The following is a 72,089-nucleotide window of genomic DNA, read 5'->3' on the forward strand; positions in this document are numbered from 1 at the left end:
CATCCTGGCTTATGCTTTTGGTCATAGGCTTATGCTTTTGGTCATCTCAGAATGTTATGCAGAGTATGATGAAAGGGGAAACTCGCATGGTAATAGAAGAGAGGAAAGCCATTTGAAAAGGGGGACTCCCTGGAGAAAGGATACAGTTTCGCAATATCACAAATAGGGAGAGCAACAAAGCAAGAAAAGGGGAGAACATAAGAGATAACAGAGGAGAGTTGGGAAAGGCAACGGAGGTGGAAGAAAAAAGCACTGAAACCGGTTGGAGGAGTAACACCTCTGAGAAGTAACGGCAAGAGGCATAAAAGAGATCTACAACAGGTAAGCACCGATAGCTCTAATGAACATAAAATCATCTGACTTTTAAATGCTTGAATGTATATGGTGTTGTGTTGTGCTACATTTTCTATTGGTTGTTGATTCTTGATCCCATGGGAGTTGTCGTCGCCTCCATTTGCATACGATTGTGTCTTGCATCTAAATAAAATAAAGCTATCAGAACCCCTGCAACCAGAATACACATGTTACCATTACCCTCTCCGCTTCACTATTGCTCACGAACAATCCACCGATAGCGCATATTCACACACAGTATGAACTTCGTTCTCGATCTCACCAACCTGTAACCCACACCCCCTTCGTATCCTATACACTCCTGGATACAAAAATCATCATCACTATCCCGCACTCTTCCATCAACCTCCAACCTTCACAAAAATAACCAAAATCGGGGAACCTCTATTCATCATCCTCGACCCACCGATACAATGAGACACCCAAACCCATTCATCCAACCTAGCACAAATCAGAAACAGAGAACAGTGAGGTGAGTGAGATAAAACCATCGCCGGCGGCGTTGCCGCCGGCGAGTCAGAGTTTCGCCGATGCGGATTGCGTGCAAACTAGGGTTCAGCCACGCTGATGTGAGGAAAGGAAGAACTGAACTAGAATCTGCTCCCAGTTCACGACGACGACGCTGTGATGGCGGTCTTGGTCGCGGTGGTGCGAAGAGTGAGCGAAGTTCGAGCATCCCTGGGTTCTCGACGCCAACGCCGCTAGTGTAAGCTTGTGTCTCCGGTGGTGCCTGTGGCCAGCTACGACGGAGGCGGCAAATCTTGGTTGGCTACGGAGGTGCGACGAAGGAGCCTCGCACGCGGAAGACGAGAACCAAGGAGCACTCGCGAAAAGAAAAGAATGAAGTCGAAACGGCGGCACGAGCACCGGCAGCTCCGTCGACGGTGGCCGCGTCGCCGGCGTTTAAGGTCGTGCAGACGCGCGTCCCAGGGCCTGCGTTTGTGTTGGTGGTGTCGAGAAGAAGAGGCTGCGGGGAGAGCTTCGACTTTAGTTAGGGTTTTTGTTTTTTTAGAGAATAAATGAAAGTGACCTGGCTTTTCTTTTTCTTCCTACACCCCCACTGTTGTTAACCCACGCTCTATGTCTCATGTTAGTTTTGGGCCTGTTTTACGCTGCGTGCATTCCCATCATTAGGATCCCGTACCCCATGTTTCACTACTCACGCCACTAGTGACTACTTCCTGCACCACCAGTTTTCCTGATCACACAATCCATTGGGTTTGTTTGTTATCTTACTCATTGCAACCCCTGTTTTACTATACATACACCTCCCAATATTTGCTGATGACACCACCGCTTTTGCTGACTGCAGAACCCGTTTGTGCTTTACTTGTTTTGGGCTTGTTTTCCTTATTTTACTTGCTGCACTCCCATCTTTAATGCACACACCCTCACTAATTATTCATGCACTCTCATATCTCATATTTTTGTATTTCACTTCTATTTTTCTTAAATAATTTCATCCTTTTATTTATTTATCTTTTTGTTATTTTTTATTTTTTTAATATATATATATATATATTGAAAATTATAAAAAATTGCAAAAAATAGAAAATAAAAAAAAATGTTCTCTTTCATTTCATTGTGTCTGTCCGGTCGCTCGCACCGTGTGACACTTATTTTCTAAAAAAAAAAAACACATCAAAAATAGTTTTCTTTCTCTTTCAGTGTTTGTCCGACCCTCCGCGTCGTGTGACACGTATTTCCATGTAATTCAAAAATACAAAAAATATAAAATTCCAAAAATATAAAAAAAAACATCAACATTTTCAAACAAACAAGTTTTTTAAGAACTACGTGATCCTTGATTCTCCCTGTGAGATACGTAGGAGCAATGCCAGTTCTTGTTAGGTTCACCTCTAAAAAAATCAAATCATTTTCTCAATTGTTTTCCAAATCGTTTCTCTCAAAGAATTACGTAACCCTGATTTCTCATTTTGAATGAGAATACGTAGGACCAAGGTCAATCCTTGTCGGGCCTAAAAAATTAAAAAAAAAATATCTTTGTTTCTTTTTTAGCATTTTTGTCTTATTATTTTTGGGGAAATTAATATTTTGAAAACCACATCAACTTTGCATTTTTAATTAAAGGTACCGCCCTCGGGCGGGCGCGGTAGGGTGCTAACACCTTCCCTACGCTTAACCGATTCCCGGATCCAAAATCTGGTTTTTCGCAGACTAGTTTTATTGTTATGGTTTTTCATAGTTTTCCAGAATAACTATGGTGGCGACTCCCAATCTCTTTTCAAACTTGTTTTCTTTTTTGGTTCGTCGTCCCGTCGTGATTCCGGTTGCGACAAAGTGAAATGATTTCATGTATATATTAGAAAAAGTTATTGTAACATGTATATATAGGTTGTAATTAAGCTTATTTACTAATTTGGTCTCAAATGGAAGATGACGAAATTGGATGATTTTAAAAAATTGGGGTACTAAATTGAACCAAAAATTTAAATTGGGGTACTAAATTGAAAACAACTATTACACTGCCATGTGTCATGATTGTAAGCTGCCACGTGGCACGATGATAAACTGACACGTGGCAGTTTTAAAATTTTTTGAAAAAAAAAAATATTTTTTTGAAAAAGAAAATAAAAATTTCATGGCTTGACACGTATCCTGTACGGACACGGTGTTAACTCCAACTTAACGGATAGGACCAAATTGAATCTCTTTAGAAAATTGGGGTACCAAATTGAACATTCATAAAGTTCGGGTACCAAATTAAACTTTCCGAAAAAATTTGGGTACCAAATATGTATTTATACCTTTTTCTTATTATGACCATTCTTATATTTTAGAATTTTTTTATACTTTTTTTCAATAAATTGTGATGATCACTCCTTTATGACTCCTTTATGCATAATACCAGATGTGAGATGCTTTCTTCACTAAAGTAAATATATTAATCTTGGGTGTTACATAAACATTTATAAAAAATATTTTTCATAAAATATAAATTTAAAAAACAATATTTGTTATAAAGAAATACCGTGACATCCCATCTAATAAAATAATTCTAATAAATAAAAATCACATGTTTTAAAAATAAAATATATTGGCAAAAGATTACTCATGATAGTAAGAAATTAGATAAAGCCAATTTTTCAAAAGATACTCAAAAGAGGAATAACCAACACGCCTAAACTACACAGTAACATCTTCACCGTCTTTTATTACCAGGAGTCTCCACGTCTACTCAGCAACATTTGATGATCATTGCAAAAAGAAAAACACAACAAGAAAAGAAACACAAAAAGAAAGAAAGAAGGGTAAGCTAGTGTATTTAAGCATTCATACGTAGATATAGTTACATAAGTATATCACCCAAGAAACTCATACATGGAGAAAAGAAACATTAACTCACAAAGTTTTCACTCAATTAAACACTCAACTGACTCTTGACTCAGATATCTGAATTATGCGCTTGATATATAATTCTAAGGAAGTATGCACTTGCATTGATTTTTAAACTCTGTAGAGTCTAGCCACAAGGGGTTATCACCTAATCAATCACAAGGTAAATCCCAATATGTCTCGGGCTCAAACACTTCCCAGGATTAGGATCTCCTGTCACTCTCATTACATAATCACTCTACTCTACATGAGTGTAAATGATTATTAGAGTTCATAATACCTTCCTTATTTATACATCTTCTATATCAAGGCATACACTAATCATACCATCACCAAGAATTTTCCTTGAAACTCTTTTATCATCAACATTCCACATGTTATCTCAAAATAATTATCATCCCAAACTAAAAACATCAAGCACATGTAAAAGATATGTCACATCACTCATGCATAGCTCCATACATTATATTTTTAACATTAATTTGGTCAATCACAAGTTAACATAAGGAATTAAAATTCTGCAGCAATTATCGCTTAAGCTAGACTGAGAAATTCTCGCTTAAGTTATAAATTCTTACTTAAGCTTAAGCTAGAATAACAGGTTTTCTTTGATTTCAACATGTAAAAATCAAAAATCCAAAAAAAAAAAAAATAAACACAACTACAAGCATCGAACTAACATTTTAAGCACGATTCAAGACGAAAAACATGTTACAAACTTAAAAAAGTTTTTAAAACCCTAGCTTCCCTTACCTCAAAACTGAAGGCGAACCTATAGGGAGAGAGTCCTAATAGAAGAAGCACCATAGCTTCAGAAACAAACTAAAGAACTAAAAAACATGAGCACATGACAAAAATGAGACTCTAATGAAGACCCTAAGACTGAACCAATCACAACCAAACTGAAAAAAGAAGAAAGAAATAAAGGTTTGGGGTTTACTTACATGAAGGGAAGGAAGGAACTTCAATTTGTTCCAACAAGAACTCCGCAAAGGTCTTAGTTTCAATCTTTGTTGCAAGGAGTGGTAGTAACAGTATTAGAAGGAAATGACAACAATAATCGTAAAGAGTAGAGAAAATTAGGGAAAGATCTAGAGTGAGAAAACTGAAAGGTTTTTTTGAAATGAAGAAACAAGTGGGTTGACTTTGACCCTTTTTACTAAAGCTAACCCAAAAATCCTGAGATAAAAAGTGAGTTTTACAAATATCATGTTGAATTAGAGTTACAAAATATAGTTTTTCATGAACTATATTAAAAATTAAAATTAAAAAAAAAATTCATCTAACATTATTGCAATGACAATAACAATCGGAGGTTACATATTCACGGTATATATAGTAATTTGGATATTTTACACTTTTAAAGATGCTACATAAACAATTTTTTTACCATATTCATGTTGTTTTGATAAAAGAAAATAATATTTGTGGTTTCAACTTGTCTTTTGATTTTTTTTAGTTAAATTACTCTTTTGGTCCTTGTATTAAGTAGTGTCAAGTTGGTCATCCAATTTCTCATTGTCTCAATTTGGTTATTGTTTTTGTAAAAATGATTCAATTTGGTCATTGCCGTAAATTTTGACCAAACGGGGTTAAAGTCAATGCCACGTGTCAATTTATGGTTTTTTTGAATTTTCAATTTTTTTTTAAATTTTTTTAAATTGTTTTAAATTTTTTTATACGTGTCACTTCATAATTGTGTCACGTGTCAAAATGATTCAATTTTGTATCTATATTTATTTTTGGTTTTAATTTAGTCTCAATCTTTTGTAAAAATGAAATAATATTGTTTATCTTTAACTTGACACTCAATTTAGCTTTTGTATAAATCTTATGATGATATTGTTACTAAAATTGACATTTTTATTAAATATTTGTACAAATATTTTTAAATAAGTTTTTTTTAAGTTTTATTATTAAACAAAGTTAAACTCCAAACTTAATTTCAACAATTAACAATTTTGTCGTCATCATATATAAAGACATCAAGTGTATCATATTATACAAACTTAGTGAAGATTAAAAATCAAATAACTTTTCACATATAAGTTTAGGAACTAAATTTCAAGTTAAACAGAAAACAAAGTTTAATGTTTTGTATAGAATTTAAAGTTAATTTAAAATATTTATAGAAATATTTAATAAACAAATTAAGTTTCACCATAAAATTTGTAAAAAAATAGATTGAGTGTCAATTTAAGGAGAGACAATATTGTTTCATTTTTAGAAAAATTGAGACTAAATAAAAAGCTAAAAATAAATACAGGGACCAAATTGAATCATATTAACATGCGACATAACTGTGAAGTGACACGTGTAAAAAATAAAAAATTTAAAAATTTTTAAAAAAAAAATATCCAAAAATTGACATGTGACGTCAACTTTAACGCCATCTGATTAAACTAATGGTGAAGACTAAATTGAATTATTTCTAAGAAAATGAGAATCAAATTGAGACACAAAAATAATTTGAGGATCAAATTGACATTACTTGATAAATAGAAGGATCAAAAGTGTAATTTAATTTTTTTTTTATGTCTTGGACCAACTATTTTTTTCTAAAGTATTATTATTTCACTTTATTTTTTAAATAAACTATTTCTTTAGAAGTTTATTTTCGTTAAGAAATTGGTTTGACTTGGTTTCTATTTTTAAGGAGAAATAAAGTAAAATATAAGTTTAAGCAAACACTAATTTATAGTTATCCTGATATCGAGACGATCAAACACGAAACTGGTCGATTTCCATATTGTCCCAAGAAGTGGATCATCTAACTGAAGAAAATGTGCGCCATGAGAGTGTTAACCAAGTGCAGCTTCCATGCCAAAAGTTGCAAACCCTATCTCACTCTCAATTTCATCGCACATCAGCACCACGGCCAGTACCAGACCCGTCGAAATCTTATTCTTGAGACTTCCGCATCTGAATTCGTCAAGCTTCACAGACTCACCGGCCCTGATTCCGGTATATTATCCTTTTTACTCCATTCACCATTACAAATATAAAATTCATTTTTTTTTTCAATTTATTCTAGTCTCATTTCATTTATTTTTACAGGGATTGTCCAAATTAGCTTGGATAGGCCTAAAGTAAGAAATGCTATTGGGAAAGAGATGCTGCAAGGCCTGAGTCATGCTTTTGAGTTGATTAATCAGAAATCTTACGCTAATGTTGCTATAATCAGCAGTTCAGTTCCTGGGGTATTTTGTGCTGGGGCCGATTTAAAGGTTAATTGTTAAATTCCCTGTTATTCAATTTTCAAAGGAAGAAGGCTTGGGTGTTTATAATATTTGTGATTCTTTTTCCTTCTGTAGTGACTGTGATCATAAACTAAAAATTTTCAAAGCATAATTATTGGACATAGTTTGATCCAGTTTGGAATGGGTTCTTGCTGTTAGGCAAGGTAGTGTGGATTTAATTTACATATCATGTTATTGGAGCAAAGTCATCCTCGCCTTTAAGGGTTCTGTGTTTATTGGGCTGCAGGAGCGCAGGGAAATGAGTCAATCAGAGGCTAAGACTTTTGTGAATTCTATTCGCTCCACATTTTCATTTCTAGAGGTTAGTTCAAATCATTCATATTTTTTTTTTTTGTAATTACTGGATTACATTATTGGGTTGCATTCTAATATTTGTGTTGTGTACTTATCCACATAAGATATGAAACAAGTTATGGTGTTTAATTCTATATTTCTATTCTGTTTCACATTCTTTTCTCTTATTGTTTTATCATTTGGGGGATTTGGGGGAGGGGGTTTTATATAGCTCAAGAGCTGACCCAACTTTCTTTTTCTTTCATTTATAGTCCGTCTTTGGGTGGTACTAAGAAATATTGGTGATGAAAAATCTCTAACTGGATTCTATCGCGTTTCTGTCTGTACTTCATGTGTGTCATATAGCATCTCTGTTTTCCCATTTCAATTATACTACTCCTTGAAATTAGGATAATCATTTTTTTTCTTTATTCAGGCTGTTTGTGTTCCAACTATTGCTGTTATTGAAGGAGTAGCTCTTGGTGGTGGACTTGAGTTGGCTCTTGCATGTGATATTCGAATATGTGGTAGTTAAATATGCTGTATTTTTTTTTATATTGGATTCTATTTGTTTGGTTGCTTCTGAACGTGACGCCAGTATGAGACATTTTCTTCACTTGTTTGTTCTTTCATGGTATAGGTGAAAATTCTCTCATGGGTTTGCCAGAGACAGGACTTGCAATAATCCCTGCGTATGTTTCATACTATTTTTCTTCAGCCTTTTTCATAATGTGTCTTTGACGCCATCTATTTCTGCCATGTATCTCTTCAGTTCTATTATCTAATAAAGTAAAAAGATTAAATCTCAAGATACATTGTGGAGTATATTTGAAATATGTAGACAAATATGAATGTAATGGTGAATTTGAATTGTTTTTAATATTTTGATCAATGCTTGTAGTAAGGTCAGCTTGATATTCTTGTCATTATTGATACAGGGCAGGTGGATCTCAGCGACTACCTAGATTGGTTGGAAAAGCAATTGCAAAGGATATTATATTTACTGGTCGAAAGGTTGATGGCAAAGAGGCACTGTCCTTGGGTATGTTGATTATCACTCAGCTCCTTTCTTTATCTATTCAGTAAAGACATCAAAACAGAGATTTTGAGGAGGACAATTTGGATAATACACTATGCTCATTGTTTCCGCAAACTTATATTTCACTTGAAAAGAATATTCAAGACATTACGAAGCAACAGTCTATGTCCATTGAACTTCTATTGTTTTGTTATGGGTGTTCATAGCAAACACTTAGCCATTTCCTGTTGAACTCCAGTAAAGCAAAGAGAAAGGTTATTGTTGTGCGACTTTCTATAAAATAACGAATACAAAAAATTTCACCTGAAAAATTGGTAACTTCTTTGTTTTTTTCACAAATAAAGCATAACCTTTGTTTTTTATTCCTCCACAAACAGCACGATGGGTTCCTAAAAGTTTATCTATACAGGTCTTGTTAATTACTGTGCTCCTGCTGGTGAAGCTTATTCAAAGGCACTTGCAGTTGCTCGGGATATCAATCAAAAGGTATCTCCCTCAGAAATATATCATTCTGAAACTGGTATTATGACATAGCTGTGTTTTGTGACATTTAGAAATGCGTGGATCATTGTGCCGTTGAATGTGCATGTATAAATAAATTGGTCGTGACTGATACTTCTAAATGTTGGTTTTCCATTTTGTTCTTTTGAAGAAATTGATTTATTAAGAAAAGTATAAATAGCTCATGTTACAAGTACATTACAAAATAGCTCATGTTAACAGGGTCCAGTAGCTATAAGGATGGCTAAAAAAGCTATTAATGAGGGGGTTGAGACTGATCTAACATCAGCTTTGGTCTTGGAAGAAGATTACTATGATTATGTGTTGAGTACTAAAGATCGACTGGAAGGATTGGCTGCATTTGCTGAGAAGCGGAAACCAAGGTATACCGGTGAGTGATTGGAGTGTTCTTTTGCTGATTGTGTCTCTCTCTATGTTTCTAGTGAGGAACATCTGTCATTTAGATTAGTCATCTAGAGCCTGTAGTCAACTTCCTAGATGATGAAATTCCACTGCAATTTCACTGGGAACAATCTCCCCCCATTTGTGTACAGTCATTTAGTATCTAAAATCACGCACCTTAAGACATTGGCTTTGAGCTTTCTTTTTCCTTCATTTATATACTATTGACATAAAGGTTCAACATTTTCTTCTGGAGCTTTTGTGGCAATAAATTAATATGTTTGGGAACTTGCAGTATAAACTTGTGGTGATTCAGAGTAAAAACCATTGGATAATTAAGCAACCCTCAAGAACATGTATCTGTTTTCTCTCGTAAGACTTTGGTTAACGTTGAAATTGAAGGAGATGTAGGGGGAAGAATAAAATGTAATGGAATAGAGTTACTACTGTCTTATTGTTCATTTCTTTTTGCGCTTATAACTATATTTTTAATCTTAGTAAAATGAGTGAGTTTTGACTTTTATTTCTATAGAAAGAAATTGTTTTTCATATTTGTAAAATTTGAAGCAACTTTTTAGTTCTTATAAAATGTATGGATTTTCATTTTAATTTCTATATTTATTTTTTTTCCAAATTTGTAATCGCTAATTTTAATTTCTAATATTCATTTTAACGTTGATAATAACATCATGTACATTTACCCCGATCTTTCAAGTTTTTATAAAAGCATCTGTATAGGCATAATATTATAATATTAATAGGTACAAATTGGATGATTACTTAACTTTTCGTTAAATAAATAAATAGTTAACAATGATCATATGATATTAGAAATAAATATAATAATTTTCAAATTTATACGAATTACAAAAATAAAGAATTTTTAATGATATAATTAAAAAAAATCAACCCCCAAATCCGGGACAATAGAAAGAGGAATAATACACGGAATACAATGACATATATTTGTGTGATGGTACATTTTGTTTTAAAATTTCTAAACTGTGAAATCGAGAATTATATATTCTATTCTCTCCATAAATGTAAACTTAAGAAATATGTTTTATGATAGGTGAAAATATGATTTATTTGATGGATTGCTTCGAACGTTCTTCAAAGATTAAAATTTTCAAGTGCATATTACTTTATTTTCAACTAATTTTAATCAAAAGTTGACTTTACAAATTTTGATGATTCAAAATTAAACACAACCAAACATTTGATAAATATTAAACTTTAAGTTTATTTAGACAAGTATTAAAAAAACTTATTTTCTTTCTAGAATAATCTACGTCATTACCATCAATGAGAAAAGATGGGTGTTTCAGTGAACTATTAAATGTTTTAGTTATACATAAGAAAAGTTTTATTATTTTCGATAAAAGTTATATACAAGTCATCCTGAAAAAATAAAAAAAAGGACACGAGTTAGTATTTAGAAGGGAAGGGTCAATTATATTAGGTTAAAATACTATTTTCGTACTAAAATCTCAAAATAAGTTTTATTAGTTTTAATTAGATCTATATTTTTAAAAATACGTATAAATAAATCTTTTTCATTAATTTGGTTTTAATAGCATCAAGATAATGCATACGTGAGCTCGTCATTTTCTATGTTAGTATTGTGCTACGTATTACATTTGTATGGTGACACGTGAAGTCATAATATATGTTAGTATTGTGCTACGTATTACATTTGTATGGTGACACGTGAAGTCATGATATGAATTTCAATTTGGTTTACATATTTATTATTTGATTTTATTTCAGTTTTAAATTTAAAAATAAAGTCAATTTCATTCCCTCAAAATTAAGACAAAATTTAACTTTTATATAAATATTATAATAATATTTTTATTAAATATTTTAACAATATTAAATTTATTTAAATTCATATTTTACATTGAAATTTATTTATATTTTATTTTAAAATTTTAAATATATTTATTTTAACTTACAAAATTGTTTTAAAATTTTATATTAGTTTATAAAGTTTTTATTTTTAAACCAACTCTAACATTTGTATAAAAATTATTGATATATAATGCTATATAAATATTTGAAATATAAATTTATCAATCTATAAATTTAAAATTTTAAAATAAAATTTAAATAAAGTTTAATGTAAAAAATAAATTTAAATAAACTTAATATTGTTAAAAATATGTAATAAAAATATCATTATACCATTTATATAAAAGTTAAATTTAATTTTAATTTAGAAACAATAAAAATACAAAATTTTAAAAAAATTTGAGATAAAAATGAAATTAAAATAATAAATATATGAATCAAATTGAGATTCAGACAATTACAAGTGTCACCATATTGACTTGTGATTAAATAATGAAATGACATAAATAATTAAAAAAAATTGAAAAACTGACAGATAACATTGTATTAAGGTTGTTAATATCGAACTTACGAAGGACCTAATTAATACGCATTTTACTGAGATACAGACCTACTCGAAAAAAAAGAAAAACTCTAAAAAGCTATTTGAGATTTTGGTACGAAATCACGGAACAGGGCTATTTTAACCTCTGTATTACGCAAAAAATTCTTTTTAATAAAAATAAAACTTAAATGAAAAAAATGGTGCAATCATGAAGCAGGAGGTGTGAATATCATGGAATTTGCGTTACAGATTTACTTGCTAAAACTTCGCAGTTTGCAAAGGCCCATCGTGTGTAGTAATTTCAGTTCTGAATGTTTAAGAGTGAGTCTAACCGCAGTAGAAACTAGAAGGAAATTACAATGGCCACCTTAGATGAACGCCCTGCTGCGAAGAGTTTTCTTCCTCTTGAAGCTAACCCTGACGTCATGAACAAGGCATTCTCTCTCCTCCTATTATCTATCATTGGGCGAAATGTTTAAATAATGCCTTTAATTATGATCGTTTATTCGTGGAACAGTTACGCATATAACAAATTTTGTTACATTTTGGATTTACAATTTTTTATTCTATTTGGCAGCGTGCGTAATTTAAGTGTATTTTTTTTTTCTCGGATGAATTGCAGGTTCTTTGGGGTCTTGGCCTTCCAATGGAGGAGGCAGAGTGCTGTGATGTTTTTGGCTTGGATGAAGAGCTTCTGGAAATGGTTCCGAAGCCAGTTCTTGCTGTACTTTTTCTTTATCCCATTACCTCAAAGGTTAGTTTAAACTAACGAAACATGCGAGTTTTTCTTTTATCAAATTTTTATTTTTACTGTCAAGTCATTTTCATATCTGTTGCTTCTGATTTTGTGAGAGTTTTATTTCCTCTTATCAGACTGAAGAAGAAAGGTTGCAACAGGAAAATGAAAAAAAGGTGAGTGCCTGAGTGGGTATGTCTATTTATGGAGTCTTTTCATCTGTCTGTGACTATTCGTTTCCCTGATTCAAAGCATTCCGCATTTAGTTTGGACTGTAGGTATTAATTATAGATCGTGTTACAAGCTTAATTGGTTATTTTATTAAATAGCGTCCAATAAATCAGTATTTTAGGTAGCATATCTGTCATATAATTGATTTTTTAACTGCGTGTCTTGCTATGAAGCACATGCATTGAGTAGGATTTTTTTGTTGTTGTTCTGCTGTAGGATTATAGCAGTAAAGTGTACTTTATGAAGCAAACCGTGGGTAATGCTTGTGGTGCGATAGGTCTGCTTCATGCACTTGGGAACGTAACTTCCGAAGTCAAGCTTGGTAGGCTTTTAACAATCACAGCCTTAATTTAAGTTTAGTGTATCAACCATTATATTTAATTCAGTTTGTGTTGCTCTTGTTGGTATCAGTTGAGGGGTCATTTTTTGACGAGTTCTTTAAATCTACTGCCAGCATGGATCCATTGCAGGTTGTTTATTTCTTCCTACCCAAAACGTTTCTCTTTATTTCTCATATTTCATAAATGCAAACGAATGACACTACTAGCCGTTAAATATAATGGTAATTTGGTATTTTCTAACTTGCATATTTTGCAGCGGGCTGCCTTTCTGGTGAATGACTGGGACATGGAAGTTGCTCATTCAGTAGCAGCCACTGCTGGCGATACAGTGGTATTTTATTTGTTAAATTTTGAAGCAATCATAATTGGGGGGGGGGGGGCGGGGGTTATGATGTTATGTAGAAGTGAAACAGATAATTGGTCCCGTATCCTCCAAATTTCTTTGTGGGCAAATGCTAGTGCAACAGTAAGGTTGCTTCCTTATGATGTGGAGGTTTTGGGTTCAAATCTTTGAAACTATCCTTTAACTTTGCTCCACAAACCCCATTATGGGGAAGCATAATGTGGACCATATTTTTTTCATCCTGATGAATTTCTTTATTGATAGATAAAAAAAGTAAAAGTTATATAAGTCAAAGGGAAGCATTTTTATTGTGTATATGAAGAAATGCTTAAATCATCTTTCCATTCAATTTTGTGTGTGGATGGAACTAAAGGAATGGAAACTATATCCTGAACAGCAAGACCCGTGAATATGAAGTGCTTAATACTAGTAGCTCTTGCGTTGGATGATTTTGCAATTTTTACTGACGTTTTAGGAGATATAACTATCAGAATGCTGTCATACTATGAGGCAAACCATAGATAGTATTGTAAATATAGATAACAACCCTCTCTGACTTGCAACAACAAAATTGTTTTTTTTCTAACTGTTTCCTTTCTTATCTTATAACGTTTTTGCTTATAATGCAGGTATCAGATAATGAGGACCCTCATTTCATCTGCTTTGCCTGTGTGGATGGTAATTTCTTTATATAGATAACTGAGTAATATTTTTTGTCTGTGTTGTGTTCATAAAAAGAGCAAAACAATATACCAAGATGTGATTTTATCAACAACACCACTATAGTATAACAAAACTGCAAACTGTGCAAAGGAGTCATTACCTAAAAAGGGGGGTGAGAAAGACGTAGGGGTGGGTATCAGGAGAGGCTCAAGGCCCAAGATAACTAATTCCAAGGATTACCATTGGCTGAGGGAATAATATATCAGGCCGTTAGGGAGAGAGAAAAGGGTGGACGTGTTAGAATCTTCTCTTATCTGCAATATCTGTTTTCCTTTCTGTTCTGCTGTATTGTTCTTCTGCTGAATTTTTTGTCTGTGTTTGTGTTCATAAAAAGAGCAAAACAATATACCAAGATGTGATTGTATCAACAACACCACTATAGTAGGCAAACTAAATGTCTAAATCATAAACCAGCTATATTTAAAGGCTACAACTAAACTATCCATGATCCTATTCATGTCTAGTTCAATTTGTTCTCCTTTTGTAGTTGCAAAAAATTCATTTGATTAATTTCTCGGCAATTGTATGATATGCAGGTCAACTGTATGAGCTTGATGGAAGAAAGTCAGGACCAATATCTCATGGAGTATCATCACCAAGTACTTTGTTGAGGGTAAATTTCTTTGGTTGTCAGGGCTATACTTTTATTGATTCTTAAAAACATGTATTTAGCGAAAGGAACTGATTTAGTTTGCAAATTCTAGTAATTCTGTTGTCACTTTGAATTTTAATTGATGGATGAAGAAACAAACAAATTATAGGTAAGTGGCTCTGGAATTGGAGCACACACATCTTGTGAGAGAATTTACAGATAGCTAGTGATTTAAATTTGAGTTTGTAAAGTTAGTGAACAAAAAGAGGCTTTAGAAAGAAATCATATTTGCTATTATGAGAATACCTAATTTACACTAAATAGGCTAAAGCTACCCTAATTATAGATAGGAGATTATTTTTAAAATTGCAATCATCAATCAAGATACAATTTCAGAAATTACCATAAAACATACAACATTTACAGCTACTGGCATTTAGTGCCACCTCCTATGGTGACCAATACCTCTGCAACCTTGCCCCTCAACCTGGTGAATAGATGTCAATCATTTCTAGCTTACCAAATACGAATTCAAACCCAAATGTTGACAGGCTTTGGTAGGTCCTCATGCATCATGGTGCCCTATTGGAATATGGAAGAAAATGATAGTTCGATACCCCATAAAAACAATTTCATATCTGATATGATTGCTATCAATTTCGACATGCTTGCTTGATCATGTTGGCACGCTTGCGAACCATGCTTATTACTGATTCACTGTTATTACATAGCTTCATAGACCTTTTCTAGAGAATTTTAGGTCTTTTAGAGCTTCTCAATCCAAATTAATGGTCATAAACATTTTATGATTGCCACAAACTTAGCATCCGTACTTCTCCCTACCACAATGGAGATTGTATTTTGCTTATCCATGTAACAAGGATTCCCCATGCCTATTCCCAGTAGTTTACTAACATCAGTTGATCTAGGTCTAGCCCAATTAGAATTTGCAAACCCTTCAATAATTCCTTTGACTGGAGTTCCCATGGGATATTTCGATATACAGTTGGCTGCCTCTAAATGCCTTTCAGTTGGCAAATGCACAAACTAACTGTACGCTGTCGATAATATTGGGCTTTGTAAGTGTCTGATATATCAAGTTCCCTACAACTTTCAGCTCTATCCCCAAGTCTACTAGGCATTCATCCTTTGGATTTTCCTACTAATTTCTCTCTACTTTCTAAATGAGTAATGGCTAGCCACTTTTTGTAGTCCCTTTTTTGACAAGTCAAGGACATATTTCTTGAGTATAGAAAGCAGCTGATATAGGAGTACAAGGATCCAGTGGTTCATTAGAATTTATTGATGAGAGCTTCTGTAAGACAGCCTCTCCATAATATTTATTTGGAACATTAAGGAATGGGATACCTATAAAAGGTGTCCATTCTTGCATGCTGTAACCACGTTTTGTTGAAGGGTGTAGATGCAAGAGCTTCGGTGAAGAAGAATTCTCTAGCTCCGCATGTCTAAAATGTCTTGTGACAATGGCCACATTGTAGTAGCGCCCATCATGGATTTTCATTCCCTATTTTTTTTATTTGACTTGTTTTGAGTCCTAACTACTAACTAGTAAGTACAAACTTGAAGAAGTTGTATCTGGTCTAGCAGGGAAGATTCAATATAACCCATTTTCTTCTCTCTTGTAACATCCACAAAATGGAAGGAACGAAAAGTAGAAGGAACTGCGATGAATCTATAGGTTGGTTGGTAGGGGACAAAAATGAAAGAGGAAAAATGTGTGTAAAAGGACAAATACTCTAAATAAAAAAGAGATGTATTGTGATATTAATTAGGGTATTAGTTTCGTTTACATTTCAAGCTCTAATTCTTTTCTTTTCTGCCAAAGTGGGAAAGAACTTTTTAATGTGTAGACCATATAAAATTTGTAACATCACTAAACAAAAAATACACCTAATTTCTTTCCTTGTATCCTTTCTTCCTTTTTTATGTTAAAACAATTAGATGCTTAGGGAAAAGTTTTTGTTCCTAATAACCTTTGATTTTGTGTGTGTCCCTATTTCGGTCTTGCTAGAAATTGAACATATGCTCTTTTTCTATAAATTTGGAAAGCCATATTTTTTTTGTTTGTGTGCCGTCATTTAATTTTGTAGAATAAACTCATCAACTGTTGGTGACTATAGAGTACACATTCCATCAATCCTAGTTTATTGACAACTAGGATGGTATAAAAATAGGAATTGGTTAAGGAAGAAAGACAAGTATAACGCAAAACAAGCAACTGATGATAACCTAAGTAGGGCTGGGCAAAATAAACCAAACTGCACTGCACTATCAAAAACTGCACTGAACTAAAAAATTGTTCGCATGAACTGCACTGAATTGAAAAACAATTCAGATGAACTGAACTGAACTGTTATTCTTAAAAATAAACTGGACTGAACTGCACTGCACTATAATATAAACTGAACTAAACTATTATAAACTAAACTGTTTTATGAACTGCACTATGTAAGAACTGAACTGCAATATTTTTGGACCGAATTGCACTAATTTTTAACTTAACTACACTGTTTTTGAACCGTTTTTGAACCGAATTGCACTGATTTTGAATAAACTTCACTCTTTTTCAACTGAATTATACTATTTTTGAACCGGATTGCATTGATTTTGAATTGAATTGCACTATTTTTGAACTGAATTACACTGTTTTGAATCGAATTGCACTAATTACATATGATTGTACTACACAATAATAATAATCTAAAGTTTATAATTTGAAAGTGCTTAGAAAATAATACTTGAAATATGCATCATACTTCAATACACCAATTAACATTTTTATAATTTTTTTATTTATATTAAAGTTTTCCGTAACTTAAAATGTAATTAAAATATTAAAATTAATATAATAAATTTAAATATTGGTATTAACTTATTTTTTATAATGTTTAGTTTTACAATGTTTATTATGTTGCATAAAATTTTTTAAAAGGATTTATTTTAGAAAATTCTCAAAATTAATATTTTTTTAACATTTGTATTCATTAATATTTGTGTGAAAAATGTTATAGAAATTTTATGAAGTTCTAAAATTAATATTTTAAGAATTTTTTAAAATAAAATCTCTTTAAAAAAGTTGATGCCACATAATAAATATTTTAAAACTAAAAAATAATATTACATAAGATTTTAAAATAAAAAAATACGTTAGTACCAATATTTATATTTATTATACTAATTTCAATATTTAAGTTACAAAAAACTTTAATATAAATAAAAAATTATAAAAATGTTAGCTGTCACAAAATTTAAATTTTAAAAATAACTTTCGAACAATCATAACATAAAAAGAACATTACATAGTAAAATTCATTCAAAATAACATAAGATATTGAATTTAATTTATAATTTTTTTTAATAAATTAATTATAAATATTTTATATTTTTCTCAAAGAAAAAGTAAAGAAAAAAATTAAGACAAAACAAAATAAATATTTCAATATGAAAGAGAAAGAATAGAACGTAAGACATAAAACACATAAGTTCAATTCTTATCCTAATACCAATATTTTATTTAAGGTATTTTGCTCTTTCAATCTACTATAGTTCAACAGTTAACTTAGTTAACTTAGTTAACTTAATATAAGTTTAGTTTCTTAAAACTGAACTATTTTATAGTACAGTTCAATTATTATTATGAATAGTTTAGTATAATTTAGTTTAATATAGTACAATTAACTATAGTTTAGTATAGTTTAGTAAATTATGCCCAATCCTAAACCTAAGTAACATAATGAGGAGAAAGATTGAATTAAGCGAAATCCTTTTTAAAATGCAAATGGGAGGTCAATCTTATAAGGCAGATAGGCGAATAAGTTTGGCTCGAGAGGAGATTACTTGAACTCATCATTAGTGGGTGATAGTAAAAAGGCTAGAAGCTTGCCAAATGATTAGGGGCGTGCAAAGTAGATGAAGTGATAAACCAAACTGAACTGTTATAGAATTGAGTTAAACTGTAAAGGCAATTTGGCCAAATTAAACCAAACCTCATGATGACGAAGGAGAACTGAATTGAACCATATAACAATTCAAACAACTGGAATTGCTTTGAATTGACTGAACTGTTTGAACTATCCGCTGTGGACATCTTATTTTGAAGCATATATTTCACTTTATTACTTTTATAAGTTATAGTTTAATTCAATTCAAGCAGCTCAGTTTAGGGGCCTTCTGGTTTTTAAAGACTATATTAGAAAACTCAATTCAATTATCTTTAAAGAATAGTTCAGGATTCTTAACGCAGTTTGGCAATAGTTCTGTTTTTTTTTAGTGTTTATGTGGGCTATATGCACAACTACTACCGGATGTTGATCAATTGGCTGCCTATGGTGTATAGTTACATAACCACAATAATTTGGATATTTGTTTAGTAGAAAATCTGGCGTTTCATGCCATGACAAAGCACATAGAGCTCCACTATCATTTCATTTAAGAAAAGTTCATGTAGTTGTGACAAGGCCAATTTTCAAATATATTATAGAAAGACTTTGGTTCAGAGGCTTTAGTATCTGAAACTTTATAAACAAATATGTGTGACTAGGTCCATAGTGAGGCAGAATAACCAAGGGGGAACGGTAAGAATGTCGATTTTTTATTCCTAGCAATGCCAATAACTGCCAGCCTGCTGCCATATTTCTCAAAGCGGTGGGATACATTTTATCTCTATCATTGTCATGTATTAATTGGGAAAGAATTGTCTTAGGAGTTTTTCTTGCAGTTAGAGCCCAGACTAGTAGCTTGTGAATGTTGTTTCTGACACCTGTTTATACTGTGGCACACACTATGAATATAGGATTTGGGTGTTGTTTATTTGGGTGTTTTTACTAGAATGGGCACATTTAGAAAAAAAATACATCAATGCTAAATCATTCTTGGAATTCACGACTTCTCAATGAATTTGTGTTTACGGAACACAACTTCATCTCCGATGACAAAGAAGGCTTGTAATAAAAACTGAAGTCATGCATATCATGAACGGTTTCAATTCAAAAATAAAATAAGTCATACCTGTTACACACGATTTCACTGATAGAGATATTATATTTTTTATTCTATTTTATTGTTATCAAATATTCTGTTTTATAATGGTACATATTAGGTTGTCCTTTTTCTCATATATTATGAGATTTTGTACTCTATATATTGACAAATTTGTAATAAATCAGTATGAAAACTCTCATTGAGTTACTCTTCATCAAACACTTGTGGATATTTGTGGGTATTGAGTTTCCTTCTCATGGCTTATACATATATAACATGGTATCAAATTTAAATTGTCTTCCATATTTTCTCTTTTCTTGTTGATTTCTTGCTATGACAAATCTTATTTCATCCTCTCGTTCTCTCACAAACCCCGTGAATCCTAACGCATGTTCTGATCATCTCACAAACCCCGAAATCCCCTATTTCTTTACCCTGTGAGAATCCTGCTTTTATCTTGGTGTTTTCTCTTCTTTCCGATAACAACTATCCGCAATAACGACATGATATGCTCGTTGCGTTGGAAACCAAAAACAAGGACCCTTAATGATCCCTTGCATGAAACTTATGAAACTTGGAAACGCGGTAACAAGATGGTAATTTTGTGGCTCACTCGCTCAATGACGTCTGCCATTAAACAATTTGTTATTGGATGGAGTTTGCGTCTGATATATGGACCGATCTTCTTCAACAATTCTCTCATGGTGATAAGTTTCGCATTGCCGATTTACAAGAGGATATTTAGAGCTATCGACAAGGTGATTCTACCATTTTCCAATATTACACACGACTTCAAATCCTCTGGAAAGGACTCCTTTTATATCGCATGATTTTGGTATGTACATGTGCTTCTCCTTGCACATGTGTCTTGATTTCAAGATCCAGAAAGAGCGTGATGATGATTGTGTCATCAAATTTCTCCGTGAACTAAATGATGAATTCTCTCAGAGGTTCGGTTCCAAATTATGCTTATGGAGCCTATGCCTACTTTGGTGAAAACTTTCTCTTTGGTTCTTCAACAAGAATGTGAATTTAATGCTACTTTTCATTCTAATTCTCAAGACTCTATTGCCAATCTTGCCTTCAACGAGGGACATAGCAAACATGTTCGTGATGATTTCTCTGTAATCGTGGACGAGGACGCTTTACTCGGTCTGGTGGCTGCAATTCCAAATATTGTGATCATTGTCACCCTACCAATCACACATCTGATAACGATTGGATTAAGCATGACCTGTTCAAGGCTATCATCAAAACACTAAAGTTAAGTTATGGTGGTATATATTGTTCTTTTCCCCTTATATCATGTGATTTTGTACTCTATGTATTGGAAAAGTTTCTAATAGATCAATATAAAAGTTCTCATTGAGTTGTTCTTCATCAAACACCTCTTGTCTTGTGGGTATTTGTGTATATATTTTTATTCTCGTGACTTATACATATTTAACATTCACTTTAAAAAATATTCTGAAAAAATTTATGAAATTACACCAAATGAAAAAGAAAAAACTCTATTTGTGTGGGAGAGAGGGTTCGTGATACAAGCCAAGTTAGGGTTTGGCACCCATTATAAGTATCCTTGGTGTATCATTTTTCTATTTTACTTTCTATGTCTGAATGGAAGTTTCTTTTTCAAGTTAATTGCTTGCCTGCCGCGTCAAATCTAACAAAACCTCACGTGCCCACTTTTGGGCCATGTAGTTCTCCGCCTTCATCAGCTTGTGCTGAAACGAAACTCACGTTTCAAGTTAATTAGCCTTTTTCTTTGTGCCCATGTAGTCAAATTTGGGAGGTTAGTGCTGAATCCCATTTTCAACCCTCGCAGATCCTAATTATTTGATCATGTCTGAAGCTACTGGGTTTACTATCTTTCATCTTGCATGCTTCTTTCTCTACTACACTATTTTTAGTTAGTAATATGTGTATCAAAATTTACGACAGGATGCAGCCAAAGTGATCCAGAGCATGATCCAGAAAAATCCAGATTCCCTCAACTTCAATGTCATTGCAATATCAAAGAAATCCAGGTGATGTTATCTGCTTTATAATCTCCAGTCATCTACAGCTTTATTTACTTTGACTGTATTTAAGTTTTTTTTTTTTTTTTCATTCGGAGGCCTATCAAGCTGCGCATCTTTCGTTTCAAATAGATGCAGTGCGAGAAAATTTGATCTAGAAAAAGCAAACTTTTACCTTGAAGCTGAGTTTTTACTTCGATTTACAGTTTTTTTTTCCCTTCTTAAATTAAGCATAATGGCAGTGACAAATGTTGAGACCAAATTTTATAATTGGATGGCTTAACAAATTGTTGTTCCGGCCCTAGAAAAGAATCTATTTATCAACCTGCACCATATAGAAGAGACTTTTTCTTTTAGTACATCTATAATCACTTTCTGCACCTTGTTGCATTCGAATGTATTAATGAAGTTTCTCGATTACACATTTGAGAGTCATTCTAGAAAAAAAAAAAAAAGAGAAGATTTTATAACAGGATACTGAACAAGTGATGATGGAAATGATTCTTCGACGTTTTAGTGTTTCTCGGAAATGTTTTCTAAAATATATTAAAAGGTTCCTGGACTACAAAATTCTGAAAAAATATATCTCAAAATTCTGAGTAGTGCAACTCTTGCGGTTCAGTAATCAAGAAAACGTTGAAGTTATATTTCTTAGTTTATTTTTTTAAATGCATTAATAATGGGTAACCAAACCCGGTATAAATTATTTATGATCTCGCAAATATTAGTTGAAATCCTCTTATCACCTAAATTTGTGTTCAAAAACTTATTACTCTACTCTGGTCTCTCTCCCATTTGTGTTATCATTGTTGTTTGGTCACTAATTGAATACAAAAATGATAAAATTCTGACAAATAAAAAAAAAAATGAGCCAATGCCTTTGAAATTCATGTCTGCGTTTTGGTGTGATAATGTTGTTTGTCCCCTTTCTTTTGCAATGTGTTTGTAGGATTTTTTCTTTCAGTACCTCCATACTTTTTTTCTTGTACTCTCTCTCTACATATATATATATATATATATATATATATATATATATATATATATATATATATATATATATATATATATATATATATATATATATATATATATATATAAATAAAACGAATTCAATCGTTTAATTCGTTTCTTATATATTATCTTACAATAATATTTAAGTTATTATTTAAAATTACAAAAAATATAGTTAGTTATTATTATTTTTATTATTTTGTAATTATATTATTATTTAAGCTTCAGACCTCTATCTTTTATTTATTGTTGGTTTTAGTAGAAGCCTATTGAAGTCAACTATTCTTCAGAATTAGACTCCTTTTTTTCAAAGTCTTTTCAAACCAATTTATTCACACAATTTAGTTATCTTCAACTAAATTTAACCATAACAAAGAGTGTTATAAAACAAATATTATATTTGATATTTAAAAATTATATTTTTCTATCTTATACATATGTGTATACAATAAGGATAGTAAATATATTCACCTACTTACTCATAGATAAAAGTTAAATATTTTTTTATCGGCATTTTTTAAATATTTATGAAATCGTTTCTGTTTAATCAATTATTACACAACTCATTTGCTCTGTTTCATACACATATCCCATTTCCATTTAAAATTAGTAAATAGTCACCAAATAGAAATAATAGACAACATTAAGTCGGGTGGGAATTTATAATTTATTTGAGGTGAAATTAAGTTCGTATCAATATTTTTATTCATTTTATTTGGCTTAGATTTTAGTTTTTTTTTTTTATCTGATTCAAACCACCATTTTATTAGTTTGGTTCAAGTCAGGCGATGATGATAAAAATATTACTAACATTTTTGAAAAAAGTTATTTTTTGTCTCTATTTTTATTTATTTACGCAAGGTTCTTTTACGGTAATCGTATAAAAGGCTAAATTTATATCAATGCGTCATAAAAATATTTCTCGACTTATAATGAATAATTAACTGTTTTGTTTAATATTTAGTTTTCAATAATCATCACCATTCACATTATGTTTATCATTAACTTTTGCCCTAATAAAAAATCCATCATAAACATGATTAAATTAATACACTTAATAATATTGTATGAATAAGAAAAATTAAATGAATGAAAAAGAATAAAAGACAAGACTAGGAAAACAAAGTACAAAATGTTAAACTATAATGTAAATGCAAAAAAAATGTAAGACTTTAGTTAACGTTGAAATTGAAGGATATGAAAAGCAAGGGAAAGAATAAAATAAAATGGAATAGATGTCTCATTCTTCATTTATTAATAATTGGAAGCGAAGGGTTACGCAAAGATACTTTTTAATAAAACAAAAAAATAAAAAGAAAAAGAATGGTGCGAATGGTGGGATTATGAAGCAGGAGGTGTGAATATCATGGATTTTGCGTTACAGATTTACTTGCTAAAACCGCGCACTTAGAAAAGGCCCAATAAGGCCCACAAGTTCAACCGTATATAGTAATCTCAGTTCTGAATGTACAGGAGTGAGTGAGAAGAAGAGAATAACCCAACAGCAGTGGAAACTAGAAAGAAATTAGAATGGCCACCTTAGACGAACGCCCATCTGCGAAAAGGTGGCTTCCTCTTGAAGCTAACCCAGACGTCATGAACCAGGCATTCTCTTTCCTCCTATTTCCTTATCATTGACCGAAATGTTTCAATCATGCCTTCAATTATGATCATTTATTCATGAAACAGTTCTACATATAACAAATTTTGCCAACAATTTCTCGCTTTCATTTTGGATTTGCAATTTTTTATTCTATTTGGCAGCGTGCGTAATTTAGGTGTTTTCTTGGATGAATTACAGTTTCTTTGGGGTCTTGGCCTTCCAGTGGAGGAGGCAGAGTGCTGTGATGTTTTTGGCTTGGATGAAGAGCTTCTGGAAATGGTTCCGAAGCCAGTTCTTGCTGTGCTTTTTCTTTATCCTATTACCGCAAAGGTTAGTTTCAACTCACGAAACATGTGAGTTTTTCTTTTTCCGTTTTTTATTTCTACTGTGAAGACATTTTCATATCTGTTACTTCTGATTTTGTGAGCGTTCTATTTCCTCTTATTAGACGGAAGAAGAAAGGTTGCAACAGGAAAATGAAAAAAAGGTGAGTGCCTGAGTGGATACGTGTATTTATGGAGTCTTTTCATCTGTGTGTGACTATTCGTTTCCCTAATTTAAAGCATTCCGCATTTTGTTTGGACTTTAGGGTATTATTAATTAACAGAGATGTTAAAATGAGTTCCTGAGTTAAAGTCAGATTGGATTTAGATTGAATTGAACCCGCTTACTTAATTGGGATTAAACGAATTCAAGTCGGATTAAGGTGGATTGACCCACTTAATCCACCAACACATTTTTATATTTTATATTTTTTTTGTTATAATTATTTATTATTTTTAGTTATATAAGTTCACAATTTCATATTTTTAGATACCAGAATATTACTCAATAATATTTAAATAATTTAAATGTTTAATTAATTTGTTTTGTCAAGTTATATATATTGATACTTTAATTTTTAACTATTATTTTTATAATAATATTTTGAAAATTAGGTGAATACTTTGATTCTATTATTATAAAAAAATAAATTAAGTCAATTCCTCTCATTATAATACAATAAATATATAACATAAATTGTAAAAAAATTAAAAAACATTCATAAGTGAGCTAATCCACTAATATGTGGTGGGTGAGACCAGGTTGCAAAATTTCTGCCTCTCCAGAAAGTGAATTGGGTTGAACTGGTTCTTTTTTAGCTCGTGATGAGTCAACCTGTATAAGTCAGGTTGACTCACTTTGACATCCCGGTTAATTGTTACTTATAGATAGTATTTTAAGTTTAATTGGTTATTTATTAAATAGTGTCCAATAAATCTGAATTTTAGGTGGCATATATCATATAATTGAACTTTTAACTGCGAGTCTATCTATTATGAAGCACCTGCATTGAGTAGAATTTTGTTGTTGTTGTTCTGCTGTAGGATTATAGCAATAAAGTGTACTTTATGAAGCAAACCGTGGGTAATGCTTGTGGTACGATAGGTCTGCTTCATGCACTTGGGAACATAACTTCCGAAGTCAAGCTTGGTAGGCTTTTAACAATCACAGCCTCAGTTTAAGTTTATAGTGTATCAACCATTATATTTAATCAGTTTGTGTTGCTTTTGTTGTTATCAGTTGAGGGGTCCTTTTTTGACAAGTTCTTTAAATCTACTGCCAGCATGGATCCATTGCAGGTTTTTCATTTCTTCCTACCCAAAACTTATATTTGTCTTTCTCATATTTCATAAATGCAAACAATGACACTAATAGCCAGTTAAATATAGTGCTGCTTTTGGATTTTCTAACTTCCGTATTTTGCAGCGGGCTGTCTTTCTCGAGAATGACAGGGACATGGAAGTTGCTCATTCAGTAGCAGCCACTGCTGGCGACACAGTGGTACTTTATTTGTTAAATTTAAAGCAACAATAATTGGGGCGGTATGATGTGATGTAGAGGTGAAACATAGTAATAATGAGGGATTAAGTTTGGCCTTCTTATCTTCTAGTTATTTGATGTTATCATTATTCTTTGGATATGATAAACTGATACCAAAGTAGGGAACTTTTACATAACACAGTTTTAATTTGTAGCTTTTTTTATAATGAGTAGTCTTGGGAATTAGATTTATTATCTTGAAAATCTTAGTTGTTTGTTATTATCGTATTCTTTCAGTATGATAAACTGATATTTAAGCAGGGACTTCTATTAACAGCCTTTTTTAGGTTCTTCTGTGATGAGTAGTTGTGGGAATTAGATTTGGGCTTTTACACTAGAGATTTGAACAAATGATGAATTTAAGTTGTTATATACAAAGATATTTCTATCAAAACTAGTCAAACAAATTTTGAGAAGATACCAACCCATTGTAGTCAAACCCTGCTTTCTACTTTGGTTTTCCTTCATTTAAGTTCTATGAATTACACTTAGGGATTTAGCTTTATGAGCCAAAAAAGGGCCCTAAGACATTTCTTTCTATAGCAAGGTGCATTATATGCAAGCATTTGATGCAATTGATTAAAGAGTAATAATCCTATTTTTTAAAGGGGCTTTTGTAGCATATACTTGGTGGGATTGGATGTTTTTCAACTTGATTCTTTTTCGTATTTTATTTTTCATTTTTCCATTATGGTTCCGTATCCTCCAGTTTTCTCCTCTTAATCTTAGTGGTTTTCTTGTGGGCAAATGCTGGTGCAAAAGTATGGTTGCTTCCTTATGATGTGGAGGTTACTGGTACAAATCTTGGAAACTATCCTTTAACTTGTGTGGTAAAGGCCACGTACATCTGTGCTCGTCAAACCCCATTGTGGGCCATATTTTTTTCATCCTGAGGAATTTCTTCATTGATAGATAAAAAGTGAAAATTTTATAGGTCATAGGGAAGCATTTTTATTGTATATGTGATGAAATTGTTAAATAATCTTTCCATGCAATTCAGTGTGTGGATGGAACAAAATGAATGGAAAATATATCCGAACTGCAAGACCCCTCAATACGAAGTGCTTAATACTAATAGCACCTGCGTTGGATGATTTTGCAGTTTTTATCGAGGGTTTTAGGAGATATAACTATCAGAATAATGTCATACCGTGAGGCAAAACCTGGATAGTATTGTAAATATAAATAGCAACCCTCTCTGCCTTGCAACAACAAAATTGTTTTTTCTAACTGTTTCCTTCTCTTACAACGATTTTACATTATAATGCAGGCATCAGATAATGTTGACACTCATTTCATCTGCTTTGCCTGTGTGGATGGTAATTTCTTTATGCAGATAACTGATTAACGTTTTCTTGTCTGTGTTGTGTTCATAAAAAGAGAAAAATTGTATCAAGAACACCACTATAGTAGGCAAAGTAAATGTCTAAATCATAAACCAGCTATATTAAAAGCCTATAACTAAACTATGTGTGGTCCTATTCATGTCCAGTTGAATAATTTCACGGCTTGTATGATATGCAGGTCAACTGTATGAGCTTGATGGAAGAAAGTCAGGACCAATATCTCATGGTGTATCATCACAAAGTACTTTGTTGAGGGTAAATTTCTTTCAATGTTAGGGCTATTTTTATTGATGCTTAAAAACATGTATTTAGCTAAAGGAACAGTTTTAGTTTGCAAATCCTAGTAAATCTGTTGTCACTTTAAATTTTAAATGACGGATGAAGAAACAAACACAAATGTGTAGGTAAGTGGTTCTGGCATTGGAGCACCAATCTTAGGAGAAAATGTGCAGATAGCTAGTGATTTAAATTTTAGTTTGTAAAGTTAGTTAACAAATAGGCTTCAGAAAGAAATCGTATTTGCTATTCTGTGAATACATAATTTACTTGAAATAGGCTAAAGCTTCCCTAATTATAGATAGGTGATTACTTTTAAATTAGCAATCATCAATCAGGATACAATACAATTCAGAAATTACCATAAACATACAGCATTTACAGCTACTGGCGTTAAGTGCCACCTCCTAAGATGACCAAGAGCCTCTCCAACATTCCATCTCAACCTGGTGAATAGATATTAATCATTTCTAGCTTACCAAATATGAATTCACACCCAAAAGTCCTCATGCATCATGGTTCCATGTTGGAATATAGAAGATATTGATAGTTTGATAACCCATAAAAACAATTTCATATCTGATATGGTTGCTATCAACTTTGACATGCTTGTTTGATCGTTCTGGACAGGCTTGTGAACCTTGCTTGTCACTGATTCACTGTAACTTCATAGCTTCATAGACCTTTTCTAGAGAATGTTAGGTCATGTAGAGCCTCTCAATCCAAATTAATGGTCATAAACATTGTATGATTGCCACAAACTTAGCATCCGTACTTCTCCCTCCCACAAATGAGATTGTATTTTGCTTATCCATGTAACAAGGTTTCCCCATACCTTTGTGCTTGTGCTATAGCCTTTTCCCAGTTGTGGTCTTACTGACATCATTTGATCTATCTCATTTAGAATTTGCAAACCCTTCGATAATTCCTTTGCATGAAGTTCCCATGAGATATTTCAATATACAGTTGGCTGCCTCTAGAAGCCTTTTAGTTGGACAATGCGCAAACTAACTGTATGCTGTAGATGATATTGGGCCTTGTAAGTGTCCAATGTATGAAGTTCCTTACAACCTTCGGCTCTATCCCTAGAGTCTACTAGACATTCATCTTTGGATTTTTGCTACTAATTTGTCTCTACTCTTTAAATGTGTAATGGCTGGCGACTTTTTGTAGTCCCTTTTTTGACATGTCGAGGACATATTTCTTGAGTATTGCAAGCAGCTGATATAGGAGTACAAAGATCCAGTGGTTCACTAGAATTTATTAATGAGAACTGCCGTAAGACAGCTTCTCTTCATAACATTTGTAGAAGCGAGAGCTTTGGTGAAAAAGAATTCTCTAGCTCACCATTTCAAAAATTTCTTGTGACAATGGTCTCACTGTAGTAGTGCCTACCATCGATTCCATTTTCTACTTTTTTTTATTTGACTTGTTTTGAGTACTGACTAATAACTAGTAAGTACAAAACTTGGAGAAGTTGTATCTGGTCTAGCAGGAAAGATTGAACATAACCCATTTTCTTCTCTCTTGTAACATTGACAAAGTGGAAGGAACGGAAAGTAGAAGGAAGTGAGATGAATTTTGTAGGTGGGTTGGTAGGGGAGAAAAATGAAAGAGAAAAAATGTGTAAAATGACATATACTCTAAATAAAAAATGAGATGTCTTGTGATATTAACAAGGTTATTAGTTTTGTTTACATTTCCAGGTCACATTCTTCCCTTTTTTTTTACAATGGGAAAGAGCTACTTTTTAATGTGCGAAGTCGAAATTTGTAACATCACTAAACAAAAAAATACTCCTAACTTTCTTTCCTTGTATCGTTTCTTCCCTTTTTATGTCATTAGACTCGTAGGGAAAAAATTGTAACTCGAGGACCGTAACTCTACTAAGAGTTACGAGTATATGAAAAATTATATTCATAAACATGTCATTAAAAATAACATAGATGATAATAATATCTCATACATAATAATATAATAATAAATTTTAAGTAATAATATTGATACTTCAAAAAACTAAAAACTAAAAAGGTTCAATATAAAGTGGCAAGCTGAACAGGAAAAGGAAAATTATGTTCATATAAACATGTCGATCATTAAAAATAATATAGATGATAAAAATATCTCATACATAATAATATAATAATAAATTTTACGTAATAATATTCAATACACAAAACACAAAACACAACTAAAAAAGTTCAATAGAGCAGCAAGCTGAACAACAAAAGAAAGAGAGGAGCAAGCAAAACAAAAAGTAAAAGATCAAAACACAGAGTGTAAGCACCTGCAACTGCGAGGGCAGCGAGCATTGGGAACCTTCTTTGATTTTTTCTATGTCCCTATTTTGGTCTTGCTAGAAATTGAACATATCTTTTTCCATAAATTTGGAAAGCCATATTTTCTTTGTTAGTGTAATGTCATTTGATTTTGTAGAACAAAATCATCAACTGTTGGTGACTGTAGCGTACACATTCGATCAATCAGAGTTTATTGACAACTAGGATGGTATAGAAATAGGCATTAGGCACTGATAAAGGAAGAAAGACAAGTATAATGAAAAACAAGCAAATGAGGAGAAAGATTGAATTAAGTGAAACCATTTTTAAAATGCAAATGGGAGATCAATCTTATAAGGAAGATATGTGAGAAGTTGGCTTTAGAGATTACTTGAATTCATCATTAGTGGGTGGTGGTAAAAATGCAAGACTCTTGCCGAATGATTAGAGGTGTGCAAAATACATGAAGTGATATACCTAACTGAACTGTTATAGAATTGAATTAAATTGTAAAGGCAATTTGGCCAAACTAAACCAAACCGCATAATAGCGCATGCGAACTGAATTTAACAATATAAGAATTCAAACAAATGGAACTGCTTTGAATTGACTGAAATGTTTGAACTATACGCGGTGGACATCTTATTTTGAAGCATATTTTTCACTCCTTTTTCAATTTTATATGTTAATAGTTTAATTCAATTTAAGCTACTCAGTTTAGGTGCATTCCGGTTTTTTAAAGACTATATTAGATAACTCAATTCAATTACTTTTAAAGAATACTTCAGTTTTATTAACGCAGTTTGATACTATTTTTATTTTTTTTAACAACCCTGATGATGATAATACCATAGAAGGTGTGGAGAAGGTGGGTCTTGTAAAAGTGGGACATCTTTGGTTGGAGAAAGTTAACACAGATATGAGGAAGTGCGATGAGTCTCCTTATACTGGCTTGAAAAGAGTTTTAGGAGTTGAGGATGCTCTTCGCAGGACACAAATTTAATCCAATAAGATTATATAAGTGTGAAAGTTTGCATCCAAGAGAAGAACATGAACATAGAACAAGATAAGCACAAACTGTGGAGATGGAATGAAGAAGTCCAATCCGGCATTAAATAAAAATAATGGAAAAGAAAAACTTATGGATTTATGGAGGTTGTCACACCACCTAGAGAAGATCGAAGATAGATGATGACGGTGTTGTTATTTGATCCAAGGATGCAAGATATGACTCTAGTAAGAAGATAACTTTCTCTCTTTTAAAGTACTCTAGAAACTCTCATATCATTCAATATTCAAAAGTTTTTTACAAAGAAAAGAGATGGCTATTTATAGCCTTTTTTATTACAAAAATTCTGAGCTAAATTTAACTCAAATGTGCCTTGAAATCAAATGCAAATTCTAAATCTAATATCCTAATCTGTTGTCCGAAAATTAACAATCAAACGTGGCAAAATTTAAATTTCAAAATTCAAAATCTAGAAGTAGATCAATGGCTAAGATGAGGCCCATATTTTAGTCACCCTTGCCATGTCTAGTCGTCTTCTTGAATTATCTTTCCTTGGCCGAGAATTTGGTTGCTACAATTGTGGTGGGTTGATTTCAGAATGTTCCTTACTTCTTTGTCTTCCAATGCTCAGCTCCTAGCCTTATCTGGCTTAATATATACAGATACAAAAATTACCATTTTCACCTATTTTACAAAAAAAAAAAAACAATGAAAGTATAACAGAATAAAGCATCTTGTTCACATGATACAAGTAGTAGGAACAGCACATCACCTATAAAGCGGTCAGCAACTCCAGGTTGGTGTTGTAGTATTCGTGCTCTTTACTATGCAAGTTCCTTCACTAATTCCTTGCGTTGATACCATGTTAAGAGAAGAGAGAAACAAGATATATGATGGAATTCATGTTCTTGAAATACACAGCCAAGATTATTTTTGTGTGCCTGAAGTAATTAAATAGGGATTTACTAGTATCCTGATTCTCAGTTACATAATAATGTAAACAGTTAGTCGTAATCATCTATTTTACGTTCTTTGTATTAGTGTGTATGTGGGCTATATGCACACTAGATCTCGATCAACTGGCTGCTTATGGGATAGAGTTTCATAACCACAATAATTTGGCAATTTGTTTAGTAGAAAATCTGGTGTTTCATGTCATGACAGAGCACATAGAGCTCCACTATCATTTCAATGAAGAAAGTTCCTGTAGTTGTGGGGATAACAAGGCCAATTTTCAAATATATTATAGAAAGACTTGGTGATTCAGAGGCTTCAAAATATGAAAAACTTTAGAAGACAACTATGTGTGATAAGGTCCAAAGTGGGGCAGAAGAACCAAGGGGGAACGGTAAGAATGTTGATTTATTCTTCCTAGCAATGCCAATAGCTGTCAGCCTGCTGCCATATTTCTCAAAGCGCCGGGATACATTTTATCTCGATCATTGTCATGTATTAGTTTGGAAAGAATTTTCTTATAGAGGATTTTTTTCGTGCAGTTAGAGCCCAGACTAGCAGCTTGTGAATATAGGATTGACTTTGAATATAGGATTTGGGTGGTTGTCTATTTGGGTGTTTTTACGAGAATGGGTATATTTAGAAAAAAAAAAATACATCAATAGGTAAGTCTTTATTGAAATTCAGAACTTCATTTGAAGAAGTTGTGTTTACGGAATACGGACTTCAACTCTGAATTTTTAAATCACACCAAAATCGTGCATGACAAAGAAGACTTGTAAAAAAAAACTGAAATCATATTTGGATCGACTTTAGTTGAAAAGTAAAATAAGTCGTACTTGTCATGCAGTTAGGGTGCTTGGCACCCATTATAAAGAACCTTGGTATATCAGTTTTGTCTTTGTATTTTACTTTCTATCACTAAATGGAAGTTTCGTTTCAAGTTAATTACTTGCCCACTCATGTCAAATCCAACAGAAACCCATTATAAGTATATCGTTGGTGTATCATTTTCTATCATAGTTCTCCACTTTCATGAGCTTGTATATAGTCTTTTTCTCTGTGCCCCATGTAGTCAAATTTTGTAGGATAGTGCTGAAGCCCATTTTCAAACCTTGCAGGTCCTAGTTATTTGATCATGTCTGAAGCTTCTGGGTTTACTGTCTTTTATCTTGCATGTTTCTTTGTCTACTACACTATTTTTAGTTAGTAATATGTGTATCTTAAATTTACGACAGGATGCAGCTAAAGTGATCCAGAGCATGATCCAGAAAAATCCAGATTCTCTCAACTTCAATGTCATTGCAATATCAAAGAAATCCGGAGATGGACATTAAGGTAGTTAGTTTGGGTGAAGCAGCTCTTGATGTTATCTGCTTTATAATCTCCAGTCATCTGCAGCTTTATTCACTTTGTCTGTATTTATGTTTTTTCATTTTCATTCGGCGACCTATCAAATTGAGCATCTTTGTTTCAAGTAGATGCATTGTGAGTGATTTGATCTTAAAAAACAAACTTTGACCTTAAAGCTGTGTTTTACCGTCGTTTCGATTGTTGTTCGGGCCATAAAAAAGAATTGGTCGATCTACCTGCAGCATCTGTGATCACTATTTGCACCTTGTTACATCTGAGTGTATTAAAAAGTATCTCAAATTACACATTGTAGAGACATTCTAGAAAAAGATTTTAAAATGGACACTGTACTAGTGAAGTTTTAATGTTTTCTGGAAATAGTTTCTAAAATATAGTAAAAAGTTCCTGGACTACACAATTCTAAAAAAATATATATCTCAAAATTCTGAGTAGTGCAAATCTTGCAATTCACACCATTTTTGTTCATCCTGACAAATTAGTAGTGAGTTTGGAGATACGGTGTTAATGTGTCAAATTATGTCCAATTAATCAAGAAAACGTTGAAGTTGTATTTGTTAGTTTATGTCAGCGTTTTGGTGTGATACGGACTATTGATTTTTCCCTTTCTTTTTTGCAGTGTGTTTTTAGGATTTTTCTTTCTGCACCTCCAAACTTTCTTTTCTTGTACTCAAAATATAAAAAAAAAAAATTGTATGAGCTTCAGACCCCTATCTTTTTTTCATTCATTATTCGTTTTCGTAGAAGCCTATTAAAGCCATCTATTCTCCAGAGTTAGTCTCTTTTTCAAAGTCTTTTCAAACTAATCTGTTCACATAATTTAGTTACTTTAAACTAAATTTAACCATAATAAAATAAAGAATGAGTTATGAAAAAAATATTATGTTTGATATTTAAAAGTTATTTTTTCTATCTTATACACACGTGTATACAATAGGATAGTAATTATATTCACATAATTACTTAAATATTTTCAATACTTATGAAATTGTTTCTGCTTAATCAATTATTAATATTATTTCATAATTATCATTCATATACTTTTTCAGTTGAATTGAGTGTTATTAATATTAGTCTCATCATACTTAATAAATTCCGACTAATTACAATAAACCAGCTATGCTCCCTTACAAAATACTAGCATAAACCTAACTATTTTTATCAGAAAATATGCCTATAGTGTGTTTCTCACAAGTTGAAATCACCAAAGTAAAAGAAATATTCGCTTGGACGTTATATTTTAGATTTTGGAGTATGTGAAAATGAGTATGAACAATTGAAAATGGATATCCAAATATGGTAAATGTACCACAGCATAGAAATGTTGATCCAAATTCTCCGGGACATGGCGCTCAGAACGGACCATACTCTGATACTTTTGTTTCCGACAAGTTTGTCTCCATTCCAATCGCTTCACATCACACTCGCCGCCATGCCACACCATTTTTATATATATAATATGAACCTGCTCTGGTCGGATACTGGCTAGAACTGTGTGTGTACATGTTATGTTATGCTGTGTTGAAATTATTGAAAACCTTGTTTTCTTCGGTCAACTTTCTCTCATTTGACTTTTTATAAAAGAAAATTGTTCCTTGCTTTAACAATGGTTCAAAACTCATACCAGAAAAGTGAAGGTCAAAGTTTGAAAGTCCAAGGTTGAGGATAAGGTGCGACAACTGCGTAAGGTCTTGCATACTCTGTCGTAGGAGAACACGTGCGGTGCCTTTCACGGTTGACGCAAACTTTTCTCATCTTTGAACCTCCACGGTTCTGATTATAGTTTACCACAGTTGTCAAACATAACATTGTTCATTATTTTACAACACTGCAATGTGAAGTCACTACAGCTTATTCATGCCCTAATATTCAAAATATATTTTTTATTTCAATATTAGTATGTTTTAACATGTCTTCGTCATGCTTACACGTGTCGTTCTCACGTCACGTGTGTTAGTGAGTGTTGTTTTTGTCTTGGCTAACTCTTACTTTTTCATTTATGACATAAACAAATGGGTGCTAACGTTACTGTGACCTGAGAATTCATCTTTGAATTGAATTCTGAAGCGCCCTCAATTATTTGTTTTAAATTAATATTTCTGACGCCAATGAACGTTGAACAAAAGGTAGAGTTGTTTTACTTTCATGTACATAGGGTAAGTGGAAATAAATATAATAATTTGAACGGTGTCTGGTTTCTCAAATCATACAATATTAGCTTAAACAGCTTTTCATAAGAGAATCCACGTGGAACTGTGTAACATTGTGTTAAGACAATATTTCTCATAACAATCATTTTTTCACACACCCCATAATCTACCATGAACAAAATCCTTTGGGAAGGATTAGAGGGGAGATAGAATGAGTGTTGTGTTGTATGGATTAAGAGATTTAAAATGATGAAAGAAAGAATTTAAAGAAAAAGTGTAAGAATTTTTGAATGATGGATGTTATAGATTAAAAAATATTTTAATTGATAAGAATTGATGATTACCAATTTGTCTTTATGTAGAAATTTGATATAAAATTAAAATTAAATAATGAAAATTATATTAAAATGAAACTAAAATTGTTATTGATAAAAAAAATTAAAATGTAAAAAAGAAATTAAAATTTATAACATGTTTATATAAACCTATTTAAGTTCAATTATAACAAATTACACGTGTATAAAACGTTCCTACAAAGTATAACATAATTGAACTTACATATACTAGTTAAATTTAATTCCACTAAAACACAAAATGTAAAAAATTTAAAAACTTTTACTTTATGTGTCTAGTATATTTACTTCAACTAAATTATAATTAATATATATTGTTAAACCTAAATAAAATTCTACGCATGTACCAAAAAAATATACTATAATTCTCTACAATAAAATACATATATAACCTTTTCATGTTATATATATAATTTATATTTAAAAAGGAAAAATATACTAATAATAAGAAGTATATTAATTTTTTTAAGTCAAAATAATTTTACGCTTAATTCTTCAATGAAATCTATTATTTCTCTCTTATAAAGGTAAGGATGTGTATGTATTTCTCTCGTAAAGGTAAGGGTTTCCGTATTTATAGACAGATACACAATACATTTCCCCATGTCTCACCACTATTAAGGGATGCTTTTTTCCAACTCGCAGGGTATGTTTGCTTCCAAGGATAGATTTGAGAGAGGGTGAGTAGATGGATAAGCAAGGATGGATTTGATAATGACTTTAGTGTTTGTTTCAAGGAATCTGAGTTGAGTTGGAAAGATGGATTTGAAGGAGACCTCAAGATTCCCATCCTCTCATTTTGAAGAGATGAGGAAAAAAAGACATGTCATCACATGAATTTTGACGTTTTTGTCCATAATATTTACATATGATTGCAAAATGATTTCTCATTAACAGTAATTTTTTGGTAATAAAAAAATATATTTTAAATACCTATTACACTTTAAATTATTAAAAATCTAAATATATATTTATTTTCTCTTTTTGTTATGTATAACATATAATAACATATTTAATTTTTTTTATTAATTTGAAACAATAGATATATCATGTAAATTATTGAAGAGTAATATATAAGTTTTTTTCTAATAATAAAAGATATATTAATTATTATGATAAAAAATCAAATTGAAATATTAATAGAAGAAAGGTAATAATATGTCGAACACCAACTAACAAAGTAATATTGAAATAAAGATAGAAAATAAATGTGACATCCCATATTTAATAGAAAATTTTTAATAAACAAAGCATCACATAGTTATAATATAAATAGGGCACGAGACAAAAATATAAAAGGATTCACTGTTAGAGTCATCCAAAAGTATACTGGAAAGGAAGCCAAAGGTACTACACAAAGCCATAAACAGAATTTATCAAAAATAGATGAAACTAGACATTTGCTCACAGAGCAAGGAATTATAAACAAAAATTGTTCTTCAAAAGGTGCTCAATAATGAGTCAACACCAACATGTGACCAACTAAACTACAACATTCCCATCATCCTGACAACTACCAAAAGTTTTCACATCTGCTCACACCAAATAATTGGTAATCATTGCAAAAAGGAAAATCACACAAGAAAACAGACACAAGCAAAGGGGTAAACTAGAGTAAAATCATTTTTAACATAGCATTGAGCAAGCAATATTAAATAGTTTTCAAATAGGCAACACAATAGGCACTCAAACATGTGATGACAAACAACAGGACTTTATGACTCAATTATCCGGATACATATAATGAGATCGGATTCACTACATGCTTGCACTTGTGGTGGTCTCCACTACTCTGCAAAGTCATTGCCAATGGGTTTAACCCTACCACGCACAAGGTTAGCCCATGATCATCTAGGGTCATTATCCTGCCAAAGACTAGAGCCTTTTGCTACTCTCACCACTTGAATCAGTCTGCTCTACGTGGGACTAACTGATTCTTTAGACTTTCAGGATGCAACCTTACTTGACTCATTATCTAATTGTATACACTACAACACCACCATAAAATATCACCAAGAGTTTCACGGAATTACATCTATCTCATACCACATCCATGTTTCTCACACCAAATCCACATTTTATTTCACGCATTACAATTTCATGCCAATGCCCAACCAACCAACCAATTCATAATTATTTCATGCCAAACACAACATACAACAGTCTCATTTCATCACCTTAAACATATGCACCATCATACTTCATGCTTTTTTAAAAAAGTAAACCAATCAATCATGGGATACAAGCATTCAAACGACTTTGTTGTCAATCTCGCTCAAGCTAAGGAGTTCTCACTCAAGCGACAGGAGTCTCTCGCTCAAGCTAATAGCTCTCGCATGGGCGAGATTGCAAATAAAGAGTATTGGAGCATCCACGAGTTCTCGCTTACGCTAAACCCACGGACAACCTTTGTTCAGGCGATAACTCAAAACAAAGAGAGGGACGAGTTTCTGCTATTCTCGCTTAGGCGAGAGCTCATCGCTTAGGCGAAAGCTTCTCGTTTGAGCGACAAACCACTCTCTTAGGCAAGCCTAGCATATCCTACTTGCTCTCACACATGCAAAGCTAGAATCCCAACTCAAACACCCACAATTCATTCTCACATAGGCACAAACTTCATTCAGTCATTTTAAGCAGAAAACATAAGCAAATGCAAGCAATATACTCCAAAAACTTGAAAACCCTAATTTTCCTTACCTTGACAAAAGCTATTGTGAGGGGGGTAGACACTAACCGAAGGAGCGACACTAACCGAAGGAGCAACACAGCTCCAAGAACACCAGAAGACTGAAAAACATGATACGAGAATGAAGGTGAGGTTCTAGGAAGAACCTAATAGAGGACCAGAGCAAAAGAGCAGGAAAAGAGAAAGAAGGAAGTTGGAGCTCAACTTACAGGGAGGAAATGTCGTTTGGTCAGCTTAGAGAAGGATCTTGCAACTGTCCTATAGCAGAGCTTGTGAAAGGAGAGAAAAAGGGTGAGGTGTTTCAACTTTGGGAGACAGAATGAAAGTTAGAAGTTGGAAAGGGGTTTTGGAGGTTCGTAATGGGTTTGCCCTAGACCCTCTAATAAGGTGAGACCCAAACCTTTTTAGAGCAGACAAAGAGACTTACAATAAATAAATACATAGAACTTAAGCTACAATTTTACAATTTATTAAATACACAAATTAAAAAAATATTTAAATAAGTGTTTGGTTACCCACCCTTCCCTTCTAGTTTCATTTGTAAATAAAAACATAGAAATACTAATAATAATAATAATAATAATAATAAATTACTAGTTTTAATTATCGAATTAAAATTATTAAAAATATTAATAATAATAATAATTATTATTATTATTATAATAATAATAATAACATTACTAATATAATAATAATATTAAAAATAATAAAACTAATAATAATACTAGAACTAATAATAATTATGATATTTTATTTTATAATAATTTTAACCATAGGGGTAAAAATGTAATCTAACAATTTTGTATATTAAAATATTATTTTATATCTATGACAACCATCAAATTATTCACAAATTTCCATAAACTTTACCTTCAAATCTCTTCACTTTCACCTCCTCATCCCTTAAAACAACAATATCACTTTTCTCTTTTCATTCTCTTAAATTCATCCATTCACTCTCACTCAAATTCTTCATTAAAAGCAAATACATCCTAAAATACAAACATGACTAATACCTACATATCTGTCCTCACACATTCATTTAAATGGTGTCATACTTTAATCTAAACAGGCTAAATTCGAAAAATGTTTAGTACTAGGAACTCTTATATAGTTCTTCTGAATTAGGTTCGAGTATGATACATGTATTATATATTATTGAGAGACTTTCGACCTATGCTTAAATTGTTAATAATATCAATTTGAATAAATAATAAAATACCACCTTTAATTCAATTTTTTTATACATTATTCATTTTTCTTGATGGTAAGACTTTCAATTTATAATTAACATACTAATACTAAGAATATCAATTTGTAGAAATTGAAACAATAAATGTTTGTTTCTCTTTTAGATAGTATTTTTCTTTTAGAAATCTATTATTTTTTTAAACTAGATAAAAATATGTAGGGGTTGTATTGTCTATTGTTCTCTCAGCAAAATACTATAAAATTCGAAGTAGTATGATCTAGGGATTCGTGACGATTAACCAAGCGCGCGTTCAAAAATTAATTTTGGTCGAATTGATTCCTTTGACGCAGAAGTTAATACTACATGTTTTGCATTGACGTAAATTTTTTACTTTAGAATTGATTTTGAAATCAAATATATATAACTTTTATGTTTGGAAATCAATTTTGCGTCAATCTGACGCCAATCCAAAATAAAGCTGGTGGGTTAAGAATAAACTCTATTTTCACAATAATACTGTGGAATTAGTTTCTTCATAGTTTATTTCACATGATCAATTCAATGGAGAAATAAGTACTTCTAAGTTTCTAAGTTAAAATTTCCTACGTAATCCAAACTAATCATAGTTTCTTCATAGTTTATTTCACATGATCAATTTCCTATAATTAGTTTCTAAGTTAAAATTTCCTACGTAATCCAAACTAATCAATCAATGCATTATTTTTCAATTATTCATGGGTAGTCATTTCGTAAAATAGTTAAATGTCAACAGCTGATCATTATAGATTATGTAGTCTTCTTATTATATTGTGATAACGTTACCAACTTATCAAAGGTTGAATTATTCGAATTTTATTTCCAATGTTATGACTCAAAATTAGTTAAGTTTTCTATCGTTTTCAATTAGGGAGGGTAAAAATTATATAATTTACTCATAAGATATGATATATATTTTAACGTTATCAAGATGCTCGGCTGGTTGCTGAAATTATAATTTTCTATTATTTTTACTATAACTTTCTCTTTTTTTTTTATTAAGAGTTGGGTGGAATGACTTATTATTCTGAAGAGAGTGAAACTTGATATAAAATGTACATCTAATTTTATTTTACGGATGATAAATAAGTAAATTTTAAGTTTCTGTATATATGTTTATCGTTTTTTTAAAGAAAAATACTCACTAGTATCATGATAAAGTCCCACTTTTATCATTATCAAACTATATTTTTAGTTCTTTATATTAAAATGTAATTTGCTTCTCAAATTTCAACACATGTTCACTTTCAACTTTTTAGTTTTTAAAATCTAGCCTTTTCCCTCAATTTTGATTTATTTTTGTTTTACTTATCTAAATCAATTATGTATGTATCCGGACTATGACCAGCTCCTACAATCTAATTTATCAGAACTTTAAACTAAAAAAAGAAAATATTTAGGTATTTTTTATATGATTTAAACTATTCTTAGATACTTGTCTTCTTTGGTTCAAGAGCATGTGATGAGACAATGAATTAATGAGTGTTTATCGTTTTTCTTTAAAAAAAATCAATTATTGAAATTCGTAACTGTGATGACGTGGGGCTGCGGGGCACCATGTTTCCCCTGAAAAAAACAAATAAATGTTATTTGTTTTGTTTTTTCATTACCACGTTATCATTTTGATTTCATGTAGTAGTATAATAATAATGCAGGATTGATGATATGAATTACATGGTGTGATGTCAAATATTAAAAGAAATTATTTTGTTTATAACTGAAGAATCTTAATTATTATAAGTAGCATGGGTTTATTTTGTATTTATTTTTCTAGGTGCTCTATCTTTCATTCCTACCCATTAAAATATAACACAATTATGACCTAATTTTCATTAGATAGAAAATTCCAAGAATTGCTTGCTTTTGATCTTGAAGTAGTTACATAAACCTAATTTATGACAGCCTAACTTCACTTCTGAAGACAATTATTTTTCCCTAACAATCATAATCATTCATTATAAAACTGAGAGAATCAACTTTTTCAATTAAACTGAATGAAGTTGAAACGCATTGGTGTACATTAAAGAGATGCAATAAAAATAATTATATGAATTGTAAAGATCAAATAATTTTGCCTAAAAATATAAATATTTTTGTTCGGTGTCAGTCACAACTCATAATTTTAGGGGCATTCAATTTTTGTAATGCACTCAGGATTATTCCCCGCAAATTACACTTTTTGGATTTTTTTTTTAATTGGATCCGTTAGATGTTTATTTTTCTATATAGCACCCGTTACTTTTCATGGTGAGAATTTAGCTTTTCAGGAATAGAATTTTCATTTCTGTTTTGTTATTTCGGCGACAAAGTCTTTCTTAAAATTCAATTTTTTTAGCATCGTGTTCTCTGTTACGTTTCATCATCGAAATTGGGTTTCTAGAAAGTTTTTTTTTTTCAAAAACAATTTCGGTCTCATTTATCACAATTAACCCATTCATAATCACAAGTTTTAACAAAGAAATAACAAATTTTGTATTCACATTGCTAAATCACATAACCTCACCTCCTTCATTATCTTCTAAATTCTATATTTTTTAAACCTCACTCCTCTTCAGCTTCATCTTTTTCTGGGTTCCAAAATTGAGTTGGATAATGATGGGTCGGGGTAAGTGCAATACACGCACCTCAATAATTACAATTGTATTTAATTAACACAACACCACCCTACAATTTTTCTCATCTCACCAATAATTCTTCGCCACGTGTACACTCCGCCACTTGACTTCCCACTTGCCCGGACCCCCCCACTTTCTTCTTCTTCGCCGGACCCGCCCCACTTTCCGGCGATGAAGACCGCTTCGAAGTCACCCTCACCGGGTCGGGCTCGCCGGAGTTAACCCTCAACGGAAAATTCAGCAACGCCCTCGACCCTCGCATACGGTAGGCGGCACGGTCGTAAGCTAACGCAGCATCCTCGGCGGTCTCAAACGTTCCCAGCCAAACCCGCGCTCCGTTTTTCGCCGGGTCTCGGATCTCCGCCGCGAACTTCCCCCACGGCCGCTGCCTCACGCCGCGGTAGTGCTTCCCCTTCGCCGGAGAAGCTTGCTTCTCCTGCTTCACCACCGCTGTCCTAGGAGGCGAACTCGTCACCGTCGGCATAACGTCCGGTTCCAGCTTCACCGTGAAATCCGTAGGAAAACCCGACAACACTGTATCGGGCGACCCGGCCTCAAGAGATGGGACCCACCCCACGTTAACGGCGTCACGGAGCACGCCGTAGAGCACCATATCTTCGGAATCATCCTCTTTTAACGGAAGGTCACCCCAATTGTCGCTCAAACAGGAGTATAATAAGCTGACACTGGAAGCCCGACCCGATGCACATGCGGGTGCTCCGAATATTGATTCGGACTCGCCGAGCAAGTGGCGGCGAATCGAATAGAGTGCCAAATCTGATTCGTATGTACTACTGTGTCCGTACATCTCCGGTTTCCGATGTTCCTATTATAATGTTATGAAATTTGCAAAAGATTTTAGTGAGGGAAATAAGGATTTTGGATATTTTTGAAGAGGGTATTGAATATTCGAACTTACAAGAATTGGAATTGATAGGTATTTATAGGATTGTAGGTTCATGCACTTGGGATTTTCTGATTTATCGTTTGAATTTTTTATATTTTATATTATTTTTTTGTGGATGGAGAGTGTTAATTCATTGCCTTTTCATCGTGTTGGAGTCATCCACTTAGCTTCGCTGAAGGTTCGCATGTGTAAAGTGTAAACGGCAAGGAATTAGTGCGCATTTTCCTCACGTGCTTTATTTCAGACCATTTTTTCCGCAGATTTTTCTTACAACAAGTCTTATGATATTAACGAAGGACTAAATTAAAACCAGAAAATCCTAATATTATATTCCAACGTCAGGACTTTGTTCTTTGTGTATAATAAGGAATAAAATAAAATTTCAAATTATAAAATGACAGCGAAAATATAATGTAAAATATACATTATAGAAATGTCTTAGATGTATATCGTTTCTGTTTTATTTTTCTTTATTAATAATAATGACTTTGTGTCAATGTGTGGTGACGAAAGTCGTACACGAGTGACGTCATTTAGCTTACAGGTGCAGACAACTTGCTTTGTTTTTGTCTTCCCTGTTGTCACTTTACCAAGCTGCATAATCGCCGATTATTTATTATATCCCTATTTATTAATTCACCCGCTACACAATGTGACCATTTTTTTTTCCTTCTTTACTAGACATACATTTTAAATCAAATAAATTTTAAATATTACGATATATATTATTCTTTCTGTAAAATTCTAGAAAATAGTGTTTTAGAAGTAACAGTGATTTAAAAATATTGAGACTCGATTATTTTAATATTAAAAATGTTTTATTATAAATAGAATTGTTATAAACGAGTTTCATTATTTTCAAACACACTATATTTCTAGAAATCACTTTTCTAGAGCTCTTTGATTTCTCTCTAAAAGTTTTGTCTTTCCATTCGTTTGATTGAAGAACGGGACTGTAGGATTGATCCTCTCAGTTAGCTCTTCAGTTTGGATCGATCAGTTTCTCCATTCATGTAAGTTAAGTTTTCGTTGTCTTTTTTATTTTTTCTGTTTTCTGTTGCATGTAAGCCCTCTTCCGCTTGCATGTGCCGTTTTATTTATCAATATGAGTCTCTGTTGATCAATGATCATAATGATATGTCCTTATCACTCTTGTGATGTTTCTATGTGTAGATAGAGCATTCTGTGGAGCTAGAGACATCTGACGTTTATAGAGTTGTTTAAGTTGCATGTAAGCCCTCTTCCGCTTGCATGTGCCGTTTTATTTATCAATACGAGTCTCTGTTGATCAATGATCATAATGATATGTCCTTATCACTCTTGTGATGTTTCTATGTGTAGATAGAGCATTCTGTGGAGCTAGAGACATCTGACGTTTATAGAGTTGTTTAAGCAGGATATCAAGTAAGGGAAGCTAATGTCTATTATGTCTCACAAACTTGTTAGGAATATTATTATATGATTATTATGTAATTAACTTATGTGTTTTATATGTGAATTGAGTTGTGATGTTTGAAAACGATAAATACTTAGGTTTTATCTGTTGTTTTAGAATAATCGTATGATATGGGTGCAATTGGATGCAATTGGTGTGAATATTTTGATAGAATTAATGTTTGATACTCGAATAGTCTTTGGTGGAGGTTTTGGAGTTGTATGGACTGGTTGAATAGGTATAATTTTGCTTAAATCAGTTTCTGTAGAATTATGCATATTTGCTTACTCGCTGGGCGAGCCTACTTGTTGGGCGAATGAGTTGATCTGCAGAATTATGCAAAACACTGATCTGCAGAATTATGCAGATTCGCATACTCGTTGAGCGAGTGCTACTCGCTAGGTTAGCATGGGCCAGTGGCTGGGCTAGTGCTACTCGCTAGACGAATTTCCAAGTCAGCAACTTCCAAACCTATACCAGTGGTTGGGCGAGTGGTACTGGTTGGGTGAGAATGGGCCAATGACTGGGCGAGTGCTACTAGTTGGGCGAGTGAGTTAGAATCAAAAACTTGTATTTTTGAGTTGAATTGGGTGGTATTTTAGTTATCATAGAAGCTTTGTAATTATTATGAATGGTGAGTATATGGTACGAGATTGTTTATATGAGACTGAGTTGAGATTGGTTGATGCTAACCCAAGGAAGATTAGTAGTGATTGTGGTAGTGTATGCATTGAGGTAGAGATTGTCTTGACAGTTATCCTGACGTTCTAATAACCATTCAAATTCTTAAGTAAAGAGGAATGGGGTATGTGGTGAGAGGAGCAAGAGATCCTAGCCTAGGAGTTTTTCTTGACCATAGGTGTTAACAGACTTATCTTGTATGTGGTAGAGTTTTCACTCTTAATTTGTCGCTCTGCAGAGCATGCGATGCCACTACAAGTGCAGAACTGACTGGATCCAACCTCAATGCATGTATCCGAATTAGTTGAGTCGTAGTTTATAAATATATGTATGTGGATATCTACTTGTCCGTAGTTGTTCGATATATCAATATTATATGGTTTAAGAAAATTCTTTAAAAGTCATTAACTTACCTTTCTTCTATGTTTATGTCTTGTGTTGTATGTTTTTCTTTTGCGATGATCACTTATTCGGTGGGAGCAGTGCTGGTTGCAATTTCAGAGGCACTTCTGGAGGTTGAGGAGCCATCTTTTAGGTTTGAAGGAGGTCTTAGTGGGAATCTGTTGTAAGTGGTTAGCTTGTTTTTAGAGTTAGAAATGTTTGGTATGTATAATTAATATATTTATATAGTTCGATCATTTGTAAGATTGTATTAATATACTTTATACATTTGTTTTTATCTGTTTTGAACACTAAGATAAAATATCCTATTTTATTAGTTTTAAATTGTTAAAATTGGGATGTTATACTTTCTCTTTTATTCAACATACATTCTTAATCAAATATATTTAAGCGTAAACATTAACTATAATAACCCCTTCTTCATTATTAGTCAGATCCTTAGAATAAAGATTAATCTTCTTAACTATGAGCGAAATTAATACTCTATCTATAATTTCTTCTCTTTATTAATACTAAATGAGAAAAATCAGTTTCTACCATACTTTAAATTTAGTTAATCAATTATTAAATAAAAGATTAACTTAAATTTAAAAATATTTGGATAAGTTATGATATAATTATAATTTAGTGAGTATTTAATTTACCGTGGGATAAATGTAAAGTGAATAATTTGTGTATTTGAGTGAAAAAGGAATCTTGGCGAGGAAAAGGAGGAGTTGGAGAAGGACACGAACCAAACATTACGGATACAACGATTGTGGACAGATTTGCGATGTTTGCATTGTCACTGTTTGTGGATAAGTCTGTTCCAAATTTAATAAGTTCCACAACCATAGGACCCCACTGCTCTCAATTTGCGTCACACATCATCACAGTGCCTTTTTGCTTTTTAGTGTTTTCCAGGAGGAGGAGAGTAACCACCAATCACCATTCAACAAACCATTACCTTTTCATATTCCATCATTTGGGTTTCGATTTACACTGCCCCATTTCATCATTATTTTATCCAAAAATCTGTTCTCACTAACTAAAAACAGCTATCATCTTACTATGTTGCTTCTTCGTTCAGAAACTGGTGGATGTATGAACATATTTGCAACTGGATTGTTAAGTTTGATCTTCCAAGTGATTCGTAAAGATTTTTCTTCAATTTGGAGTACCTTTGAATTATCTGTTTCTATATCGGATCTATAATTGTACACACACATGTCAAACGGGATTTATTATTTAATTTTTAATGACAACTATTTCACGACTTTTAGTATTTATATTCAACGTTGAATACTTAAAATGATTTTTTTTTTCAAAGGCTGGGAATATAATTCATATATTCTAGAGCATAGAAAGGCTTGGTAAATGTTAAAATATGAATGAAAACGTTTTAATTTGATTCATTTAAATAATCGATGAAGCTTTAACTAATTAAAACTTTTTAAAGGCCTGGTAAACGTTTCAAGTTATAATTAAAACTTTTACTAAGTTAATTCTAAAACATAATATATACGCCAGAACTCTAATACTCAAATGAGTAACGGTATGAAAGGAGTATAGGTCCTCGGTGACTAAATAATGATAGCAATTTTAGGTGATGGTGTACGGTTGACTTTGAAGCCTACAGTAATTAAAAACTTAGTTGGGTATAAGACTAGTAAAAAATAATTGTATTTATCAATTAATGAGAGAAATTTGTTATAACTTCAATTTTTTCAGAGATTTTTTATTAGTATTGCGTATTAATAAATTTGTTAACTTATTGTTGGGTCGATGAAAATAATAAATTTTTCAAAGTCTCACAGTCTAGGATAACTTAGAAGATAAGTGTTAGTAACTATATAATGAATTATAAGTTCATGATGGTTTTTGTTATAAGTCAAAGACACTCAGTTAGTTTTTATTTTTTTTTTCTTATTGTCTTCTAGTATACTGTTGTAAGGTGTAGTTAAATTCTTGCTATAGAGAGCGTGAGTGTACTTGAAATGTTTGATGTGTATCGTTTAAATTTACACGTACCGATTATTTTGTACATTTCTCTATTAATAGGATGATTCTTAAGAGTAGAGATAATTATATTATTAATTAAATATGTGATTTTTTCAACACATTAGAATATAGAGGGAGATTCAAAATCTTATATTCTTTTTCTTTCTGATAATAATAATGAAAATATAATAGCAAGATACATATTCTCTTGTATACTTACAATTTAAATATCTAAAATAATATTTAATTTCATTGAATCACTCGGTTAGTGATTAAATGATATAATTGACTCATTAAATTTATAGATGAAAAGGTAATGAGAATGATTTTGATTATCTCATCCTAAAAAAAACCATAATTATTTTTATTTTCATCTTCAATCTCATATTTTTCAGGTATAATATTTTTTCCTTATTATCATCTTTATTGTGAAAGGGTGTCAATTCTCTCTTATAAATATTAATTAAATACATCTTTTACAAAAAATAAAATTCCCAAAAAATTATTATCATACTATCAAGTATTAAATATCAAAATGATATACATTTTTTCACTCCAACATTAAATATCAAGAAACAAATATACTTATATGAATATCAAATAAAAATATCGATTAAAAATTATGTAAATGTCAAATAACTGTGAAAAAAAAATATCAAATTTATATTTAAACATAAGTTTCAAAACTAATAACCAAATGAAAAAATCATACAAACTTTTTAGATTACAAGTACGAGAATAAAGACAAATATGGAGACAAGACAAATATATATATATATATATATATATATATATATATATATATATATATATATATATATATATGTATGCATATCTCATTTTCATAACTAATTTAAAAAATTAGATATTTATTTTTTATACTCAATCCATAAAGAAGTTTATTGGACCTGAGTCAGGTCCAACTCACATAAGGAATTAATATCATTTTCAACAAAAAACCTTAAGATAAAGAGTTTATGAGTTGTCATTTTTATATGGTGTTCAAGTTTTTTAATTTTAGTGAAAGTGCAACTTAAACTCACACTTGTATCTCAACAATCTCTCTCTCCTCATAAAGGTGAGTCCTTTCCATATTGGCACACTCTTTCTCTCAAATCATTTCCAACCATGAGTACTCATATGAGCTGATGATCAAGAGTGACTATTGACCTTAATACCACTAATGAGTCTTCTCAAATAAAGATTTATCTTTGTAACTTTATTACTTTTACTCATTGTGAAACTCACATTTAAATCCCAAATTATGAAAACAAGTTTCTCTATTATCCTAATTAAATATTTGACATCTTTTAATTTCATATTAAACTAACTAGTGATACACAAATCTCCAAATGTAGAAGTCATAAGACTTAAATAAACTATCACGACTAGGTGCATTCCATTATAATATCAAATTGGCTCAATTGTATTTCATTTACATATCTTCAATTCAACTTCATTTTTATTAAATATTATTTAATGTTGTTTGACTTGCTTTTTCTTTCAAAATTTAGTCGACAACAAAATTCAATTTTGTATTTAAATTAATTTAAAATTAAAACAAGTTTTTTAGTTTTGTACATCTTGACGACTAGACTCTTCCTAATTTATGTATATGCATGCAGTGGACCGACCTCAAGTCCAATGATGGAGGTTGGAAGGGACAAGCGGGAGCCACGACCCCCCTCCTCAAATTTTTTTTAATTATTATTATTATTATTATTATTATTATTATTATTATATGTGTGTATATATATATATATATATATTAAATTATATAAATTTTTTAAAATTGTATGTATTTTTTTAAATTAAATAATATTATATTTAAATTAATAAAAATTAAATTAAGTATTTTTTATTTTATAAAGTACAATAATAAATAATAAATATAAAGAAACAAAATTATTAAGATATTTTTTCGCTCTCCCATTGTCTTTTGAGATTTTCATTTGTTGTGTATTTTTCTCTAATGCTTATTTATTTTCTTTTGTTACTAAAAAAAACGTCAGATAGAAACTCAACATTTCTATCCTCATTTTTTTCATATTTTCTCTTTTATTATTAAGTAAATAAATAAATAAATAAGATAATTTTCTCTTGTCTTACTTGGTAGTGAACTATTTGTTTAACATTTAGCATTATTTTTATCTCATGACCTTTTTGTATATTCATTTTTATTAATATAGAAGAACAAACAATGTACTATGTGATTTTTCATAGTCGATTTTTAATTATAACTTGATTATCATAGATTTTTGTTTGTAATTATGTCTCTCAACTTTTGATTAGATTATGATAAATTATTTTTTAGTCTTAAACTTATTTTTTAAATAGGTATATTGATGAAAAACAAAAGAATAAATTTATTTTTTAAAATTGATAGAGAAACTACTAGTGAAGATGAAAACATGATAATATGGTTGCTTATTGCATAACAATGAAATGCAAGCTTGTGAAGACTTTTTGAATCAAATGTACGTTAATAAAATGGAAGATGAATAATTTGCAGATAATATGGTTATTTACATAGAAGAAAGTTAACTAAAAAATTTAATTATGATTCAATTACCATGAGTTCAAAAATATGAAAAAAATGATAGACATTCCTTTAGATATTGTAATTTCTTTGATAATTATAAATATACTAGATTATGTATTCATTTTTATTGAATTAGTCACAATAACATTCAATATATAAATTTTGAGTATATTATTTTGGCTCCCCAAAAAATTTTGGTCAAGATTCACCATTGCTCAAGCCAACCTATGTGTATGCACGTAGTGGGCCGACCCCAAAACAACATATGTGTATGCACACAATGGGACGACCTCAAGTCGACCTATGTGTATGCACGTAGTGGGCCGACATCAAAACGACCTATGTGTATCCACGTATTGGGCCAGACTCAAAACAGACCAAGGTGTGCAGATGTATTGGATTTGGACTGAAGTCGACCTCATTGCAAGGACGTACTGTGCCCGACTTGGAGTCGACCTACATACTTCGATGCATTGGGTCTGACCAGGACCTGACCTATCCGGAAGGCTCGATTCACTTAAACCACAACCCCTCTCTCTTCAAGATAACGACAAAACAGTCACGTAACCACATCTCCACAAAGGTCGGGGTAAACCCCGCACACGTCAACTACCTCCCACGATCCTAGGAGGACTGAAGCAAGGATGAGCTGGATACCTCTATAAACCTAAGCAGCTGCTTTCCACCAAAGGGAAGAAAATTTGAGACTAGCACGATTACTGATAAAAAAGTATTGCTTTGTAAAACATCTGACAAATAGGACGAGTTACGACCATTGTGCACCTCAAATTTCCTTTTGCAAAACAAGTTCCAAGAAAAATAAACTCAAATAAAGGTTTACTAAAAAATAATTATACAAATGAGACTTGAGTCTAACTTACCTAAGAAATTTTACACTTCTTTATCTTTGTAACTTTATTACTTTTACTCCATTTGAAATTCACAATTAAATCCCAAATTACGAAAACAATTTTCCTTATTATCCTAATTAAATATCTTACATCTTCTTCCAATACTATATTAAACTAACTAGTTATACACAAATCTCCAAATGTAAAAGTCCCAAGACTTAATTAAACTATCGCGAGTAGGTACATTCCATTGCGATATCAAATCGGTTTAATTGTATTTCATTTACATATCTTCGAATCAACTTCATTTTTATTAAATATTATATTAATGTTGTTTGACTCTCTTTTTCTTTCAAAATTTAGTCGACAGTAAAATTCATTTTTGTATTTCAATTAATTTAAAGTTAAAACAAGTTCTTTTAATTCCAAGAAAAATAAACTCTAATTAAATTTAATTCAACTCAATTTTTTATGTGAAATTTAGATGTGAACTTATTTTCTTGTACATTTTAACGTAGAGATATGTAAATCATTTTCCAAACATAACAACAAAATGTCGGGTTCTTGCAAAACCATAATCATTATGGCATAGTGGATCGTCCTAGTTATTAAAGTACTTTTTGTGACAATTAATTCCTAATAGACATGACGGTTATACGAAGTCTCCAAAAAAATGCATGGTAGCACAATATGGTAGCACAATGTGTTTGGGATCTAACAAAGAGAAATATTGAGAAAAGTTTCATAAAAAAAACGAGCTACACGAACGTAATACTCACTCGGTTCTTTTATAATTATTAATTTTTTAACAAAAGATTATTATTTTTACAATTTTAAGTTAACAAGAGTTTTTTTTTTTTGTTTTGTTTCAATTATGCTCTTAATTGATCCTTGTAAAATGCAAGTTTGAGCAAAAGATTTTCAATCCCTCATTTGTAATTATGCATCGATTGGATCATATGTCGAGGATATCCATATGAGGTGTAAACTATTTTTCATACATCAGTATTCATTAATTATCCTTAAAACCTTTTCACAGAAAAGAAATCTTTTACGCAATTTAGCATTGTACTAAAATTCTAATGCAAAATCGTTTTCCCTCGTAACTTGCATAATTTCCTCGGAATAATACGTTAATAACCCTCTATCAGCTTTAAGCAATGCCCCATATCCGCAGTTTTCCAAGAAAACTTCACAAATGTTCATTCAAACATAATCATATGTATTCATACAGATGAACACAAATCTGCATATTAAAGTATGCTCTAAACATATACTTACTGTTTGATTACATCAACGAAACGCATCATTGACGTGAAAGAAATTGCGCAGATTAATTATTTGATGGTGCAGACATACGAAAGTATATATATGAGTTAATAATGAGTTATTTTATGTTTGTGATTTAAGAAAATATTATAAGGGAGGGAAGAGGAAGACACTCCCACGTAAACTTGCATATACATTAGAGAGGCTTTGAAGCTGACCATAACATATATTAGGAGATTTGACTTTGACTTGAAAATTTCTCATTCATGGCTAACATGTAAAAAAGTCACTACGTGCCAACCACCAACCCGTGCGCACCGCAATCTTTGAGTCTTCTAACATCTCTTTCCTATTACGGCAAATCTTCAATACCAGTTTGAACATGTGGACCCCACACTGGATTTACCTCACCATTAATTAATTAAATAAAAAACGGATAAAGAAATCAGCACGTGCACCAAGTAGTAAGCAAGCGAATCACTTCACGATTCATTTCCTAATTGGTTGAATGGTGAAAATATAATATTACCATTATGGTTGTATTATTTAAGAACAAATTGTTGATTATTCTAAAGTCCAACCAAACAGTTTGGCCATATCTATGCATAGTTACGTAAAATATTTTCATTCAAACTAGTTGAAATTCTTTTGAATATTAAATGAGAGATCCTTGTCAAGTTGTAAATTTTATAATCGTATATGGTGTGGTCGGGGTTTACAATAATTGAGGGAGTGCATGCATGTGTTTTGTCAAAAGGTGGACAGATACAAAGGAATAAAGTGCGTCGATATAATACAATGTAAATATATATGGCTAAGCTTCTATAACTAAGTGATTCAAGTGTGAGAGGAATCTTAAGACATTTCATGAAAATAATAATGAACACATATATATGTTTGCATAGGTACAATATAATACAACAGCTCCCAGGGTTTGTCTTGTTTCATTTGTCTTTTTCATCTTCGTATGAAAACTACACAGAACATGGCTGCTAATATGTGACGACAATAATAAAATTTGCGGCTCAAATTTTTAGTGAGAAGCCGCCATTCAAACTCTTATTAGTACAAACTTAGCCAAGTCGGCAATAACATGTATAACCATCGATCTAAGTTTAGTGAAACAACTTCAAAATTTTTTAAAAGTGTTCATATCGGCTCATATTTCTGCAATGAAAATTATTCCAAATAAATGATACTTTATTCAAGAGCTTAAATAAGCTTTTCAAATTGGAGATGCTTTGATTAAAAATTTAAGCATTTTTTTAAAACAGAAAACATCTATTTTTCAAGTTTTCATTGTGCAAATTAGATTTTTTATGTGTTCTCAATATTTTTATTATATGATAGATATTTAATAAATTTTTATCGGTGAAAAATTGAATAATGATGACAGGTAATGTTCCCTTGACACATGTTAATTTCTTTTGGAATATTGTTCGTCATTACAACGACTGATGAACCAAGTAATTACATTATATGTCAACCAACGTTTTACAAGTAGTTATTCATTATTGAGCCAACAAATTTTGTTAAATATGGAATGAATGATTAACAACAAAAATCCAAATCAAACAATTCATGTACCTAGAGATAGCTGTCAAAACAGATAATCTGACCTGACTCGACTCACCATAGGTTGATGATTTAGTGAATCAACCCAACCTGACTCACTTCTTAACGAACCAAAAAAATTTGAACTCGACCCGGCCCACCACGGGTTGACGGGTTAAACGAGTTGGCTCACTTTATTAAAAAAAATATATATATATTTTTTTTATTTTTTTCAGTCAAAACTAAATTGTAATTCTAATTAAAATCTAAATAAACTTTAATACAATCCAAATATAAAACAAAATAAAAAAAACAAATTATTTATGTGTTGGCTAAAAAGAACAACCTAACATGACCCAAATATAAAGTCCAACTTAATAAAAGATACTTATGTCACCCTTTTATCTGCGAGTTGGTGAGTCAGCCCGGCTCACCACGGGTTCAATCCGGATGAGCCGGTTGGCTCGCGGTTCCAACCATTTTGAGAGTTCTACCTATAGAATCCAATTGATGCTATTAAAGTTAAAATCACTAAAATTAGATATAATATTTGAAAAATGACTTTTTGTAACATATGCAAACTACACAATAAAAACTAAGTACTGTGAATTAAGGCACGGATTCGATAACCTTTTCCTATAAAAAAAAGTCAGTGATATATATACATATATATAAAAAAAAACGAATTAAAAATTAAAAAAATCATTTAATCAGTCTCCCTGTAAATTACCACCTCAATTAGACGTTTTAATGGTTTTTTTTTCACAGCTCTGCACTTTTATTTTATTCTCAGATAATATATGTTGGTGAGAGATATGGTAATTAGTTGAAAATGAAGGCTTACGTCTTTCACTTTTGTCGCCGAACTAGAAATGTGTAGATGAAAGAATATTAGTGTAAACTTGGCCTTTTTTATTTCTTCAAAAATGAGCTTATGCAAAAGTTTCAGTTGTCGGCAGATATTATCTGAGACTTTCTTTGCCTTCAGATAAGCGTGATCAATGGAGGTGCTCTAATTGTCATCAGTTTTGCACGTGTTAGAGAAAGAAAAAAAAATGTTATCTTTTTAAAAACAAAAAAATCCACAAAGAATATTTTTAAATCTGTTGTCAAGACTAGCATGAGTACTTGTTAGAAAGTTTTACATCAATTAAAAACAAAATAATTTTATAATATACAGGTGAGATGTAAAGTAAAATTCAAATTATTTATGCTTTTAAACTCGTAAATCTTCCTGTCTTTTCTTTTCTATTTTTTCTGGCAAACTCGTTCCCACCATTGTTTTCTCATTAAACAGATAAGTTCGTTGATGTAATGTAGAAGATAACATATTTACCGACCCAAATCACAGACTATATGTCGAATTTATAGAACTCTACCTATGGCAGAATAATTACTATAATAAATGGTTGATTTTTATTTTTACTTTTTTGAAATTATGGTATCGAATCCATGCAGCGATTATGTAAACTGATTGACAAAATGAATTATTTTTCTGTAAATAACTGATTCAGAATACCTCGTATTATATCACATATTAATCGTCAAAAGTAACTTTATATTTATTTATGTAAAAATTGAATTCAATTTATTTAGTTTGTTAAAATAAAACACTTGACTAGACTAAATAATAGAAGATTTGCAAGTTTATTCAGGTTCTTCCGATCTAATAAATATAAATAGATTAACGAAACTGTCTTTACCCTATCCATTATAATAAAAAGAAAATAAATAGAACACAATTCATTGCTTTGAGCGTATTTAGAATGACCATTGGCTAAAGTGCGCTTTGTAAAATGACACTTGTTACGTGAGATTTGTCTTGAAGAGGACGTACATATGTGGGTTATTATATATCTTAATTCTACGTCATTGGAGACGATTCACAGTAAAAAATAAATGTATTTTTTTCTTATGCATTCATTTTGCAATAATAATAATAATGAGACAAACACATCTAGTACTTTTAAGCATTTATTCAACATCAATCATTTATTTCTATAAAAATCTATATAATTTTCTTTCAAATGTAATTTCGATGTTATATTTATTTTGGAAATCTGTAAGACTCACTTCTATTTTAAGTAAATGGTCTCAGCTTTAATGAGTATATAGTCAGCCAACTTGCTACCTTCAGAACTCCCATTTCAGCCATTCACTTTCATATTGTCTTATTTTTTCAAAAATAGTTCACCTTCTTCCTCCCAGGTCTGAAATAGGAGTTGTGTTAGTGTAACTGAGAAACCCTCATTCCATGCTAGCAAAAAGTTTTTCTCCATGTAAGTTGAGCAAAACCTCCGTCTCTTTTCCTTTTCGCATCTATTTGGCAGTTTTAGCTTGATTTTGTTTGTGGTCATGGCCTCATTTTTCCTTTCTTGTTCTTGGTTGCCAGGTCCTTAAGTAGTTGTCGTGTTGTGGTGCTCTACTGTTGAAACTCATTTTGCTAGGTTAATCTCTGTCTAGGCTCGAACTCCTTTTTCTTTGAACTAAATTGTACTTATTTTCGTTTTGGAATGTGTTGAGTATGTTTGATTGATGATTACATCGAATGGGGATGAATTTCATGTTTGAGTATCAATGGGTTAGAGAATTTTAGGTAGTTTAGAATGCAATTGGAATGAGAAATATTGATTGTTGCAATTGTTCAGTTTGGTATCATCTATAAATCACTTTGAAATGAGTTTGAGAAGATAAAAGTGCAAGATATCAAATTGTGCACTGGAACAAGTGAAAATCTCACAACCAAGAAGCATATGGTGTGGCGCTATTCATTTTCCTACAGTGCACAATTTTTGTAAAATAAAGGTTCCCACTTCGTTAACCGTTGGATCAAGCTGCTGAAAGTTTAACAGTTGATCCTTAACACATAGTTATTGACTTTGACCGATCGGATCTTGAATCGGAGCTCTGTAGTGAGAGCAGTTTTTATCACAAGGTCCCTATAGTTTGGTTGTTGACAACATTGACCTTTGTTGCTTGTTTGATGTATAACTTTCTCTATAGTTATTCAATTAAGTTGGTTCTTGTTGCATTTGGTTCTTGATTTTGATTCTTGTTGCATTTGGTTCTTGATTCAATCATCTTTAATTTAAATATAACTACAAAATTTTTGGAGCTTTACATAAGTTGCAGTTTTATTTCTAAAATTCCAAATCATTTGCATAATGTGTTGTTAAGTTGGATTGGATAAAAATTATAAGAATTAGTTATTTTTCAAGACAGACATATGTTATATGATTTTTAATATGTGTTTTGAAATGCTTGTGTGAGAATATAGGAGATCCCATTGGGGAGATCCTATTTGATTTAATTAGTAGTGTGTTCATTGATGTAAGGAGTTAGTACTGAAGGTTTATCCTGATACTCTAATGTTCATTCAAGACTTATGTGAAGTGGAATGAGTCATATGGTGAGAGGGGCAGGAGGTCTTGTCTTTAAGAACAGCCCCAGGGTTCTTATGACAGTTAAAGAGGCTAACCTTGTGTGATAGGGTGAAACCCATTGACAATGACTCTGCAGGTAGTAGAAGCCACCACAAGTGCAAAAACCACCAAGAATCATACATCAATGTCTAGATCCGGATAATTGAGTCTAGAGTGTCATTTTGTGTGATGGGTTAGTTGATATTGCTTAACTTGGTGTAATTGGTTTGTTGTTCTGCAATTCTATTGAATGTTATATATATATATATATATATATATATATATATATATATATATATATATATATATATATATATATATATATATATATATGTGTGTGTGTGTGTGTGTGTGTGTGTGTGTGTTTCTTTTTGTAATTAGCTTATCCTTTCTCTCCATGTTTGTGTTCTCTATTTGGCTTTTCCTTTTGCAATGATCACTAAATACTTGGTGTGAGCTGACATGGAGATTCATGTGGATCATACAGATGGTGGTGATGTTGCTGTCTAGTTTTGGGCGAGGTAGCTAATGCTCTTTTGAGTATCTTTTTGTCAAACTGTTTTATTTTCTAAGTTTCTTGCTTTGTGAGCAAATTTTCAGTCTAATCTAATTTGTGTTTAGATTTTGGTTATGGCATATGTTTTGTGCCTTAGTTTCTTGTTCAATATATTAAGGATAACTATAAAAGTTGATTCTTATATACTTTATGTCAGTGCTCTATTTTATGCTATAAACATGTGAAATTCTATTTACTAGAATTATTGTATTAAATTGAGACATTGCAGAATCTATTCATTTTGTTTTTCACTTGGCATGGATATGAATTAAACTTTATGCTTAAAAAATAAATTAGACAAGAAAATTAAGAGTGACATTTAAATCTAATTATAAAAATGTCTTAAATCAATCACTATGATTAGTATTATTATTTTCGAGAATTATATCATTGTAGTTAAGTATAATTTTGCACTAAAAGGTAGGAGTAAGTTGATTTGAGAAACGTTGTTTATTGAATTCACAGCACTTAATTTGCTCCAGATTCTGGAAGGCAAGAAGAGTAGTGATTTTGTAGCAGCAGCAACTTCCAACCGTTGATAAGAACTGAAGGGAGAATTTGTCAAACACTTTGTATGCATGGGAAAACATTTACCACTCCCCAAGATTCTACGCGACTCGTTGGGTCAACCTTAGATGGAGATTTTACGAATTATGTATGGAGACAAACCATATTCGTAATAACTTTGTGATTATAACTGCTCTATCTATTATCGTGTCTACGACTTGGCAACAAGTTAGACCCAGTTTTTCACTTTCTGTTGGGAATGGAATTTCAGAAACGAATGTGCAAGACCAAGCTCATCTCATCCCCTCAAACAATTAAAAAATGGAGTGGTTGAAACAGGCATTAAGACCCAAACAAATTATGATGACTTATAAACTTATAAACATTGACTACTTTTCTTTTATTTTAAATTCAAATAATTAACTCAATTATGTGTTTCATAAACAAAACAAGTTCGACATTAATTAAGGACATGTAGGAGCTGAATCCAAGAAGGCTAAAACAAATAAACTTTTATATTTAAAGTACTAAAGCATAACCACTTCTGTGGTCCATGCATCATACTAAGATGTTACAGGTATTGGTGGTAGGGTATATATCTTTAAGAAAAGGTCTCCAAAGAGAGTGGTGGAATATTCTGCATGAAACTAGAAGGCCTCTGAATCATGTTGACAAAGTGGCCATGCGAGTGGAACCACGAAACGATGAAACGAAGACGAAGGAGAAAATTCACTGCAATTAATGAAGTTCTTTGAAAAACGATCACAATGAGCAATGGATGCTAATGTAGCTGGCAGACAGAAGAGCAGATAATTGAATGAAATTGAAGACGAAGTCAAAGGTAGCCACGATGCAGTGTAAGGACTGAGGGTTCTTCTGTTACTGTTTCAGTTATTAACAGTTTCCAGATAATTTACTTGTTACCCATAACATTAGAAAGAATTCAATTTGATCGAGATCACGTTATCACCTCCATAGTCAAAACAGAGTTGAAATTTCTACTTTTCTAGAATCCTTCCTTCAATACTCTTAAGTTTACGCCATCTTTCATATATAAAATAAATTAAATTTATTGTTATTACTTAAAATAAATCTAAACAATTTTATTGTAAATTATGTAATTTCATGTTTCGTGTGATATTTATTTCTCTTAATTAGCAGTAGTTTCGTTTTAATATTCGTATTTTAATTTAATGTATTTAATTTCTTTTTAATTAGGTCTCTGTTTTATTTAAAAATATAATATGAATTTTTATGTTACATTAATGTTAATACAGTTTAAAAAATAATAACGTGTTATTATTATTTTTCTCTTTTGAGGTTCTTTTTATTTTTTATTTTTTATTTTATTTTCTTCTTCTTCCATCTTTTATTACCTTTTACCATCACTTTTCTTCTCCATCACCCACCCAACCTAACGCATTAGTAAAAGCCTTCTCCTCGTTACCTTCTTGCGTATCCCTTCTATTCCACCATTCCTTTTGTGACTATAGACACACCAACAATTGCTGATTTGATCATTAATAGAGATGACAAATAAACTCATTTTTGTGTCTCCAAACTCAATCACTTTTTAACAGGAAATTGAGTATGGATATAAAAAATTCTCGAACTTTTTAATTGGATATGGGAATGGGTATGTGATGTACATATCTGTCCCATCCCAATCTCCATACCCGTCATAATACTCATTCCTGTCATATTTTCGTTTCTGTTTAAATTATTAAAATATTCATAGTTAATTATGTAACATTATATATATTGTTAGTAATTTTGGGTCATGCATATATATGATACATAATTAAATGTGTTAGGGCCATTATTTATAAAGCCAAATAATAAAGTGATCTGACTAAATTAAAGATTTGGCTAAAGGTATATGTCGTGAAAATAAATATTGTGTAGAGACCGGTTAGTAATTTCTAATTTGATGAGGGGCCAAATTAGAAATACTAAAACTTAAGTAATTCAGTTTATAAATGGTCGTGGTCCCCTTCTGAGAGCACACATAGTCGTAACGTACTCTTCCTGTTCCTTTCCCTCTATCCCCATCAAGAGAAAGAACCAAAATAAATGTGCTCTACAAGAGGAAGATCAAACCAAAGAGAAATAAAGGTGGTATACAGGAGGAAGAACAAACCAAAGAAAAATCAAGGTGCTCTACAGGAGTGCTCTAATATTATCGTTATAGCCAATTCAGGTACGCTTCCGTTTACTATTTACTACATGATTATCAGTATGAGGGCTATGAGATATTGTTTATGAATTTATGATTGATTATTAGAATCAATATTAGGATCATATTTTGCGTTTATGCTTACATGTGGTATCAGAGCCACCCATACTTGATTCATGTTTGTTTTTGGGTAATTTAATTAATTTCTATTCAGAACCCTAAATCCCTAATTCTGAAACCCTTAATCCCAATTTTGATTTTGGGAGAAAAACCCCAAATTGAGAATCGTAGGGTTTCTTAAAACCCTAATTGAAGTAAATTATTTTAATTAATTTTGAACTTTGGGTTCAAGACATTTGAATATAAGGATTTATATTTTAGAATATAAATAATTTTATTTATTTTATATATTTTTTGGTTGTTTAATATATAAAATAAATATATTTGGTTTTGGAATAAATATATAATCAAATTTTGGTTTTGTTTAATATTTTAAATGAATTAATTGAATTAAGAAGTCACCAAAGTGACCTCTCTTAAGTAGATAGTTCGTGAAAAAATGTTAAATGTTAGTGTTTATGTACGTTCATGCGAGTATTGATCGGCCCAAAGGAAGATTAATATTTGGCCGGATTGCATACACACTTGTGATGCTAAACATGTGATAATTATAAGGATTTGCTTTGTCGATGATAAATTAATCCAAAGATTGGTTTGTTGTTGGACGTGTTTTATTATCAATGTTTGATCATTACAACCAAATACTTCTAGCAGTTGATATTACTGTCCAAAGACTTGATATTAATGGTGCATTGGGTGTTTTGAGATAGGTTAAACCATTATTTGAATATTTTTTATAATGATTTATTTTATTATGTGAGCATAATTATATAATTCCTCTTGTTTTATATACAACTACAATTGCTTTTGTATATGCTAATATGAATTCTGTTTCGATCCTCAACGGACAAATTTTAAGGACTAGAAAAGGAACATGGAAATTGTTCTCAAATGCATAAGTTTAAAGCATAGTCTTGCTATGGTTTGTTCCGATGTCAATTTAGCGTCAGTACCTAGTAACACTTGGTGGTTAGACTCAGGTGCAACTACTAACATCAGTGTTTCTATGAAGGGTTGCCTAAACTACCGGAAGCCCATTGATTCTGAAAGATGGATATATGTTGGAGATGGAAAATCGGTGGAGATGGAGGCTATTGGGCATTTTAGATTATTATTATTATTATGTACTGGTTTTTATTTGGATTTGAAAGACACTTTTGTTGTGTCGTCATTTAGACGAAATTTAATTTCAGTTTCTTATTTGGACAAATCCGGTTATTCTTGTTCATTTGGAAACAGTAAATTCAGTTTGTCTTTTAATTCAAATATTGTTGGAACTGGTTCACGTTTGGCTTATGATAATCTATATTTGCTTGATACTGTGACCACCTATAATGAAACCCTCAATACAAAATCTCATGGTACTAAATGTAAAATTGACAACACTCAATCAGGAGCTTTATGGCACAAGCGCTTAGGTCACATCTCTAAAAGTAGAGTTGAACGTCTTGTGTCAAATGGAATCTTAGAGTCCATTGACTTCACAAACTTTGATGTTTGTGTTGAATGCATTAAGGGCAAACAAACCAAAGCGAAGAGATTAGTTGCATATAGAGCTTCAGACGTCTTAGAGTTGATTCATACGGATATTTGTGGGCCATTTCCTACACCTTCTTGGAATGGTCAACAATACTTTATATCATTCATAGACGATTACTCAAGATATGCATACTTATTTCTTATACATGAAAAGTCACAGTCTTTGGATGTGTTCAAATCTTTTAAAGTTGAAGTTGAAATCAACTCAACAAAAGAATTAAGTCTGTTAAATCTAACCGTGGTGGTGAGTACTATGGCAGATATGATGGATCAGGTGAACAGTGTCCATGACCTTTTGCCAGGTACCTAGAGGAGTGTGGAATTGTCCCACAGTACACCATGCCGGGATCACCCAGTATGAATGGTGTAGCTGAGAGACGAAACCGAACTCTTAGGGTGTGTTCCTTTGTGTAGATGGATATGGGGGAGAGTGTGAAGATGGATTTGTGTAGATTTAGGTGGATGAATATTTGTGTTTTTTTTAGTGGATTTAGAGGGTAAAGTGAGTGGATTTGGAGATAATTTTTATGAAAGTTAGTGAAAGATTTGATTGATGTGATAGATAAAATTATATGTTAAAATAGATATATTTATTAAGTTACCATAATACCCTTGTGTAAAAAAAGAGAATGATTTTGTAATTTGATGTTATAAAAATAATTATAATTAATTAATACGAATTAAAAAATATTAAAATTATATAAAATTTTAATAAAATTTTAATTATTATATATATCTATATATAATTAATAATAAATATTATTATTATGCATGTATTATATTAATAATTATATATATATATATATATATATTATTAATTATAATATGTATTGTTAATTATTTATAAATAAAAAATATTTGTGAATGGTATTTTATTTTAAATAAATAAAAAATTAGTATGGAACTCTACTATTATACAATTCGTATACTCGACCACCAAATTTATATTATTATATTATATAATTTATTATTTATATTGTTATATTATATTATTTATTATTTATATTATTATTATTTACAGTAAAATAAATTATTGTATATATATATATATATATATATAATATAATAAAGTATGTTAAGGTCTTTTAAGTCATTTTCTCAAACTTAACCGCAAATCTCTTCTCTTATACGAAGAAAGTATACAGTAAAAAATTTGCATTGTTTTCTGTGTTTTTTTAATTTTCTTCTTTTCGTAAACCGCGCTTTCTATGCTTACAGTAAATCATCTCAAATTCGTCTGTTAAAACGAACAGACCCTTAAGGATATGGTAATGAGTATGATTTGTCATTCCACCTTACCAGAGTCACTGTGGGGAGAGACACTAAAGACGGCAGCTTATATTCTAAACAGAGTACCAATTAAAGCAGCTACCAAAACACCTTATGAGCTTTGGATTGGGCGAAAGCCTAGTCTAAAGCTTTTCCATGTGTGGGGTTGTCCAGCTGAGGCAAGGCCTTATAAGTGAAATGAAAAGAATTTGGACTCCCGAACAGTAAGTAGTTACTTTATTGGTTATTCTGAGAGATCCAGGGGATATAAATTTTATGATCCCATATTAAAGACATTTTTTGAGACAGGGACTGCTACATTCTTTGAGGATATTGAGTTTGGGGGGAAGAATCAGATTAAGAAATTTGTTTTGGAGGAAGAATCGGTAATAATTCCAGAACCAATTCAAACAATTACTTTTGATGAAGTAAGTTTGGAACCTCCACAAAACATTGCTGATAAACCCCATGCTCAAGATGATTTGGTTGTTCGTAAAGAACAAACTCAAGATCCTTAACAACCTATGCTTCATGAGCCAGCACCTTTACTGAGATCCATGAGAGAAAGGAGAAGTGTCATTTCAGAGGATTATGTTGTATTTCTTCAAGAAAATGAAGATCGTAACAATAGTGTGATGGAAGATGACCCGATCACCGTCCGTGAAGTCATACAGGATCCTAATTCAGAAAAATGGATTGAAGCAATGAGGGAAGAGTATAAATCCATGCAAGACAATAAGGTTTGGGAACTTGTCCCATTACCAGAAGGTGTGAAACCCATTGGTTGTAAATGGTTATTTAAGACCAAACAGGATTCTAACGGTAATGTGGAGAGGTATAAGGCTCGTCTTGTAACTAACAGATTTACTCAAAAAGAAGGGATTGACTTTGAAGAGATTTTTTCTCCAGTTTCATCAAAAGACTCTTTTAGGACAATTATGGCTCTTGTTGCACATTATGATTTGGAGCTTCATCAAATGGATGTCAAAACGGCGTTTCTCAATGGTGACATTAACGAGACGATCTATATGGTGCAACCAGAAAATTTTGTGTCGGGAGACCCAAAGAATATGGTTTGCAAATTGACTAAATCCATTTATGGACTAAAACAAGCATCCCGTCAATGGTACCATAAATTTCATCAAGTAATTCTCTCATTTGGCTTCGAGATGAATCTTGTTGATGATTGTGTGTATCACAAGTTTAAGGGGAGCAAGTTTATTTTCCTGATCTTGTATGTTGATGACATTCTTCTTGCCACTAATGATATAGGCATATTGCACGAAACTAAGTAATTTCTGTCAAAAAATTTTGAAATGAAAGATCTTGGTGACGCCTCCTTTGTATTAGGAATTCAAATACACCGAGATCGATCTCGGGGTATTCTAGGATTATCACAAAGGAGCTATATCGATAAAGTTCTTAAAAGGTTTAACATGCATGAATGTAAATCCGGGGATACTCCAGTTGCTAAGGGAGACAAGTTCAGTCTCAATTAGTGCCCAAAGGAAAATTTGGAAATTGAGGAAATGCAGAAGATTCCTTATGCGTTAGCTGCAGGGAGTTTGATGTATGCCCAAGTATGTACGCGTCCAGACATAGCATACATAGTTGGGGTTCTAGGCAGATACTTAAGCAATCCAGGAATGAACCATTGGATAGCAGCAAAGAGGGTCATGAGATATTTAAAGAGAACAAGAGGTTATATGCTCACATACAGGAGGTCAGACCAGTTGGAGATCACTAGGTTTTCTGACTCAGATTTTGCAGGATGTCAAGATAGCTTAAAATCTACTTCAGGTTACATTTTTATGTTGGCAGGTGGTGCGATTTCTTGGCGCAGTGTCAAGCAAACCCTTACAGCTTCTTCCACCATGGCAGCAGAATTTGTAGCATGCTATGAGGCATCTAATCACGGGACATGACTGAGAAATTTTTTCACAGGGCTGAAAATTGTGGAAAGCATTGAAAGACCACTTAAGTTATATTGTGATAATAAATCAGCTGTATTATATTCCAACAACAATAGGAGCTCGACTAAGTCAAAGCACATCGACATTAAGTTCCTAGTTGTTAAAGAAAGAGTACAGAGTGGACAGATTTCCATAGAACATTTAGGGACAAACTCCATGATTACAGATCCTCTAACCAAAGGACTTCCACCCCAGGTCTTTCATGAGCATGTTGCTCACATGGGTGTTTTACAATTTGAGGAATCTGAGGCTTAGTGGGAGATAGTCATTTTCATATGTTTTATGTTCTATGTTTAATTTCTTGTATGCATACATTGAACTTTCAAACATATTTGGTTATTTATATATGTGGTTTTAATTTTACACTTTGTACATTAAGTTTTTATATCGATCTCATTAAGTTAAAGTTTGGACCAGTTGAAAATAGATGTGTATATACAGATCACCTTCACGTAATTTTTCATGCTACACATTTCATGATGAATCCATGTCATTTGGTTGTGTCAAGATTAGTGATCATTGTTGGTTTTAGTTGCAATTGATGCAATGAAAAACTAGTTTGGTTCTACATACTGATATAATCAATGGACGAGACTTTTGGAGTATGCTCGAGTAATATAATGGCAATTTTGAGCTCATCAAGTCTAACACATTTATAAGGTTGTAAGTACATATATATTTGTGACCAGTGGGAGATTGTTAGTAATTTTGGGTCATGCATATATATGATACATAATTAAATGTGTTAGGGCCATTATTTATAAAGCCAAATAATAAAGTGATCTGACTAAATTAAAGATTTGGCTAAAGGCATATGTCATGAAAATAAATATTATGTAGAGACCAGTTAGTAATTTCTAATTTGATGAGGGGCCAAATTAGAAATACTAAAACTTAAGTAATTCAGTTTATAAATGGTCGTGGTCCCCTTCTGAGAGCACACAGAGAGTCATAATGTACTTTTCCTGTTCATTTCTCCCTATCCCCATCAAGAGAGAGAACCAAAGGGAAATAAAGGTGCTCTACAGGAGAAAGATCAAACCAAAGGGAAATAAAGGTGCTATACAAGAGGAAGATCAAACCAAAGGAAAATCAAGGTGCTCTACAGGAGGATGATCACTGTGCATATAGGAGTGCTTTAATATTATCGTTATGGCCAATCCAGGTACGCTTCCGTTTACTATTTACAACATGATTATTGTTAGGACTTTGGCAAGTGTACCAAGTCGTGCAAGTAGTAACCGGTAAGACCGGGATATCGTTTCCCAAGAGACTCGTGTATACTAATTAATTGCGTAATTAGTGACTAATTTAAACTAACGAATAAATCCATATTTTGAGTTTTAATGTATGAAATTAGACTTTGCATAAATAATTAAAATTGAACTTTGGAAGTTAAAGGCACTTAGTGAATGGAAAAGATTAGAAATGATATGACTTGATATTGCCGGGGTTAGAATTCACCAACTATGCTCTCATGTAACTACAATTTAACATCCTATTTATTAATATGCTAATGCCAACCCACAATATTACTCAAACCCTAATTCCTTAATAGATTGAGCCTAAATTTCCTTATTAAAAGTCAATTCCTTGAACTCTTAATAAGCAAATTTGCTTTATGCACAAAGGTTTAAGACAACCAATGGGTCAAGCCCCATTCCTAGGTACAAGCTCCATTGAGTTCTCTTATTCCAAATCTAGGTTTCAAAAGATATTTTCACACCCCATGAACCAAAAATCATGCAAGAGATGGCTAAATCAATGCAAGCTTTAAGTGAAGAAATAAGAAGACTAGCAATTAATGAAAGAGTCATATATATAATCAAAACATTTGCATTTACACAAGAGTTTCGTGGCTACATCTAACCCCAACAAAAATGGGTTTAGCTCTCCATTGCCATGGAGAGCTCAAGCTTAAAAATGGAAGAGATGAAAGAGAAAGAGATACAAAGAGGAAGATGGAGCTGTTCCCACAAGCCCTAGCACTCCTCCAAGCTCTCCAAATGTGTTCTTCGTGCCTCCAAAATGCCAAAGATACGTTTCCCTCGCGAAAACAGAAGAAAAAGGGCAAACTTGACACATCAGCGAAAATCGTCGCCTGGCGGAAGCCTCTCACCGCCAGGCGCAAGCCACCAAACAGTGCTGAAACCTTGCGTGTACCGCCCGGCGATCTCCAGATGCCGCCAGGCGCAAGCCACCAAACAGTGCTGAAACCTTGCGTGTACCGCCCGGCGATCTCCAGATGCCGCCAGGCGGTGAGCTGCTGGAAAGGCCATTTTTCGCCTGGCTGGCGCCAGGCGCCTGGTACTGGAAGAAGGTGTCGCCTGGCGGTGTCTTTGTGGCGCCAGGCGATTACTGTTTCTTCCCCATTTAGTGTCTTTTTGCCTTCTTCTTGCTACTCATGATCACCCACTTGTTAGGATTTTTGGAACAAAGCTTCCCTTCTACAAAAAGGACACAAAAATGGAGATTAGTGGTATATTTAGATCAATGTAACCCAAAGTGTATTTATTTACAAAAGTAAGGTAAAATTAAGGATTAAGTAGGTTAAAAGCCTTGGAAGAGATGATTTTGCTAATGGAATATAGCTTGGATAATGGTAAAAATTAACATTATCAATTATCAGTATGGGTATGAGATATTGTTTATGAATTTATGATTGATTATTAGAATCAATATTAGGATCATATTCTGCATTTATGCTTACATATATATATATATATATATATATATATATATATATATATATATATATATATATATATATATATATATATATAATACACACTTTCTATATTTTTTATCTAATTGTTTGGTTTGTTATATAATTCATTCATATTTCCAATATATTTTTCATTTTATCATAATCTTTATGCAATTACGTTCAAATTATGTATCTCAATTAAATATTTTTTATATATCACATTTGAATATTTCTATTATTTTTCAATATTTTTATTTATTGTATATTTTACTTTCATATTAGAATTTGTAACACTCTAAATTTAAATAAATATTTCATTTACTAGGTAATATAAAAAATGTATCCTCTTTACTCTATTAATATTAATATTTGTTTCATTTTAGGAACTTTTTATTTCACTAAAACAATTTTCGTTATTTATCAACCATTGATTATGTTGATTTTTGAAAAGTTTTCTTAAATCTCTAATGTATTTTTCATCTTATCATACCCTTAATTATATATTTGATTTCCTTTTTGCAATTTCATTCAATAATCTTTTAAATTGTTTATAATACACACTTTTGATAATTTTTTAATATTTTTATTTGTTGCTTATTTTCATAATGTAGAATACCATTTTGATATATTTTATATAGTTATTTTTTTATTTTCTAACTCATTATCATACTGTAATTTTGTAAATATAATTGTATAAATAAATTTTATTTACCATAATATAAAAATTTAATGTAATTGCCTTAAATTTTTTTATCACCATCCAACATATATTGAAGTTCAAATATACAAGATATATGTTAAGATTTTATTATTATTAGTTTAATCTTTGTTCTTTGAGTGATTTTGATCAAGTAATGTATTATAACTTTTATAAATGTATTAAAGAGATATTCATTAGAATTTAAATAATTGAAATAAACATACATTCAAAATATATCTTAATTTGAATATTTGTTTTCTTTTTATATATTTTTTTAATTTTTTGTCAACTAGGTTTCATTAATGTTTACAAATTTAATAAATGTTTGGGTTCTCATGAAATTTTATTTGGTATTCTAATTTGAAATGTATACAAGTATAATTTCTTACTAAATATTTGACAATGAAGAAACAATCATCTTCTTAGTATTGAATATTTGATAATATTATGTTTACTTTATCGTAATTTTATTACTTTATAAAAATTAATTAATATTGAAATATTAAGAAAATGGGTAAAGGTATGAGTACAAGAATATACCCTTTATCCGGTGGGGATGGGGATGAAAAAAAAGTTTGATACCTATTGAGTTTGGGATGAGGATGGGGATGTGGATGAATTTTTTTTTTTATAGAGATGTATATGAGATAGCGAAACTTGTCCTCGTCTCGTCTTGTTATCATCCCTGATGAGATGCATCATGACCCCACTTCGTCGCTAATCAAATATTTTGAACAACTATTTTGATGTGGTAAAAGGGGTTGTACATCAGGATGGAAGATCTTGGCACAATTGGTGGTGTACTTTCTTTTCATCTTAAGTGAAAGGGGTGTGTGTGAAGGTAAAGGAACCTAGAAAGGGAGAAGCGAGAAAAAAGAAAGGTGGTAGGAGAGTCGGGACACCGAAAGCATTAACCAATTTGATTAAGATTAAAATTGTGATTAAGATATGATTAAATAGATTGATTTACTAAACATTAATTTCAGATAATTAGTCACATAAACCAAACTTATTTCAGGTAAAAAACCCATTAATAATAATATAAATAGCATAATTTATGAGGTAATTGTTTACATTCATTGATTACCATATTTGTTACTTGCTAACTAGTTGACTTGCGTCAGAATGTCTTTTGCAAGCACAACCTCTATTCGGCTAAGAGAGGACGAGTACTCTTAAAGAAGTTGAGTACTCACTCCAAGAAAATGTCTCATTAACAACTAATCTTATTGATTGAAAGACAAAAAGTTGTTAGTTGCTATAGTAACCAATTTAAAAAATAAAAAATTATTAGTTACTAAAATAATCGCTATTATGAATACAAAATTATAATTGGTCACTAATTAATAATAGGGATGGCAATGCGATCCGGCCCAGCCCGCTTACTTCCCTTTGTAGAGAAAACAAGGGCTGAACTACGTGGACCATCCCGTATTCCTTTTGGCCCTCTGGACCACATTTTTTAAACATCATAATTTTAAAAGTTAATTTGTTGCATTTAAATAATTTTAAGGATGCAAAATTGCAGATACATTGATAAAATTAATTTGCAGATGAAATATTTCATAAAGAACATCCAAAGAAAGTAATATTCTACAAGCTCAACAAAGGTATATTCTACAACAAAACAAGTCCTGGACACAAACATTAAGGATGCAAAGCAACCACATCTCAATGACAAAAAACAAAAACACAATGCAATAGTCCAAAAACAGTCCAATAATTAATAGTCCAAAAGGGTTCAAAGACTGGTTCACACGTGAATTCACAAGTTAAAGTTTAAAAGTGTTAGGTTATGCGAGCCAGCCTGTCCCGTCCCGCATCTGGCCTGCGTGGGCTGCAGGCTATACAAATTAGACTTTTGTGGGCTAACAGGTTCAATACCTAGGCCTGTCCCACGTTTTTTCGGTGGTCGTTAGGCCAAACATATATTGTCATCCCTAATTAATTAGAGACTAATTTAGAAATTAATTCTCTTTGTAGCAAAAGTCTTGACAGCTAATGTTTAGTGACCAATTTCCTTTTATAGCTAAAATCTAGATAATTAAATTTAAAAACCAATTTAGAAACTAATTATAATTTTCTATTCATAATATTGACTATTCTAATAATAATTTTTTATTTATTTTGTAAATTGATATTTAAATGTGTTATTATAATGACCAACAACCTTTAATCACTAAAATTGATTAATAATGAGATATTTTGTTGTAATAACTCTTAAAATCGGAAACTTAACACATTTGAAATACTGATTGTAGTCGTCGTATGATATACTTGGCAACGTAAGAACAAAATTATTTTCAGACTATGTTTACTTACATATATTGAAAATGATGACATTAAGTTTTCTTAAATAAAATTAAAACTTACTTGAGGATTCTACTGTTTAAACCTATTATTTCCTAAATAATAATGAAAAACTTGACTGTATTTCATAGTGACGTATGCAAATAATGATATACTAATTCAATATTTTATTCTGATCCATTGAATAAGATAAATTATTTAAGACTATTTGTCCAAACTAAAACAGCGAACAATCACCATCTTAAGGGCGGAGATAACATAAAACTGAAAATTATAATAAACTCTATTCTGGAATTTAAAAAAAAAAAAATCTTATTTGCTGATTTTTTAATCTTTTATCTGTACGATAAAAGATATCACAACGTCTCACTAAGGTTAACATAATAGAATGTTTAAAAATAATGATTTTACCTGTCTCTTAATTATTTTTCTTAAATTTTTGTGGATTTATCAGGAATGTTAACAGTTTGTTTTGGATCTACACTAAGTAAATAAAAAATTTGAACCAGTTACTTATCTGCCATTGGGTACTGTTTTTGTTATTTAATTTACAAAACTAAATCCAACCAAACTGGTCGAAGCTGATATATATATTAAGATTATTTAAACAAAGTCACATATACAACTAATACTTTGTTTGCATGTTGCAGCCACAGTTTTAAATCAACCAAGTGACCAAATCCACATGTCACATTCCACTTTCTCATTTTCTTGAACTCTTCAAATAAATTGTGTTTGTTCCAATTTTCTTAAAAAACCTTTTAACCGAATGAAACCAATGTTTTATTGAATTAATACTTGTTGTCTTTATGAAGTTGTTGAATATTTTACAATAAAAAAATTGTTAAACAAAAGATTTATCATGAATTTTTTATA

The 72,089-nt window shown here is 31.6% G+C and overlaps 4 protein-coding genes across 5 annotated transcripts; 3 read left to right on the forward strand and 1 right to left on the reverse strand.

The window, feature by feature from the left end:
* Positions 1-6,428: 6,428 nt before the first annotated feature.
* On the forward strand, positions 6,429-9,474 carry LOC114175906 (probable enoyl-CoA hydratase 2, mitochondrial). Its single transcript, XM_028060752.1, has 8 exons — positions 6,429-6,675; positions 6,769-6,938; positions 7,198-7,272; positions 7,681-7,771; positions 7,885-7,936; positions 8,183-8,286; positions 8,693-8,769; positions 9,007-9,474. Exons 1-8 carry the CDS (start codon positions 6,495-6,497, stop codon positions 9,181-9,183), a joined length of 927 nt encoding a protein of 308 aa, XP_027916553.1. The 5' UTR covers positions 6,429-6,494; the 3' UTR covers positions 9,184-9,474.
* A 2,407-nt stretch (positions 9,475-11,881) lies between these two features.
* On the forward strand, positions 11,882-21,940 carry LOC114177243 (ubiquitin carboxyl-terminal hydrolase 3-like). Of its 2 annotated transcripts, none has more exons than XM_028062514.1 (9): positions 11,882-12,018; positions 12,207-12,338; positions 12,458-12,496; positions 12,768-12,873; positions 12,963-13,021; positions 13,149-13,223; positions 13,865-13,913; positions 14,495-14,571; positions 21,493-21,940. In XM_028062514.1, the coding sequence occupies exons 1-9, from the start codon at positions 11,944-11,946 to the stop codon at positions 21,580-21,582; spliced, it is 702 nt and encodes a 233-aa protein (XP_027918315.1). In that variant the 5' UTR covers positions 11,882-11,943; the 3' UTR covers positions 21,583-21,940. The 2 variants fall into 2 exon arrangements, with proteins under 2 accessions (XP_027918315.1, XP_027918316.1); XM_028062515.1 differs by lacking the exon at positions 11,882-12,018 and adding an exon at positions 12,046-12,100 and having other exon boundaries at positions 21,493-21,938.
* A 2,093-nt stretch (positions 21,941-24,033) lies between these two features.
* On the forward strand, positions 24,034-33,498 carry LOC114175073 (ubiquitin carboxyl-terminal hydrolase 3-like). Its single transcript, XM_028059832.1, has 9 exons — positions 24,034-24,185; positions 24,382-24,513; positions 24,632-24,670; positions 25,551-25,656; positions 25,747-25,805; positions 25,933-26,007; positions 27,317-27,365; positions 27,571-27,647; positions 33,149-33,498. The coding sequence occupies exons 1-9, from the start codon at positions 24,111-24,113 to the stop codon at positions 33,245-33,247; spliced, it is 711 nt and encodes a 236-aa protein (XP_027915633.1). The 5' UTR covers positions 24,034-24,110; the 3' UTR covers positions 33,248-33,498.
* Positions 33,499-42,113: 8,615 nt separating this feature from the next.
* LOC114176279 (ethylene-responsive transcription factor 1A) lies at positions 42,114-43,243 on the reverse strand. The gene has a single exon (XM_028061261.1). The coding sequence runs from the start codon at positions 43,119-43,121 to the stop codon at positions 42,375-42,377; it is 747 nt and encodes a 248-aa protein (XP_027917062.1). The 5' UTR covers positions 43,122-43,243; the 3' UTR covers positions 42,114-42,374.
* Positions 43,244-72,089: the final 28,846 nt, after the last annotated feature.

The sequence above is a fragment of the Vigna unguiculata genome, chromosome 3, assembly GCF_004118075.2.
Source record: "Vigna unguiculata cultivar IT97K-499-35 chromosome 3, ASM411807v1, whole genome shotgun sequence".
In the NCBI taxonomy this organism is placed as follows: Eukaryota; Viridiplantae; Streptophyta; class Magnoliopsida; order Fabales; family Fabaceae; genus Vigna; species Vigna unguiculata.

What these genes read in the sequence shown, in the direction of transcription:
- LOC114176279 (XM_028061261.1), bottom strand. Translation starts at nt 43,121, where the DNA reads ATGTACGGACACAGTAGTACATACGAATCAGATTTGGCACTCTATTCG.
- LOC114177243 (XM_028062514.1), top strand. Translation starts at nt 11,944, where the DNA reads ATGGCCACCTTAGATGAACGCCCTGCTGCGAAGAGTTTTCTTCCTCTT. An exon ending in TTTATCCCATTACCTCAAAG is followed by an intron (nt 12,339 to 12,457) that starts GTTAGTTTAAAC and finishes TCCTCTTATCAG; the next exon opens with ACTGAAGAAGAAAGGTTGCA. An exon ending in AACAGGAAAATGAAAAAAAG is followed by an intron (nt 12,497 to 12,767) that starts GTGAGTGCCTGA and finishes GTTCTGCTGTAG; the next exon opens with GATTATAGCAGTAAAGTGTA.
- LOC114175906 (XM_028060752.1), top strand. Translation starts at nt 6,495, where the DNA reads ATGTGCGCCATGAGAGTGTTAACCAAGTGCAGCTTCCATGCCAAAAGT. An exon ending in ACTCACCGGCCCTGATTCCG is followed by an intron (nt 6,676 to 6,768) that starts GTATATTATCCT and finishes TTATTTTTACAG; the next exon opens with GGATTGTCCAAATTAGCTTG. An exon ending in CTCGGGATATCAATCAAAAG is followed by an intron (nt 8,770 to 9,006) that starts GTATCTCCCTCA and finishes TCATGTTAACAG; the next exon opens with GGTCCAGTAGCTATAAGGAT.
- LOC114175073 (XM_028059832.1), top strand. Translation starts at nt 24,111, where the DNA reads ATGGCCACCTTAGACGAACGCCCATCTGCGAAAAGGTGGCTTCCTCTT. An exon ending in AACAGGAAAATGAAAAAAAG is followed by an intron (nt 24,671 to 25,550) that starts GTGAGTGCCTGA and finishes GTTCTGCTGTAG; the next exon opens with GATTATAGCAATAAAGTGTA. An exon ending in AACTTCCGAAGTCAAGCTTG is followed by an intron (nt 25,657 to 25,746) that starts GTAGGCTTTTAA and finishes TGTTGTTATCAG; the next exon opens with TTGAGGGGTCCTTTTTTGAC.